Source organism: Urocampus carinirostris, chromosome 5, assembly GCF_059441175.1.
Source record: "Urocampus carinirostris isolate Australia breed hairy pipefish chromosome 5, RoL_Ucar_1.0, whole genome shotgun sequence".
In the NCBI taxonomy this organism is placed as follows: domain Eukaryota; kingdom Metazoa; phylum Chordata; class Actinopteri; order Syngnathiformes; family Syngnathidae; genus Urocampus; species Urocampus carinirostris.
This window is the reverse complement of record NC_142353.1, coordinates 4,933,777-5,005,865: the sequence shown is the minus strand read 5'-3', so window position 1 is coordinate 5,005,865 and position 72,089 is coordinate 4,933,777. Positions and strand designations below refer to the sequence as shown.

The 72,089-nt window shown below is 39.6% G+C and overlaps 2 protein-coding genes and 1 long non-coding RNA gene across 11 annotated transcripts in view; 2 read left to right on the top strand and 1 right to left on the bottom strand.

The window, feature by feature from the left end:
* The window catches only part of angptl2b (angiopoietin like 2b), a 12,819-nt gene extending 1,963 nt beyond the window's left edge, over nucleotides 1–10,856 (top strand). The window contains exons 3-6 of the mRNA XM_088335013.1: nucleotides 2,844–3,732; nucleotides 5,631–5,824; nucleotides 6,831–7,101; nucleotides 9,883–10,856. Of these exons, the coding sequence (XP_088191139.1) occupies nucleotides 2,868–3,732; nucleotides 5,631–5,824; nucleotides 6,831–7,101; nucleotides 9,883–10,082 (1,530 nt within the window). The 5' untranslated portion in view covers nucleotides 2,844–2,867 and the 3' untranslated portion in view covers nucleotides 10,083–10,856. The remainder of the gene's footprint in view (nucleotides 1–2,843; nucleotides 3,733–5,630; nucleotides 5,825–6,830; nucleotides 7,102–9,882) is intronic.
* A 12,127-nt stretch (nucleotides 10,857–22,983) lies between these two features.
* On the bottom strand, nucleotides 22,984–38,366 carry zbtb34 (zinc finger and BTB domain containing 34). 8 transcript variants are annotated; one of them, XR_015850467.1, is made up of 3 exons: nucleotides 29,107–30,815; nucleotides 27,762–27,865; nucleotides 22,984–23,378 (listed from the first exon to the last, which is right to left on the bottom strand). XR_015850467.1 is itself a non-coding variant. In XM_088335419.1 (3 exons), exon 3 carries the CDS (start codon nucleotides 30,780–30,782, stop codon nucleotides 29,253–29,255), a length of 1,530 nt encoding a protein of 509 aa, XP_088191545.1. In that variant the 5' UTR covers nucleotides 30,783–30,815; nucleotides 30,895–30,984; nucleotides 38,195–38,343; the 3' UTR covers nucleotides 28,441–29,252. The 8 variants fall into 8 exon arrangements, 5 of the variants coding, with proteins under 5 accessions (XP_088191545.1, XP_088191548.1, XP_088191546.1 ...); XM_088335419.1 differs by lacking the exons at nucleotides 22,984–23,378; nucleotides 27,762–27,865 and adding exons at nucleotides 30,895–30,984; nucleotides 38,195–38,343 and having other exon boundaries at nucleotides 28,441–30,815; XM_088335422.1 differs by lacking the exons at nucleotides 22,984–23,378; nucleotides 27,762–27,865 and adding exons at nucleotides 30,895–30,984; nucleotides 37,942–38,014 and having other exon boundaries at nucleotides 28,441–30,815.
* LOC148365040 (uncharacterized) lies at nucleotides 36,994–70,623 on the top strand. 2 transcript variants are annotated; one of them, XR_015850470.1, is made up of 3 exons: nucleotides 36,994–37,087; nucleotides 42,188–42,388; nucleotides 70,488–70,623. It is a non-coding gene; the product is annotated as an uncharacterized LOC148365040 (long non-coding RNA). The 2 variants fall into 2 exon arrangements; XR_015850469.1 differs by lacking the exon at nucleotides 70,488–70,623 and adding an exon at nucleotides 47,609–47,752.
* Nucleotides 70,624–72,089: the final 1,466 nt, after the last annotated feature.

Sequence of the window (72,089 nt, the reverse complement as noted above, 5' to 3'; positions counted from 1 at the left end):
CTCTAAACACGATCACTTTGGTATACAAGGTTGTTTTCATCAATAAAACTCTTGCCCGCTTTACAAAGGAAAATCGGGTTCACAAGCAGTCCTAGAGGGTACCACTAGAGACCCCTCGAGACCATTCACCGCTCTTGACATCTTAACACCAGCATCAGATCGTTCAGTTTGTGCATGCAAAATACTACAGGCAAAAAAAGTGGTGTGTACATTCCATTTAAAGTTACAGTAACTTTAAGTGTACCGTAGGTGCTAACGAGTCAGTCCTTCATTCTCATACTTACGGCAATTGCTCCCTTTATCAATGATTGCAATTTCTCCTTATCAAGCAATAATAAACCTTACTAACACAGAATTCGTTTTTAATTATTTAATATCGGGAAAATTCGCCTGTTATGTGAGCAATTTGGGCTACAAGCACGACCCTGGAATGAATAAACTTGTAAGAAGAGATACCACTGTATTAGTGTTTTGGGGGTTGTGCTTAATTAAACCATTTGGGAGTAACAACCCAATTTTACTCTTACTCTTCTAAAAATTAGGTGCACCTTTGATCATAGGCACCCAATCCGTTAGCTTCTAAAAACTTCTCATTTTGTTTTAAAAAATACATGCATTAAAAGTACCTTAAATGTAAGCTTTGGTGATATTCAATTTTGAGTTAATCAAATATTCCTAATCCCTGCGTTGGTCTTATAACTAAAATGTTAAAAAGTGACGCATTTAACATGTACACTCATAAATACTGATATTTTTCATGGGCACCAAACATATATCACATCAGAATCAAGGTAACACCGTTCAGTTTGGCATGCCTACAGAGCAGGGGAATCCAAACAACATTTTACGCAGAGAGGGCTCATGTTCAAAGGGAGCCGATATTCAAATATAGTCGGGGGTGCACAGTGGACAACTGCCTATCCTGACTTCTAATGTATTTAGTGAGATTTGAATTTGAAATACGAAAAGCATAATAACACCTACAAATGAAATTTTATGTTCATTTACTTGATTGAAAAACTTAATAATATGATAATAATGAAACAATTTCTTAATAACACAAACATAAATGTGCACTGGTTCTGCATTTCCAATTGTTGAGCAATAATTACATTGCACAAGATTATTGGGGATACCAATACCCAAACCAATATCACATACCAAACCACTAATACAGAAAAATTAGTACAGTACTTATAAAGAAATGACTCTAAATACCAACTTAAATTTAATGTCTTAATAATAAAGCATTTTTTTAATGTCAGTTTACCAAAATGTTAATTTTATGTTTCTGGTTGTCAAAACCCACTAGAAGGGATAACTTCGTGCTTCCTTATCAAAAAAAAAGTTGGTATCAGAACCAATAATGATTCCTAGTTTCAGTGCTTGCTTTTACTTGATATTATAATTTGCATTTTATCTCAAAGTCTTGGCAGCAGAGCAGTTGTAATCAAGTGAATTATTTTTGATGAACTTTCTTTAACATTAACTATCTAATGTCAGACCAAGTTAAAACATATATGGATTGGAACATTTATCACATGAATTGTATATGCGGTTAGAAAATGAAAAATGAATGAATGCCATGCTGAATGTATTTAAGAGATTCTCGCACAAAACGAGGATATAAATGGCTTCATTTGTTTAGGTTGACAATATCAGAGCAAACAAATACAGACATGATAAATATAAAATTCCAATCAGAAAAATAAAACTTAACACTACCATCAAATGATGATGCAGTATTGTTCAAGATTTGTTAGATCGCATGGCGAGAATTTTTTTATTTTTATTTGGCTTCCCCACATTTTTCATTAAGTTAACTTTGTTGCATTTTTAGGTTTGACTATATTTTTTGTAGCAAATTCTATACCAAAAACTGGATTTACCATACTCTACACCTTGAATGTGTAAGACATGTCAAACATACGCCACACTGGCCTGTTGTATCATTCAATATAACCTACCATAAACTTCTGAGTATGTGAAAAAAAGAAGCGAGTGTCTAGGTCAATTCCATCAAAGGTTATGATTTTTTTTAATAATTCAAAACCAATTGCTTCATGTGGCCGCTAGAGGACAGTAAAGGATTTACTCTCAGCTTTAGCAGGCCAAGCCTAGTTGTTTGATCTGCTGTATTTTAATCTTATGGCCCATGCATGCACTGCTAAGACCTTTATTATGTATTTCTTTTTATTTATTTCAAACTAAAATGACAATTAAGGCAAAAATACTTTTTTTCATAGCTCCCCCTTCGATTTTTATAGCATGGTGAGTTGGTGCTGGCGTAAAACTGCATTTACCCAACTGGTAAAATGATTCAGTAAACATGTTCAATGCTAAACTTGAAAATCATATTTTACCATTGTTTGTGGATAAATGTGTTGTGCTTAGAAAAGATCTCTTGATGATTATTTGTAGGGTATGCTACAAAAGTAGGCTGAATGACTAAGCATTATACTGAAAAACTATGAAAGTCTGGATCTGGCCCCAGAGCCAGACATAGTTTGACATCCTTGTCTTGTTAACACAGACAGAGCTAGCACTGATAAAGACATAGCAGAATAAATACACTTTGTTTCTATAGGTCCTGGTTAAAGCTTTAAAGCCATTTGAGTTCAAAGACTGAAAATAAAGAGAAATTCATTGGTTAAAGGACAAATGGAATTGGTAGGTCATAGTTAGCAGTGAAGAACCTTGACATCTAAATGGTAGGGTAATAGGAAACAACCAGCGAGAAAAATTAATGAGACGCAGAGGAATAACACAGCGAGAAATGGATCTTATGTGATCTCATTCTTGATTGAAATCACACACTTCCTTTTCTTCTTTGTTTCCCCCAGGCTTAGTGAATTGGACGCAGTCTCATGGATACCCCTTCAATGGTCCTTCTGGGACTCCTTTTTGCTTATGGGCTAGTCTGTCAAATTCAGGGAAGAATCTCGGACACCCATGGCTACACGGGAGCACAGGAATTTGAGAGTAGTGACGATGGACTGGAAAGGGAATTTCTATATGCAGGCGGGAGAAGCAAACGTGCGTCTGTTGACCAGACGCAGGACAAATGTTCTTACACCTTTATTGTGCCACAGCAAAAAGTCACGGGGGCAATTTGTGTAAACTCCAAGGAGCCAGAGGCAATGCTGGAGAACCGTGTACACAAACGGGAGTTAGAGTTACTAAATGTGGAGCTGCAAAAGCAGAAAAGGCAGATAGAGACTCTACAACAACTGGTGGAAGTCGATGGAGGAATTGTGAATGAGGTTAAGCTCCTGAGGAAGGAAAGCCGAAACATGAATTCCAGAGTTACGCAATTGTACATGCAGCTTCTCCACGAGATCATCCGAAAGAGGGACAATGCTCTTGAATTAGCTCAGGTAGAGAACAAAATACTCAACCAGACATCAGAAATGCAACAACTGACCAGTCGCTACAAAGACTTGGAGCACAAGTACCAGCACTTGGCCTCTTTGGCAGCCAACCAATCAACTCTTATTGCCTTGTTGGAGGAGCAGTGCCAGGGCCGACCTCCTCCCCGCCATGTTCCTGTGGCACAACCGCGGGCTCAGCCACCTCGACCGTCACCGCCTCTTAGTAGGCCTCACCATCCACAGGTTGTTCCTCGTATTAATAAGCCATTCAACAATGAGATACAGAATGACCAAAAGTCTTTGCCGCCTCCAACTATGCCTACGATCATACACAGCCCATCGGCCACTGACAAGCCTTCCGGTAAGTCAGACGTATCTAAACTATTCCAGTAAATATATATTTATACAGTTGCTAGAAACTGATACTAAATGGGGCTTATAACCATTTTTATATTGAAGGGGTTGATATTTTTTTATCCATTAAATTTACTTTGTTTCTTGAATTACCAATATGTTTACACAAATTTACACATACTTATTTGGATACAGATAACAAACATAATGTTTTCCATTATTATTAAGAATAATTTTCCCCGTGTATATATTGTATATCAGTAAGATATTTTATATGCCTCTTATATTGGTTGCAATAAATAATACACTACGTGTTCCAAATTGGATTTTGTGTAATTCAATGTTCTTGAGAAAACATTCAGAAGTTAATGACAATGGAAAGATTTGTCAAAAATGTTAAATGAATAACAAATGTAACAATAAGTATTTTAATTATCAAGCAATTTTTTTGGAGCTATTGTTTATTATTCATATATCCAAACCATTGGATGTTTGTTTTAATTATGTAGTGCTTCAAGAAAGTAGAGTGTTGGTCTTAATCTGATTTTACCATTGGAAGCAATTATAAAGTTGCTGCCGACTTTTTGATATGGTAAAATATTTAATTTAAAGGGATTTTTTTTTCTGAAATGAAAAAAATTGTATTTGCTAATATATAATGATTAATCTTTGTGGACATTTTTCAAGAAACGACATAAAAATAATGTGATTAAAACTACTTTTGTTAATACTAAGTCAAACTCAAAAGTTATTGAGCAAATTTTAATCTACATTGAAAGTTTTAGCTATTAGTTCATGATAGCAGAAGAATTTGGGGAAAAAAGTCGTGTCTCTGCATACATTGCAACTGTTTTACCAGCAAACTATTCAGCCAGAGAACACATTAAAAATGTTAATATGCTTTTGAAAATAATCTTTTTTACAACCTTGACAATGTATATCATAGGGATGTGAATTGTTACTAGCACCGAGTGAGACACGAAAGGTTTTGAGGAACAGAGAAAGCTGAAACAGAGCAATGGCGAAAACTTTAAAAAAGGAAGGCTTGAGATAGCAAGAGGCAATGATGTCATTTGTTCCACTTGCACAAGGCAAGATCCATCGAATGTGTTCCCCTGAAGAACGCAAGTTAACACGTTTGAAAAGATGCCTTGTGACAACTCCACAGACATTCTTGAAATTAAATTGACAACATACGAAATATGTATGGACAGAATTCGTTGGCAATGTTTGGCATATTAATCTTCCGCTGTACATCTGTGTTTGATTGTGATGATGTGCAGGATTCAAGAAGATTAACTAGGGTGATTTATTGCCTCGTATAAGACAAGTATCATTGTTTTCCAATATGTTAACACATCTAAACAATTTTGTATACACACCTTCCTATTCATTGGTGCCATCAATATTGTCTTTATCATTACGCTTTATTTACGGCGGCAGGCGGCTAACATCCCGGCAAAACTATCGAAACACTTTCACGCTCGATGATGGGAGCAATATTAATGTAAAAGCCAAAAAGGTTCACAAATGATGTGTAGTAAAGCTGAGACGCAACATTTGGTTCAAATAATCCTCAAATTTTGTGAAATTGTCGTGCTGCGAGCATATAGAGGCAGTAAAAACTTTGCTACCGTTTCATCATCCCACTGTCAAGGATGCTTTTGCCCTCTTGCCAGTGTTTCTTTTGGCTCCACAACGAGCGACTATTCCCCCTTTGAGAGGACAAGCCAAAGTCAATTTTACTGTTAAAACGAAAAGCTCATCGTTGAGGAATGGGATTTCTTTTTGTCAGAATCCAAAATCTCTTTGTGGTTTTGTCAAAGATGCCGCTCCACCAAATGTGATGACAAGGCTCCTGGATAAAATATTACCTGCTTGACATTTTGCCACATTTCCCTCCAGGTCCATTTAAAGACTGCCTGCAAGCTCTGGAAGAAGGCCACCCTAACAGCGGCATGTACTTGTTAAAACCAGAAAACACCAACCGTCTAATGCAGGTGTGGTGTGACCAGAGACATGACCCAGGCGGCTGGACCGTAATCCAAAGGAGAACGGACGGCTCTGTCAACTTTTTCAGAAACTGGGAAACATACAAGGTAACCAGCTGACACCAAATTAAGCACAAGGGCCACTGGGAGCTTGTGGTGGGTCTGGGACTCTGACCATATGTGAAGAAAAAATTAGTAAATTGATAACACTTTAAATGAGAATGTCGATGTACGAGGTTTTTTGTTAAAACAAAAATCTTACGCTACATACGAGGGTTAATCCAAACTATGACCTGTCTCAGAGGCTACCACTATAGACCGCTTGATAATGCTGTCAGCATCAGCTAATCTGGGTTGGCGCTTGCGTTTCCCACCATAAATGCCTGATCCCGCTAACTTGTTGATATTATGCAGCAAGTTTGATTTTATCGTATTGCATCCTCTTTTGTGAACCGAGCCAAGAGATCTGGGCAAAAAAATGGTGAGATGTTTTGCGAGAAAAAACCCCAGAATGATGTCTATTGAAACGAAGCAGTAAATACACAATCACGTGTTTGTGGGAGTGACCTTGCTAAGAAGTATAATATTTGTACGCTATTGGAACAGAGAGATTTCATTGAGGCTAAAATATTGACCAGAAATCCAAATGTTTTCCCTGAGCATAAATACAACTGTTTACCAGTAAATCACAAGGCTTGAATGAACAAAACGGTGAGAAACAGATTTATTTTAACCCCCTGAGATCAGAAATTGCATTCATGTGCTCATCAGAACATGTGTTGTGTGATTCAAAGCAGGTGTCGGGTGGGGGATAGCACAAACCAGTGAGCTTCATGACGGATGCTAAAACAATGCTCGGATTATGTGCTTTGCTTTGTTTTCGCTAACAAATGATTACGCTAACCCTCAACGGAAGTCTTAGATGACTCATACGCTCCATTTACAACAATGTTCACTTTATACAAACAACTTTATAAAGCAGCTAAATTTGTAATTGCCTTTAGAAAATAATCCTCTGTCCTAAAATATCACTTTGACAGATGTGATGTTTTAAGTTTCCAAACAGAGACATTCATAACCACAAGGTAATTTTTCCTACTTTTGCACTTCACAGCAAGGGTTTGGAAATATCGATGGCGAGTACTGGCTCGGCCTGGAAAATATCTACTGGCTGACGAACCAGGGCACTTACAAGCTTCTGGTGACTCTGGAGGATTGGTCTGGCAGGAAAGTGTTTGCAGAATACGCCAGCTTCCGAGTGGATGCCGAGGCCGACTTTTATAAGCTGCGAGTGGGGCGTTACCATGGCAACGCTGGCGACTCCCTTACCTGGCACAACGGAAAACAATTCACAACACTGGATAGAGACCATGATGCATACACAGGTACAAAGGCTTCAAAATAGTTCTGATTTAAAAAATGCATATCTGTCAACCTCACCTAATTGCTGTTTGCTCCACTTACTAATATTTGCAATTGTGTTTATTAATTGATTTCGGAGAGAATAACATTCATCAACTTCAAGTCAATGGAAGGAGACCATGAGGAAGGCCGCGATTGACGTGGATGGATGGTGTTATGAGGGCACTGCAGGAAAGAGGTCTAAATATAATGGAAGCTAGAGCTCTTGTTGGTGATAGAAAGGAGTGGAAAGGTGTTGTGAAAGGATAGTGGGATTGTGGACGCGTTCTTAAGGATGGGCTGGGCACCCGTATGATGCGGCAGGGGTAAACCAGTGAAAGCTGTCGGGCCCTGCTGTTGAACAAAAGAGTGGATTGTGTCACCCTGACCCGAGTGACATGGCTGCTTTCTGGTGTCCCATTTATCTGGAGGGACAAAAGCATGACCAGCTTAGGTGCCGAGGTGCCTAACTTGTTTGGGTGTTTGGGCAATTGGGTTGGCCATGGTCCCAAAAATTTTGTGTGTTTTTTTCTTTTTTTTTCCCCTTTTATTTTCTTTGTTATTGTATGTGTTTGTCTTGCTGTCGGTCACCCCTCTTGAGGGATATGACCAAGGTAGATAGATAGATAGATAGATAGATAGATAGATAGATAGATAGATAGATAGATAGATAGATAGATAGATAGATAGATAGATAGATAGATAGATAGATAGATAGATAGATAGATAGATAGATAGATAGATAGATAGATAGATAGATAGATAGATAGATAGATAGATAGATAGATAGATAGATAGATAGATAGATAGATAGATAGATAGATAGATAGATAGATAGATAGATAGATAGATAGATAGATAGATAGATAGATAGATAGATAGATAGATAGTGTTTATTAAACGTTGGATGTGTTGTTTTGAGGTGTCCTTAAAAAGTGGAAAGTACAATATTTTCTCTATTGTGTTAACAATGCCAAACTGAGTTCAAAGTGCCCCTACACATTTTTGGGCAGTTTTGCTAGTGTAGCATGACAATGGTAAAAGTAAGAAGAGGCCTGTTTCAAGTACAGTTGAAATGCCAACCCAGTCCCCCCCTCAAAAATGAAAAAAGACAAGTTCATTCTAATAAATGCATGTACTTGCACACGCAACTTAAGGAGCTTGACAGAGGCTACAAAAATGACACAAGCGAGAAGATGGCATCAGCGAGTAGACAAGTTCAGAATTTCGTACAGCAACTTTAAGCAAGATTAAACACCTTACAAACACAACACAGCACCTATTTACTCACAGCAACACAAACGATGTAGAATAAAAACAAAGATAATTTGTGGAAACATGTTTATCTTATTTACCAAATAACAACACAATTATTTAAGCATCTTTCTTATGTCTTTCCCCGCTTGAAAAAAATATATTGTAGCTCATTTAACGTATCCATACCTGCCTACACTACAGTTTTACACATTAGGCTACCGCTTTCCATCCCTCTAAAACGCCGGCCTCTTTTCAAAGAAATCTAACACGTTTTCAAATTTAAACAACAAAAGAATCTTGACTAGAAACCAATATTTCAGACAATGACTGTTTTTTTTTTAAATAAGACTAAGTGTTTTTGCGAATAAACCGCTGCAGCATTTGACTTCTGTTTAAATAAGTTTGCAACCTCTGGTTTTAAATAAGCACATGTTTGTTTTTTAAAACAGGGCATGTTCATATTTTTCCCAGCCAAATTCCAGCACTTTTTAAAGACTTTCATCACCGTTTTTTTTTTTCAATTTCCCTAGGACAATTAAGAGAAAAAAATCTGGTGTGAATCATGTATTTTTGCAGATCCACAACTATATCTGCAATTCATATGTCTGATTTTTAATCTTGCTGGTGCATTTATCAAGACCTATGATTTTTAGATCTTGAGTAAATCGGGAATATATTTGTGGATCTGAACAATACGTGCATAAATATTTTGAGACAAATCTTTCCCCATATAGGTGTGTGGTAAGAATGACAGTCATATGTAGCATACATCTTCATTTGCAGGAAGTTCTGCCCATTACTATTTACTACTGGGAAGTTACCTTACATATTTGCATTAACGATAATAAATGTCCATAATTGATACATAATCCTTGCACTACGCTTCCATTAGGGCGCTGTTTAGGTGTAGCATTGATCTGTCTTATGGGCACGACCCGTAGGGGCCGATGATGCTACATAAAACAATGCCATGTTATTCAACATGCGATGGCAAAGCAAAGCCGGAGAGTAGTGTCTGCATCATTTTTAAGCAGATTTGTTGAGGAATATGGCAACAATTTCAAGCATTTACAAGCACTTCACTCAGAATTCAAGCAATCCTTGAAAACACAACATTAAAATATAAGCATTTTCAATGATTTCAAGCACCGGTACAAACCCTGTTTAATATTCTGGAGATGGATTTTGTCTCGCTCTTAAAAATAGAGTGCGCAATCAAATCTATTGGTATTTCATGTAAAGAAATTGGCATATTTGTAAAGCAGTTATTTGCAGACATTGTATTCATTAGGAATTTACGATGACATTGTCTTCTGCCACCATTGACTGAGAGGATCTGGATTAGGGCTGAAATGGGCAAGACGAGATTGGTCTTTTGATATCCCGAACAAAAACGAATATACAGCATAGACAATTTGAAATGATCAAAAATCTTATAAATTACAAGGAAAACACATAAATTGACAGGTGATGAAATGTATTGTACTGAGTGCCTAATATCTGTTCAGGTAACTGCGCCCACTACCAGAAGGGAGGCTGGTGGTACAATTCCTGCGCCCATTCCAATTTGAACGGCGTTTGGTACAGAGGTGGCCACTACCGGAGCCGCTACCAAGATGGAGTCTACTGGGCAGAGTTTAGAGGTGGAGCCTATTCGCTCAAGAGAGTGACTATGATGATCCGTCCAAACGCAAACACTTTTCACTAGCTATTGAAATAAAGAAATAATTTCCCTGCAACAAAACACAAAGGTTCACGGTTTCTCAGCAGCTTTATTACCCCTGTGGCATCCCATATACATTGTTTTGGTACATTTGCTCAGGTACATTACTGCACAGCGCAGCAAAACTCTTTCTCTTGTGTCCTTGCTTATTTGCACCCATCTGGAAAGAGATACTTTAAAGTAGAAGTTCATTTATGGGGGTCACAAATTTAAAAGCAGTAAAAAGCAGGTTAAAAAGCTGTAAAGAGCCACCGGTATATAGTACTTGTATCACGACTGAAATGTTTGTCCACAAATACATATATTTAAAAGCTCATTAAAAAGGGAAATGTTTAATGTAAAGAGATTTGAGAAAAATATTTTCCCTACAAACATTTCTACTATCATGCTCTTTCAGACACAGGAAATGGATCCAATGATTATTTGCTTTATCCTAAATAGAAGCTTAAAATTCATCAGTGTAGTGACATTATTTTCTACAAGATAAGCCAAATACAACATATGGTGTAAAAATACTGCAGTTTTTATGTCCCTGATGTTTGACTTTGTGACATACAGAATGTTGTTTACTTATTTTAATACCTTTTACTGCTTGAAACTGTTATCCAACTGTTTTCTTCTGCAGATCAAGCATTGTGTTTACTGTATAAATTGAGAGATTTGTGATGGTTAACAAGAATGTGTTTGTACATAAGATATTTGTAATATAATCTAGTGAATCAATTTATGGTATAGGTATGAACAAAATGCAATTAAATTTTTAAGAATAAAGTTGACTCTTCTTTCATGAGAAAGCAGCTTAGAAGATTGATGGAAGCATACAACTAAGTGCTGATTAAGCCCTGAAAGATGATCTTTTTAAGACATCTTAATCTTCACTATCTATTCAGCAATAAAAAAGCAATTCTCAGGAAACAGAAGTTCCATCCATCCATCCATTTTCTGCGCTGCTTATTTTCGCTAGGTTCACAGGAGTACTAGAGCCAATTCCAGCTATCTCAGTGGGCAGGGGACACCATAAACTGGTTGTCAGACAATCTCAGGGCACACAGAGACAGACAACTCACTCGCTCATTCACGCCTAGGGGCAATTTGGACCGGCCAATTAACCTAACATGCATGTTTTTGGAATGCGGGAGGAAGCCGACGTGCCCGGAGGAAACACATGCAAGTACCGAGAAAACATCAACTCCACAAGGGGAGGCTATGGTAGCTGGACTTGAGGCCTGGACCTCCGCACAGCGGGGCTGCGGGATAACCACTCCTCTGCCGCACCGCTGGAGCAGAAGTTGATGAATGTTATTCTCTTCGAAATCAATTTAGGTAGACGTCTTTGAAATAGTATCACTCAAAGATTGTTTGATGACATATTAATGTCTGTTTGCTTTAGATGACCACTTCAAGTGTTACATACTGATTTATAGTAACAATAAATAGTCAAATAAATTGTGCTGTCAACAGCTAAATATATATATATATATATATATATATATATATATATATATATATATATATATATATATATATATATATATATATATATATATATATATATATATATGTTTATCGGGCAGCAAGGCGGCGCAGTGGTTAGCACGTGTGCGGCACTGTTCTGAGGTCATGAGATCGAACCTCCTGTGTGGAGTTTGCATGTTCTTCCCGTGCTTGCCTGGGTTTCCTGCGGGCACTCCAGTTTCCTCCCACATTCCAAAAACATGCATGTTAGGTTAATTGGCCGGTCCAAATTGTCCATACGTGCAACTGGTTGGCAACCAGTTCAGGGTGTCCCCTGCCCAATTCCTGAAGATAGCTGGGATGGGCTCCAGCACCCCTGCGACCCTACTGAGGATAAGCAGTGCAGATAATGGTTGGATGGATATATGTATATATAAAACTGCCACCATTTTTATGTCTTAATGCATTTACTTTTAAAAAATCCTAAAACTAATCCGGGCAAAAGAAAATCTAGTTCCATAGTATATGGATTTAGTTGGTTCGAAAAACGAGTGATGAAATTTGACAGGCTTGGCCAGTTCAAGCAATGCATCTTGCAGACATGTTCACTGTCAGCAAAACCTTCCCTCGCTTCACCAAAAGTGTCAAAGAGTTTTCCAAAGACAGCTGGAAAACAAACGCAAAATGACTTCACAGTTGTGAAGAAAAAACTCATCATGTCATACTTGGAGGCCAGAGGCAAGGGTTTCCAAGTGAAAACAATTGAGGATAAAATTCTGTGATTGACAATTTTACAGACAATTTAATTTTTATAAGGCACAGTACCAACATAGCTTATATTACATGGATTATTTGAAATAGTTTCTCCTTATGAAATGAAAAGTTAAAGGGGTGACTCAGAGGTGATGCTTTTTATAAGTTACAATTCCCCCAATTACATTTTACTGAGAGGCACTAAGCTGGTAGGCGGAAGTGACAAAGAGTCTGTCATCCAATGCTGCTTAATGCTTCTAATGTGAGGAGGAATCTGCTCAATAAAAATCAGCAGTGTAGCAAAAAAGCACCTTTGGCTCTGTTGCCATAGTGTCAATGGATGTACAGGTTTTTGCTCATAATCAGTTGTTTGCATTTTTGGGTACAACTTGTTGCTCTTTTTAGGGTGAACTTTTTCATTTGTATACATACATTTGCCACAGTAGCAGAAAACATTACCACACAAATAACACCCGGTATTGTCTTTTTCTGTTGTTGGAAAGAAATTCCACACGCGCCACGCTTCCCATTTGCCTCTGTTATATCTGGCTTCTGATGTGGGTGCGTACATAAATTTGGCCCTCTCTTCTGCCAGGCAGACAGGATACAGAAGCAGGCCAGGTAAGGAGAGGTGCTGAAAGTGTGCCTGTCAGACACTCAGGTCACTGGGTGAGAGAAAGAAAGGTTGAGCTCTACATCAAGGAGCGGCGCTTCGAGGAAATTGGTGGAGAAGCAAAGTGTCGATTCTAGGACTATAGTATCAATACGATCCAAGTATTTGCTCAGTATCCGTAATATCGAGATTTCGATTGATCCGCCAACCCCTATGTAATATGTTACAATCCCCTCTTGTTACATTTTACTGAGACACACTTAACCGGTTGCTACAAGTGACAAAGATTCAGGCATCCTTCTGATGAGCAATATAAAATCCCAAGCGATCTTGTCAGCAATATCACCATTGCCGTATCCAAGAAAGCTCCAAATGTTCTGAATCACCAACACTTACGTCTTAAGACCAGTTTTTCTGGTTTGTGGTTTATCAAAGACAATGTTTCATCCTCTCCGTAAACAGAAGTATGTTGCATGACTGACGACTCACCAGCATGGAAAAGCTTTAGCAAGGTTGGCCTGTGTGGACCCCGTACCTCAACCAACATGGAAAAGCAAGCGCTGACACAGTGCTGAGTCAGCACAAAGACCACCACATTTTCCCAAGATGTCAAAGCTGAATATTCAAACTTCACATCTGCAAAAGTCTCAAACTGTTACTGAGCCATTTTCCTTCGCCTTGTCAGATCTGTTCAGAGTCTCGTGTCTTGGTCAATCTCAGATATGCAAACCACAGAACAAATTGTTTTTGGTGATACCTTTAAACACTTTGGTTTCAAACGACCACTATGGACATAAAACGATTGATGATATACACTAGGCATGTGCGATTTTGGGAATTTTGGTATTGATACAATGCAAGTATATGCAGGGCAGTATCGATTATGGTCCTTTAGTAATTGAACCTAACCCCCACCTTAGTTATTTTATAAATACTGCACAAAAGTATAGTACCGGCTCGGTAGCCTAGATGGTGGGGCACCCACGCCAAGACTGGGAGGTCGCTGGTTCAAGCCTCGGCCGAGTCATACCTAAGACTTACAACATTGGTACTCATTGCCTCCCTGCTTGGTGCTCGGCATTAAGGGTTGGAATAGGGGGGTCTGGTCACCTAATGACTCCCAATACAGTAGTTGGGTCTAAAATGGCAGCGCCCTGTTTGTACGCGACTGCATCGGCTTGCTACAGTTTAACTCTATGGGTCAGGTGTATCAACATTTCGTTCTGTGTGCATGGTTACAAAGAATGACAATAAAAGTAAATTCTTATTCTTCTCTTCTTCTTCTTAAAAATCTTCGGCACCAAAAATGTTACGTTTTGACTAAATATCGCAGTCCCATGGTGCGAAAGTCCAGGGTTTTTAATTTGAGCAACTGCAGCCGATAATACAGTCTGGGTGTTCTCTCCAGCATCCGCATCATATTTATTCATAAATGACAAACCTTTACGAAAGCAGGCCAGATTTGGTAAGCTATAAATGAGTGAGGGCTGACTATTCAGCCTGGCATTCTTTGAAAAGTCTTCACCCTCCGTGAAAGGTTTGCAGTGCTTGGTGATCAACGTCACAACCTTGTAGCTTGCCTTTGTAGCATTTTCACAGGGACTGTAAAAAAGCTCTGCTGTGCAGTTAAAACAGTTTTCAGTTGCTTCACTATTTCACAGCGTTCATTTCCAGTTAGCATTTTGAAGTCAGCATGTTTTGTCTGGCAGGCCTCTTGATACGATATTCTTTAAAAGTAGCCACAGTCTCTCAGCAAATTGGGCAGACGTAGTTGTTTGGTATTTCAGTGAAAAAATACAAACATTTCTATTTGTCCTGGAAGCGGCCTCCCTCACAGTCAACTTTCCTTTTTATTTACAGTCGCCATGACCGAAATGGGGTGGGTTAAGATTCTCACAGAAAGCCAAGGGCAAGGAGGCCAAATGGCTACTGCCATCGTCTGGTGGTACGGTGACTTTTTTTTTTTTTTTTACAGACTTATTTTATACTGCGGTCAACATTACTGGCAGGCCACGTATTAATTTTATGACATTGGCTACGGACCAGTAAAAATTTGATCACGGGCTGTAACTGGCCCCCGGGCCGGATTGGGCATCCCTGCTTTACCTGTATCGTTGTCCTTGAGACTTAAAGATAGAGTCAAGTAAAACTGAAGTATTACACAACATGGCCAAATAGAATAAAAGGCAATCGTTTTTGGGTAAATAATTTTGTCACTTTTATTCAGCTTATTGAAATTATTGGATGGGGAAAGTAAGCCTTTCAGACTCCTTCAAGTGGTAAGTGCTTATACATGGAGCGCTCCAAAAGTGGTGTCCAAAAGACTTTTTCCTCTTTGTCACATTTTCCATATTTGGCAGACAGAAGCTCAACACTTAGTGAGAACCTTGAGTCTTTTAACCCTGAAAAGAGGGAAACACTGAGTTATCTGTTTCACAATTCAATTGAATGTGGTCAATGGGGGAAAATGCAGGCACAATTGCGTGTGAGAGGGAGAGGCCCCATGCAATAACCGGGGGAGGTTGAGCATAATTTACTCATTTGTGGTCAAGATACAGTAGTGGGTGTGAAGATTTAATGTGCACACAAAGTGGTTTCTTCCTATAATTGTATTTCTTTACTTACTTACTTCTTTTTATGTCATATCTGGGGCTCCATTTAAGCATTATTATAATATTGACATAACGTAATTTAATTTTATTTTTTGTAATTTTTTGTAATTTTAACTCTTTTATTATTTCAGTCATTTATACCTCCTTTACCTATTTAGTTATAAACAATCCAACTTAACTGTGATTGAGTGTAACTATTTACCTTGTGATACACATACACTGTACAAGACTCCTTGATATATCCATCCATCCATCCATCCTTTTTCTGCACCGCTTGTCCTCACTAGGGTCGCAGGGGTCCTGGAGCCCATCCCAACCGTCTTTGGCCAAGTGAGCAGGGGACACCCTAAACCGGTTGCCAGCCAACAAGTTTATATCAATGCATATAGTTGTTATTTAGTCTCTACAGCGTTTGATATGGTGGTTTTCGTTAGAAGTCCTTGAGTTTAATCAGTGCTAGCCCTTATGTGCGATACTGAGAATTTTGGTATAGAGCCGATCAAAGTAAATAGTTTAGATCAATACTAATCAGATACTGGTACTTTTTGCTAGGAAATATGATCATTGAATGATCAAACCCTCAATTAGTTCATAATTACAATAAACAAAGCTCGGCAATTTTAGGCTCTAAAAAGGTTTCATTTGTTATCGAACAAATACTGTTCATTGCAAACTTTATCAGAATGAAAAAAATAATTGAAATATTTCTATTACAATTGTTTCTGAACAAAATTCAAAAGAGTAAAACCAATAAACAGCAATGTAACGAAAATACAAATACTGTATAAAACTGTCAACTCTCAAACTAAAATGCCATCAGTTGCACACAATTCTTACAACAAAGTCAGTGATGCAAACAAAGTGTCAATTGCCTTGTATTGGCTTCATTGCCAGTGACATGGAATTTAAAGGATTTTGTTCAGGAACAGTAACATGTGTACATTTATGTTTGCTGCTCGTGGCTCTTTTTTCTCATGTAAATTTGTGGTGTTGCCACGTAAGCAGACCCCTTCACCACACAAACAACACCTGCCATTGTCCATTTCTGTAGTTAAAAATAAAGTTCAAACATGTTTGCTTTGACCATTTTTAGCTTCTGGTAGGGCAATGTACATTGATTTGGCCCTCTGTTCTGCCTGGCAGGCAGGATGCTGCAGCAGGCCAGGTACGGAGAGATGCTAAAAGTATACTGGTCAGTTATGATCCCTGTAAAATAGTCTTGATCCAAACTAAGAACTTGCATAATATCGATGATATCAATATACGGAGTGATCCACCCACCCCTACTTCAAACTAGTGTGAAGAAGGGATTTTTTGGGCATTTTCCAGTGACTTGATTTATGTTTTTGTCAGAGACCACACTTATGGTATATGAATGATTGTCAGCTATTTATTTCATCAGCACATTTGTGAAACTATACTGCCTATTTCTATATTTTGAGCCCAAAATATTCTGTTTTATTTTTTGCAATAAAAACTCCAGTAGGACTGCTCCTCCGGTGCTTCTTTTTACTCGTCTTGTCTCGAGATGCATATTTTGATTCAAACATTCTGAGAAAGAAAAGGCTAGTCCTACTCTAAGGTTCTAGTTCCAGAGAAGTCACAAGCGACACGTTGAATTCCCCTGCCATGGTGACTTGTCAAATCGGGGCTCAATTTATGTTGTCTCTTATCGAGAGCTGGTTATGTACAGTAGTTAAAACTACACTGACTTGGATAAACTCACTCAAATATGCTCTACTGGGACCAAAAACTGTTTTCAAGGTCAAGGTGGTGCACCACAGAAGTCTGGGTAAATTAAGCGCTTGTTGAACCTCCTTTGTGAAATGAAACCTTGGTGTGGCCATCATGCGTATCTTTTTTTATTCTTAATGGATTACAGAATTTGTTTGTAAGGAAAATTCTATGTGAATTGCTTAACACAAGTTAGAATATTTTATTTAAATATTCAAAACTAATAACATAATAAAATAAACACTGTATATAAAAAAAAGGAAACCTCATAATAAGTCCTTTTGCTGCTGTAAAATAATGGTGATGCATATGGGAGTTATTAAGGTTGCCTGCAATTGGAAAATCATAATAATGCGGTAAAGTGTCTCTTTGGGAGAATAGTCACTTCATTGTTGGTGGAATTTAAGAATCCCACACTTTTCCTTTTTTCCGAATGCTCAGCATTTGAAGCGTTTTCCAACTGTGGATATGAGCAAGATTGTCTATTGCCTAACACAACCTTTGACCACTTTTTCACGCTTTGTTTGATGTTGCTCCAGAGTACCGCGTAGTTCTACACCTAATCCTTCGGAGGAAACTTGAAAGACATTTTTCCAAGATGGTTAAAATATATTTTCCTGAACAAAGTTTTATTTTATAGAGTGGTGGTCCTAACTTTTTTTCCATGCAATGTACCGCAGGTGATTCTTATTTTCTATCTGAGTAAACATTATTACCTCAACACATGATTATTTGAGGGGAAGTTAGTTTTTTATACCGATACTCATATTCAATTCATTCTAGAGTCACTGCTTTAAAGCATATGAATGGATGTATGTACTATCACACAAAATATTTAAACCTACACTATGTGATGTTACTGGCCTTTTATTTATGCCAAAGCTGTCTTTGTCTATAATTGGAGTCAATGTGAGAGGTTGTGTTGGCAAACATATTTTACAGAGTATTCAATCTGTTTTTCAGGCTGTAATGTACCCTTAATTATTGCAGCTCACACAGAGGATCTATTTTTAAATGTTTGCATCAACCATCACATTAGGTCTGCTACTTTTCAAAGTGAAAGTAGCCCATGTAACAATAACAAACTTGAAAAAAGCAACTTGTGATGTTTTTAAATTTTGAAGAAATAAATAATCAAGAAAATGAAATAAAATTAATAAAGAATGAATCAGTAAAATTGGATTTGAAATAAATATAATTTGTGTGTGTATAAAAATCAAAGTGTTAAACCTTTTTTAAATTCAAACACATAGGCGCTTGTATATACATCCATCCTTTATCTGTACCGCTTATCCTCAGTAGGGTCGCGGGGGTGCTGGAGCCCATCCCAGATGTCTTCGGGCAGTGGGCAGGGGACAGCCTGAACTGGTTGCCAGCCAGCCTCAGGGCACACAGAGACCGACAACTCACTCGCTCATTCACACCTAGGGACAATTTGGCCGGAGGAAATCCACGCAAACATGGGGAGAACATGCAAACCCCACACAGGAAGGTTTGACCTCATGACTTCAGAACTGTGCTGTACACGCGCAAACCACTGCGCTGCCTTGCTGGGTGCTTATATATGTATTGTATTAAAATACTGTTTCACCACTTGTTGTTAGTTCTGTATAAATGAATGAAATTATTATATTTTTAAATTCTTCTTCTCCTTCAAATGCTTGCATTTCCCCTTCAGTTTTCTGCCTCCACATGTGGAGTGCACCTGGGCTACACTGTCCCAAGGAGAGGATGCGGAGTCACAGGCCAGAGTGCGTGTACATTCAAGTCTGTTTTTTCTTATTGAAATAACTCCGTTTGATGCATCACTGACTTTACAGTCCGCGGAGCCTCCCCACTTCAAACAAAATTACTTGAGTAGTACTGAGCCTAACTATGAGAGGTGCAATTTTGCAACACGACTGCCAGATAATACAGTGTAAAAACAAGTCAATTTTTTTTATTTTTATTATTTTAAATATATCAAAATGAAAGGGAAACAATACTATTTAAAATAAGCATAGTCGAGTCAAGTCACATTTGTTTCTATAGCCCTAAATCACAAAAATGTCTCAAAGGACTGCAAAAGATTACAATTACTCCATCGCCTGATCTTAAACAAACATGGGGGCAAGAAAAAATTCAAAACCTTAGCGTGAAGAAAAAGGAAACCTCGAGAAGGGCCCTCACAAGTGGTAATTCCCCTTACAGGATGACCAGGACTAGCTATCTGAATGATTAATCAGATATTAAAATATAACACGTATAAAAAAGTAAAATAGACAAAAATATTACCCGAAACAAGAGGAAATAATCCAATTTGGCAGATAATTTTGCACATTTAGGTATTATTCTTTTATTTACTATATTTTAAACTCTTGTTTTGTAGTATTATAGCAATGTTAATATTCTAGGGATAAGATAAATAATTTACGTTTACATTTTTCACCCAATTTTAATCGGAAAAACCAATCAAAAATATTGTAAAGAAAGACGAATATTAATTTCAATGACAAAAAAATATCTGACAGAAAACATAAACAATCTTCTCAATTGTAAATAAATAGCATAGTTACAAAAACAAACAAACAAACAAACAAACCAGGAATCTAAGTAGGCTAATTCTTGGATCACCTCAATCAGGGATGTCAAACTCAAGTTTGGCTCTGGAGCCAGATCCAGACTTTTTGTTCTCAAGCAGGCTTTATCAGTATTAAATTCCAACTCCATTTTTTTGGCTTCATCTTTCAATATTAATCTTTTCCATTCTGCATGCATTTATCAAAAAAAAAAATCATAGGTTTTATTTTTAGAAATGATCCAGAGACTTGCTTCTTTTTTTGACCAAACCAGAAATGTACGGCGGGCCGGATTAATTCATCCAATGGGGTGGAACCAGCCAGCGGGCCATGGGTTTGACATTCCTGATCTAAATTGTTGTAAAACTAACTCATTTTTTGATCCATGAGGATTAAGTTTCTTTCGCGTTGGCAGTCAAAATTGCAGTGTATATTGTAATGCTAATCACAAGCGTAACATTTTGCAATCAGACCAGGTTTAACATTTCAATTATTTTGACTTTACTGACTTGTAAACGAATGTTTGGCCTCAAACCAATATGTGGATCTTAATGATTTTAGACATTTTTCAACATTTTTTCAAATTTGTCATATCAATAAATTCTGGGTTGGAAGATCTACATTATTTGTAGACATTCATATTATTGGCAAATTACACTTTGCTGTGAGTGTGCCTGCCTCTAACAGATTTAAAAAATAGAAATATGTCCTCATTCAGCCCTACAAAAAGAAAGTGCTTAACTCCCAGGATTGGCCAAGAAAGAAGCAAGAATTACTGTATATGAGCGTTGGCTGGCTAGCAGTGCATTTAATAGCGGGATGCAACCTCACATTCCCTAATAAGACGCTAGCTTGTGCTGTAGAAACGTTGCTATGTGAATAATCCCCCGAGGCTTCTCAATGTAGTAAAAAAATAGATAAAGTTAGTAGACCGATGATTATTAATGCTGCAAGGTCCACAAGGTAGTGCACAATTGGTGTGGCAAAACATAATAACTTTTCACGGGACCTGAATGCCATCATTCAGAATGTAAGATTGCCCCGACTATCCAGTTTTTTGAATATTTATATAGTTTTTATATCAAATGTTTGGTTCGATTTCACAGAGGGGAGATTCATTTACACCTATTTGGAAGTGGTTTGGAAGATTTGAAGTTATTCACTAAACCGAAAAAACGTCAGCAGAGAACACAAGAGCTTCATTTAACATTTGGCTTTTTATGGACTTATTTATGTAAAAGGCTCGCGGAGTCTAAATTTTTGAGGTGGCCCTACACAACTGTAACACTCAATAAATCTCTTTGATGTGCTTTTCCTTGTTTTGTATGGTTGTGCTAATAAGTGTGAAACATGGCTCATGATTAGTCAGAAAATTAGAAGTAATTAATTTAATTATCAATCACCTGAGACCAATACTTCCTGTTATTTCATTCCCTACTACTTATTCTTGCTTGTGAATGACTTACTTTCCCAAAATACAGAAATTAAGGCCCAGAACAAGATGATTCTCATCATTAAAAAACAAGTATTTCTTTCTCGTTTTTCTAAGTAAGTTTCACCCAATATGTAGGAGCCATTTTTCAAAACATTATTAACACTATCAATAGGTTATTAATATTAACCGTATAACATTACTAATAATAAAAATATGAAACAACTAAACCTGTTTTTTTCCGTTAAGTCATTGGCAAAGTGAACACTCTTACGAGAAGTTGTTCAAGTTATGTCTGCTACAAAATTGGATGTGGTGAGTCAGCGAGTTACGTTATGCGTGGACATTGCATGATCTATAGAAGTTACTTTGCAAGGTTCACCGATCCCTTGACAGCTAGGGTCGTAGGGGCATCACTTCCTGTACTAACGCCACAATATTAATTTTACCGAAGCTTGACGTAAAATCCAATTCCTTGAGCAATGACTACTGGTCCTAAGATTTAACAAAATGGTTTTTGCCAGGACTTAATTTCGGAACCAGTGATGTTTTTCCCCCCGGAATTTTTAACCCATTACCTTGGATGCCAGAGACAAGCAACTGGGTGTATCATTGGGGTTAATTTAACTGAGACTGCAACAATAGACTAAAGACTGTTTCGTTTTTAAATGTCTTACTTAATTGTCCATACCAGAGGTGGGCCAACTTTGGAGTTTCAGGCGTCATTTTCTTTCTTTTTTTTCTATCTGCCGTTAGTCTCAGATCCGATACCTCGTCAACACAGTTTTCATATGTATTTGTGGAAAATATACATGCAGATATCAACATTGTTTATTTTTTAAATGTTTTTATATTTATTTCAATCGATTATGTTCAATTAGTTTTGAAACACTCAGAATGAAAAAATATATATAAATTATTTGCCTTTTTTAGCACAAACTCCAAGAAGAGCGCTCTACCTCCTGAGCCACTGCCGCCCCAATATGTAATAATATACATTAAAAACGGAATATACAATAAAAACATATCAAATACAGAAGAATGTAGCCCGCTATTTAAATAACTTTACTTCATGTGCTACGGTGATCACAAAAACTGTACTGTAAATTTGGTCAATAAAGTTTAAAAGAAATGGAGCCGGGAATCAAATTTTAAGCATTTACAAATGAAATGATCTGCATTTATATAGCACTTTTCAAGTCAATGACTTCCCAAAGCGCTTTACATTGTGCTTCACATTTCCCAATAGCGGCCGTGATCTGTGCAGCCATGTAAGGCGCTAACCTGCTTATTGGGGGTAATCGGGGGTTCAATGTCTTACCCAAGGACACTTCAACATGTAACACGGACAAGCCGGGATTCGAACTGGGATCCCTTAATCCTAAAACGATCGCTCTACCTCCTAAGAACTGTGTGTGTACCTAGTGATATTTTTAAGCGGGAAACACAATTTACAAAAAAATAGAAGTGTACCTTTACTCGAGGAGGTTTTTTTTGGAGGGGTGGGTAGGGGTAATTACCTTACCACTGCATTACACACAAACGCTTCTAAATGTGAAACCTTACAATTGGTGATATATGGCTCCCTCTAGAGGATGGAGGAAATATAAATGCTTAGCGTTCACTGCCAAAGACCACAGTAATGAAATGGTTATATTACCTCCAAAAATATGCATTGAAAAAACAGCCTACTCGTTAACACACGCACACATACACACAAAGACAAGCGTTGCCAAATCAGCGTCTTTATTTTACAAACGCATTTTTTCTTAACAATTTTTCCTGGAAAAAAAAAAGAAAAAAGAAAAAGCAATTTACAAGCTTATCAACCAAAATGAAGCTGCACAGAATGATTATGAGTAAAATATATCATTTGAATAAATATACTTTATTTCATGCTATAAAATAAAACTTAAAATAAATGGCAATAGATACGTCAGCTAGCTTCATTTACTTCATAGTTGTACAAAACAGTAGAGTTCTGAGGTTCACAGTTGGGTTGTGAGGTTGTGTGGAGAGTGAACAAAACAGGAGTTTGGGCACATGTGCTGTCATGACTTTTCTTGTGGCCCTTGACTAGACCTCAAGCTTCAGCTCCGTGAAACATAGTGGACTCGTTGGGACCTTGAGGCAGAATATACGGAAACCACTGACTTGAGGACTTTTTCCCCCACCTGAATAGAAGTGCACAATTGTGGACAGTATGCTGCCCAATGAGACCATTTTGAAAGCACTATACACCCTGAGTTGAAAGTTTTAAGCAGTTATTCTTTTGCCGAATACATGGGCAAGAGACATTACACTGTGTTGAGGGAGTTAATGATGATCTCACTAAAGGTAATTCCAAATTATTAAACATGCAAATTGAAGGGAAATAGTGTATGTTTTTTGCATACAGTACGTAAAGTTTTACCGGTAAATTCCAATTATTTTCTGAGATGATGCATTTTGAAAACAGCATGTCTTGTCTTTGTCATCCTCAGCTGTGACATCATCTGAGGAACACCAGCACTCTAACGAGCCAGTTGCCATATTGTTTTACGTGTTAATTAGCCAAAGAGGTTACGAGAGTTTTAGGTAAAATCTTGCTAGTTTTAGTGGAGAATGCCTAGGGGTTGTGTGGCAAAATGGATGCCGTATGGTACAAAAAAGGGCGAGGAGCAAAAAAAAAAAAAAAAAAAAAAAAAAAAAAAAAAAAAAAAAAAAAGGGAGATTAATAAAAGAAAAAAAAAACGCACACACAAGGATGACCGCCAACAGTGGTTAACCGGGACCGATTAACAAAAGCTGGCTGCAGCCTTGGCGGAAAAAAACACGAGGCTGGCAGACCAAAAAACACGCAGTGAGGAGCCAGGCGAACCGGAAGCCAAAAACAAAAAGCGGCAACAGCTATGGTGATAAATGCGAAGCCTGCCGGGAATAAAAGCGACACAGCAAAACTGGCACTAATGCCAGACAAGCTGGCTCAACAACACACGGTGGGCGTCCAACTAGCACCAAGTGGGAACAAACAATACTGGAAAGCCATCGGCAGCACGATACGAATGGGAAGCTAGCCGGACAAAATTATATCAACGGGGACACACGCAGCAAAAAACAAATGAAAAGCAACAATCGCCTACCTCCACGCAGAAATGAGCGGGATGCAATGGGTATTCACTAAAGCCGTTTCTGAGGTCATCTCACATGTTATGTTAATGGGATTCTTTATTTTAAAAGTGTTGTGTTCCTTTAAAGATGTCACAGCTTTACAGGAAACAAACTAAAAGGGTCAACTTTGAGACAAAATGTCTCGAGTCCCCCAGCACGAGGAATATTTTGCAAAATATTGTGCGGAGGGTCACTACATGTTCTGTGCCTAACTGAAAAAGAAAATATGTTAGGGAATACATTTAACTCGCCTCATCAGCAACTGCAAAAAAGTCTATGCAACCCAGGGGCCAAAAGTGTCTAAATAAGAACATGACAACACAAAGCCCATTCCCAAAACGTGGCTATACGGCCCTAAAATCCCTTTCATTATTGTGATACAGCTGGAGGTGCAACCCTGCTCGATGCAGAGTAGATGACTGAGCCACATGCTCAGGTCTACTGTTGGAGTTCACTGTTACTGGATTCAATAATTATCCATTTTTCTCTTGACAAAGCAAATATTTACCGTATTTTTCGGACTACAAAGCACACCAAATAAAAACCAATTGGCAAAATATTTGAAAATGTGTGTTTTAACCCAGCACACTAATCATCAATGGCCATAATCAAGATACATTGTATGCAACAGGATTTGAACTTGGGTTGAAGCGGTTGGAGTGCCTGTATTTTACAAATAACAATAACAAAGAACTTCAAAAAGTATTAGAGCTTATCTCAGTATCACACTATTTTTAAGGTGCCAGGAACACTAATTTGCATAGTACATTCTGGTAGGTAAAACCGCCTTTCCACTTCTTTACCTATGTGTCAATAATGTTGCTTTATAAAATGTATACCTAAGTAAAAGACGTTGCATGGTATTTTGTTGAAATAATTCCGTCTTTCACAATGTTATTGATGCACAGGTGAAAAAGTAGCTAATACAACTAGTGTGATAATGCAATATGGTCTAATGGCCTATGCATATGAAATCTGTGCCAGTGGTCTAGTTGTCAAAGTGTTTTTTCCCCAACAGCCTCAATCAGGGTTTGATTAATCATTGCACTATTATATGCCATAACTATGGCTTTTCTCAATTCCATGTGCCTTATCATCCAGTGGGCCTTATGTATGAAAAATATGATCGACTATTTTTAGTGGTGCGTGCTTTATAGTGCAAAAAATACGGTACTTGAAATTATTTTTTCCAAATTAAAAAAAAAAAAAAAATCAACCTGTCCAAGATTTCAGTAAATAATTCTAGAAAGAAAATCATTAAAAATTAATCTGGTTCTATTTTGATTGAACAGCTCCCTGACTTTCGGGTTACTTGATACGACGGGCCAAAATTTCATTAGGCTAGATCCAAATACACTACTTTTATAAAAAAGTTATTGCTTTCTTTTAATAATACACAGTGGACAGAAACTTAAAAAAAGTTATGGAAGACTCAAATATTTGTTTTTTCTCCAAACCGATATCAGTGTTTGTAAACTACCTGAAGTGAGTTTAAGAAGGATGAGCTGCAATTTCAAAAAGTAGTCGGACAGCCTTCTCTGTAAACACTTCCTTTTTGATTGTGGCCCATAATGCATCTCCTGCATTAAGTGTGGAACGGACAAAGCGTCAAGGTCAGTTGGTTGTGTGTATACTATGACTTAAGTAAATATAGCTACATGAAAAGCATTTAAATAATACCCTCACCTATTTACTTATACATGGATTCATCCTATATTTGTGTGATAAAAAAACATAACCTTACTATCCCCAAAAAGCATCTACCGATTGGGAAAGGACCTTGCTAAAGCAAATGAGGCAATTATAGCTGGAACGATACAATTTCCAGATGGATTGTTATGTAATATTAAACGAGAACTGTTAAGTGCACAATCGATGACAAAAATCCAAAGAAAACTCAAGTTTAAAAGTATCCATTGGCAATTGTATACAATTTTGCGGTTGTGAAACGTGCAATTCAACTACAGTATAGGGTATTTTTTTTTCTTTTTTATTTAAAATGCACACATACTTTACTAAAATTTTCAAGCAGCTGCTCTCCAACTTGGAGAGGGAAGTAGATTTGCGCGTTTCATGCATCTCCTTCCTTCATTCATTCACTGACAGACGGAAAAAGTTGGGCACGCTCATGAGATTGTCCTCACGGTTTCGAGCGGAGGGATAAACACATCTGTCTCTGAGTACAAGACGATTGCCCCGTTTGATTGTTAAGACTTGCTACCTCAGATAGTTGTTTGTCCCATGACGATGATCAAACGCAAAAACAAAACACGTCTTTCAATCAATAAAAGTGGAAGGTTGTAGGACGTGAGCTGAGAAAGTACAAAATGTATGACACGTTGGAGCTTTCTTCTTTGTACTACTTTACAATACATGCGGCTATGCTTTATCAAAATCTCTCGATTTATTCAATTGAAAAAGAAACGAGGCACGTTATTTTAAGTGCCAAACAAAATAATGTAAAGCTTGTGGGAAGGCACTAGGTTGTAATGCCACTTGTTGTGAAGTACTGTTTATATTGTTTTTTTACAAATACATTACCTATTGCACATGATTTACTATCACCTATTTTATGGCTTCAATGAATGCTGCTGATTATGATTTAGCCATCATCGCAAATTGTTCAGATTTGTCACAAATGATTGTTTTAAGTTGGGCGTGTACAATCCTTTAGATAAAAATTACTATATCATGGCCTACTTTTAATAACAGATTCTGCTTGGCAATCATTCAATTATGAAACATAGTTAAAATTACATCTTAAAAAAAATAATGTGCTCATCTTTGGTGTGAACTCATGGCACAAAATTGAAGCTGTGTGCACAATTCTCTCGCACATCATTTCAGGGCAATCGGTGGAAGAATCAAATTAGAAGCCATAACTGGCAAAAACTATGGAAAAAAATGTGATAAACATGGATTGTTGAGGGGAAATTAATTACTAACCCAAATTATGTCATAAAGATTGACTAAAAACTGGATGACACAGAAATTTTGGGTCAGATCTCCCCAAAATCTGATTAACCTTCTTAACTACCTAGTTGAGATTAAAAACTGCACGAGAAAATCATATCAAGTGGCCATCCTCCTTATCCAACTTGGCAATCGAACATTTAATATTGCTCTATAGCAAAATTGCACCACAGAAAGGCAATGATTTGTTTGGATGGATAATAAGACAGCAAAGTTGTTTGAAGAGATCACACATTCTGCGTGACAAAATAGCTGTGAAACGATAATCAAAATCAGGCCTTACAAGTGCCTTGTAGGAATCAACAATGAATACAAGAGTCTTTAAGTACTGCTTTCTACCCAATCCCCCAGTTCCCATTTTTTAATAAAATAGTAAAAACACACCTTAGTCATTTGCGTGATTGGTAGCCATCAGTAATAATGTTGATGTAGAGTCTCATCATGTTGTAGTAACGGCTTTGAGGGTTTTGATTCTGACGCTGCAGCATCTGATTTAAAATGAGATTAGCAAACTAGCGCTGGGACGTCAATCCCTCCCACTAACTATGCAAAGTGCATCAATATTTTGTATCACATACCTTTGCCACCTTTAACATTTACATCTCTATTGTTTTAGCCACACATGTCAAACAAAAGGTGGTATAGACTGCGTAAAACAACCTCTGTTGTTACTGTACATTGAAAAGCTGACCTGCACCAATGCAGAGGGGTAGGTAGGATAGAATGACCATGTTTGAAAAAAAGGGGGAAGGGAAGACGTCACTATCGTCCACGTAAATGAGAAAAAAAATCTATCAAAATGGCTGAGATTCCTTTGCTGCTTGTTGCATATTATTGGTATGAGTACTTCTGCTGTACTGCATGCTAACAGATCTGGAGATTTTGCAACTATACTGTATGAATAATGAGTTGTAGCTTGCCTTGTTTTGCCTAACCTGGGTCAAAACAAGTTACATATTGTGATGGAAATACATCCCAGTGTGGGTTAATATGTGGGACTTTTAGAGAGCCCCTTTTCACAGCATGTAAAACCGTGATTATATAACAGCATGACACCAGTATGAACGATGAGGTAAAATCCTGTTTTTGTTGGAAAACACTTTAGACAGCAAACTGATGCATTTAAAGTAAACTGGGCTATCGATCATCTTTCTATATTTTCCAAACACAAACATTGGCAATGTTGTCCTTTAACCCATACAATCAACAAGGAATCTTTCCCCTGTGTATGAAGGCTTTACATAGCAAGAATATCCTTTGAATGGTTTGGCAAAAATATTGTACATACACCCTGAAATGGATTTCTAAGAGTGAACTGATCTGTTCCCGGTAGGTTACTAGCTATGAGGTAGAACTGAGTAAGTTCCATTGAAGTGTGAATACTGTGAAGAGCATGTAGTTGGTTGTATCATGAGGTATTATACGGATGTCACAAGAGCTTTGCAATAAAAAAAGAAAACATCATTCCTAGTGAGTGAGTGACCTTCTGTGGCCGTATGTGCAAAAACAGGTCAGGTAAAAAGGTGATATGACAAGCATCTTACCAGAGCTTTCACATTTTCAATTATTGCAACATGCCTATATAACTCTGTAAATAATTTTCTACAAACAGGGTAGGGTAGAAATAGAAATAATCTTGGAGGGAGGGACTTGGGATGGGGGTGTGTGATGGGCTAGCTAAATTGGGACCTCAGAAAAATAGTAAGATGTATCTCCCGTAGCAACTTACTTTTACTCTGCTTTTGACACCTAGCAGTCACAAAATTGGTAGCACCCCTTAAAATGTAAGAAATGTCCATAGCAGAAGGAGCTGGACAATCCTTAGGTTGATTTGGAATAAACATTTCTTAAAGCTTCTTTAACCTGAAGCGCAAGCTAAAAATCACATCTGGATGCCTGAGCCTCTTCTGGACTGCATTTGGAACTCTCCTCCAGGTCATTGGCTGGTGCCTCTTCTGCATATTGGGCCTCAAAGACAATTCCCTCAGCACTCTCATCCTGCTCCTTCTGACACGAGTTTCCCTCCGTCCTCTCGGGAGAGTCCATGTGAATGCTGCTCTCTGACGCCCCCATGTGCTTCTTCCTCAGGTGCTGGTTGAGGGTGCCCTGAAACGGGAAGCACTTTCCACAGATCTGGCAGTGGAACGGCTTGTTGTCCGTATGGCCGCGGATGTGGTACTCCAGTTGGTCTTTCCTCGTATACTTTTTGCCACAGAATTTGCAAACAAAAGGGGTGATGCCCATGTGGAGACGCATGTGACGATCCAGGCTCCCTTTTTGATTGAAGGTTTTCCCGCAGTAGACGCAAATGAGTCGCTCATTGTACGGGTACCACTGACTCCTCAGGCTACGCTCTCGGACATCGTTTTCTAATACGGTGGGTCCTGCTGCAGAATCGCCGTCATCCGTGCTTTGCTTGATGTGACTCAAGACCGCCGCTGGGATGGCCAGGGGTCGCTTAGCCCTAGCTCGGCCACCCCTGAAACCGCTGAGGATAGAACGGGACGGACTGGAGCTGTTGAGGTTTACGAAGCATGGGGAAGACAGCCCTGAGTAAGAATAGGCAGCAGACTGGATCACGGGACCGTAAGAACCCACGCTGACGGCCAAGACTTGCTCTCCATCCACAAGTTCTGTATGGTAGCCGTCATCACCAGCTGAAGAACTGTCAGAGTAGGTGGGCCTCTCAGTTTTCTCCACCTTTACATGCACGTCTGTTACTTGCCCGTCTTTGCCAATAAGTTCCACTTGCTCCATTTCTCCTTCCATGGGCGTGTCGTGCTCCGAAACGCTGTCGGTGCTGCCGCGATCCGATTGACCTTCCTCCTGCTGCAGTCGTCCGCGACTGAGGCTCTTCCCGGCGAGGTCCAAGCGTGTGTCGTGCCCGGTGAGACTCTGACGAGAGTAGTAAGGAGGGGATATCTGCGTGGGGTTGATAAAAAGATTGCTGTCGTTGACCCCGTTGCGACTGCTTTGAGAGTCCTCCTTCTCTGGACTGCAGGTATTAACTGGGATACTTATCTTGGAGTGGATGCTCTCAAGGATGTGAGTACACTTATCAATAATGACCTGCATCTGCAGGAAGCTGGCCGCGGTGAGGAAGCTGATAATGTCCTTGAGCTGCAGGGACATATGGCCGGTGTAGCAAAACGCGAGGAGCTGCTCAAACACCTCAGGGCTTTTGATGACTGAGATGGAAAGGCCACTCATGGTGCTGAGAGCTGAGTGGTCCCGGAAATAGGGCGAGCTGGCCGCCAGAACGGCCTTGTGGGCGCGGAAAGGCTGACCCTGAATGTGAACGATGATGTCACATAACTTGCCCTGCAGTCGCAACTCATTAAGCTGAGTCAGTACAGTGTTGCTGAACTCCGGCACATCAAACTCGATGTAGCTGCCGTCGTCCATTTCTTGAATATGCTTCTCCAGTTTGTCAACCACCTGAAGAGAAATTAAATAAAACCTTTCAAAAAATACAAATTGGCATTTTATGTTTATAAAATATAGAAATAAGACATACATTTGACCAACAGTTTGAAATCCAAAGGTTCTTCTAAATTCCCGTTTTATGATCGCACTTGAACCCAAATCTTTAGGTGATCAGGTATCTCTAAAGTCACAAACAAAATGAAAAAAAAAAATCAAAAAGTCATGTAATTCTAATTCCTAGCATTCTATGCATTAATATTCTTGGCCAAAAAGGCTGACTCAAAATGAGTATTATTCCATACCTTTTGATTATTTTAGTGAGACGTAAAATTGATGTCTACAGTATGATCTCATACTAACTAAGGCCCAAAACAATTGATAGAACTCTTATGAAATTGTTCGCTTATTGTTCCTTCTTTGATTAGGGTTGGATGACATGGCCCAAGAAAAAAACATCAATTTCATGAATGAGACGTACGATTATGACATATCATGATTTCTGTGTTGTAACAAAGCTATTTACGTGTAATTAGAGATTTAAATTTGCTGTAATGTCCAGCCAGTTTGCTCGACATATGGATGGCCTCAATAATGAAGAACGGGTCAGGCAACAGGTTGGCAAGGGAAAAACGGATCTATTGACACTAGCAAAGATGTTATACAACGAAATTGTGAATACGCTTGATTGCTATTAAGATTTTCGAGAAGGGTTGTTCAAACCTCACATTGTGTTTGCTGTTAAACGTCATAATGAAATATAATATTGTGAATGTGCTTGATTGCTGTTAAGATTGTCAAGATTGTTTTCTGTTATTAGTGTCAATAAATTTGTTCAAACCATCAGAAAAATGTACTCCAGATGCAGGCAAAGGCTGAGGAAGAAAGTTGGAAACATGGTCGTGTCTTTCAGTGCACACTGCATATGGGGTTAGGTAGTATTGAACAAGTTTAAACTTAAAGGGTTGTGTCAGGTGAAGCATCTGGCATAGACATTTTGAAAAATCACACAATTAGAGATAACTGCTGCCGACTACGGAACGTCATTAGGGCTGTGGATAAATTAATTTGCCCTCCAAAATACAATAATCTAAATAAGAAGACACCTCTTTTAAAAATTTAAAAATATAATCAGTACACCAGTGATCACATAATTTTTCCAATCTCCAGAAATCGACCTGTACACTCCCAGTGGGATGTCACATTACATACACAAAGTACGCCTTACAAAGCATAATGAGTCATATACCGTGTTTAACTATGTATTACACAAATCTTTTTTAAATACTTTTAAAAATACAATAACCAAAGCAAAAAAAGAGATAAATAAAGGAAAAAGAATAAAATGTATTTTTTTATATACAAATACATTAAATTAACACTGGAAAACACAAAAAAAGAAATTTAAATATTTTAAAATCTTTAAAATAAAATATAAAATACACAACAATTATAACCTATTTTTATGCTCAACTGAGCTGGCTCTTCAAAGTGAACGAAGGAATCCAGCTCCCCACCAGTCAACAGCCGGTTTCTTCTGAGACACCCTATTTTCTCATTTTGGGTGGGATTTTGTGTTGAGAATAAATGTTGATGTAGATGTATCATCACTGTAGCGTCTTATACAGCTGCAAATATGCATTGAGGGGCAAAGCTTAGGGAGCATGAATGAAGACATTGATATGACAATAGAACACTAAGAAATTCTCAATCTTTTTCTTTAGGTTGTTTCTATGTGTTTCCGTAGAGCAGTGGTTAGCACATCCGCCTAAAATGCAAAAGATTCCTGGTTTGAAACCAGGTGGAAACATTTGTTGGTCTGGAAAGGGATGGGCGCCACCAGGATATGCTTGCCCAGGACACACCACAAGTAATAGTGACTCTATGACCATAGTGGTTAAGGGATAAAAATTGCCTTTTTTATCCTCGGGTTCTTAAAAAAGAAAAAAACATGAAAAATATGTTTTAAGCCATTAACACTGTCTGAAAATGAACATACGATGAATTTCTGCATCCCTGTGTATTCATTTCAACAGAAACACTTATCATTACTTTTTAGTTAAATATATAATGGCCATTTGGTCTAAACAGAAAAACACTTTTTTTAAAAAGAAGAGAAAGAAAAATGATGATCTTTGGGAATGCTTCGTCAAGCCTAGAATTTCCAGTACTGTCAACAGAGTTGAACGTTATGCAGTGAGGTTGATCAGCCATGACTGCACAAACAAGTTTTTGTCTGGAACTTGATGTTATTTAAGGCTAAGGCTCCCTGAAGTCATCAAATGGGTGCGTTTTGGAATTCTTAGAGACAAAAATGGTTACACTAGCGTATAAGGGCTATACAAATAAAAATGACTTGACTATACAATGAAAGCCTGATTATCCGGTGTCTTGTATTCTATGTGAACACATAAGGGGAAAACTGACTAGCTGGAAAGGGAAGAAATGACCATGAACCTGATTAACTGTCAGGCATATTTTTTTCTTTGTGAAACATTTAATTGGTCGAAGAAGATAAATTAGCATCGTAACAGTAAACAGCTGCATTAGTAATGTCCAGGGTTGGGTAGGGTTACTTTAACTTGATTACTTTCAATTACTTTTGGATTATTCCAATACCAAATATGCTAATAAAAGACAAAAGAAGCTAAATATGAATAAAATTATGACTCACAACACGTGGTAAGCTTTCTCTCCTGGCTTTGATTTCTTTGATCTCCGGCAAACTAACATAAAATGCGACAGAAACAAAATGAAAATAAATCCAAACAGCTTGCCAACATCCTTTTTGCCGTTCCATGTATTCCGTTACTCCCTAAGCCTGAACAAAATTTTGTAATTTTATTCATATTTAGTTTCTTTTGTCTTTTATTACCATATTTGGAATTGGAGTAATCCAAAAGTAATTGAAAGTAATCAAGGTAAAGTAACCCTACCAAACCCTGTCAATGTCTTTTGCAGGACTAAAAGTTAAAGCCCTGTGATGGGCAGGGATCACTGTCAAAATTGCCATCACTTTTCGTGACAAAGCTGATTTGTAATACCAAATGATGAAAAAAATGGTTAAAGTAATATGTTATTGTAGTTTTGAATGAGAGTGCTTGAAATTAAACAATTACAGCCAAAATTTGGTGCCGAGATGCCTAACTTGTTTGGGTGTTTGGGTATTTGGGTTGGCCATGGTCCAAAAATGTTTGTGTGTATTTTTGCTAATTTTTCCCTTTTTTATTTTCTTTGTTATTGTATGTGTTTGTCTTGCTGTCGGTCACCCCTCTTGAGGGATATGACCAAGGTAGATAGATAGACCTCGTTCATGTGTGTACTGTGCACGTTCTTAAAAATCAATGGCATTTAAAGAACTAACTAAGTGAACACTAAAAAGGTACATTGGGGAACATTATGAGTCATCAACAGAATTTCTTTTTCAATACTACCAATGTGTTTTTATCAAGGTGATAAAAATTGTGATTTTTATAATTTTGAAAGGACTTATTCCGTGATGTCATACGTCATCACCTTGCATTTGAATGTATTTGCGTTGGCAAAGAAACTGTCAGCCACTCGATTATACTTAAATGGTTGTGATGGCCTCTTATATTACTTTTCCTGTGTCGACTTCCGTGCGCTATAGGAATGAAGTGCATGACTCAAACATATTTTTAGACCGCAGCGAGAATCGGAAAGGGGTCAACATGGTAACACACTTACAGACGACATCAAAGACTGCTTATCCCACCATTCTACGACAAACCGGTGCCTGACAGCTATCACCCTCAAACATGACATTGGCATTTTTAAAGAAAAAAAATATATTAACGGAGTAAAGTAAATCTTTTTGCAGATTTTAAATACAACACAATGTCCTTTTAACTCCTTTAATCAAGCATTTTCACAAAGTTTGATCGCAGCATGTTGTCATGTAATTTGGTTGAATTGTTACACCCTAATTTAAATGGTTTGTTAAAGGTACATTAACTAAAGTGTCCTTCAAATTATTATCTTCTTCCTTTTCCGATAAAGCAAAAAACATATTTTTTTCTGCATATTTTATTTTATATTCTTGAATCGTGTCTTGTGCTCAACATTGAGTTGTTTCTAATCAGGCCTTTCATTTTGAATGACATTCGTTTGTAGTTCAACCAAGTACCCCATGTTGACAATACAAGGGGATGGTGTCATAATAGTCTGTAGTTTGAAATAGTCTTTCATCTGTGCAACCCTTTGAGACTCTTTATGATTAAGGGCTATACAAATAAACATGACTTGACTTGAAATTTATGGAATCTCACACTTTAAGGGAAAACTTACGATCCTAATTATAAGGAATGGGCAAATACCAGGTGCATCGGTGCTGATAAATTTTTTTTTAAAGGTATCAAAATCCAAACAAGTGTCAGTTGCCTTCTAGTGGTCATTTTACCATTAAGTGGTTACCATACCATGCCTCTCTGCTGATGTAAGGTTGCATGGCACAGCAACTCACCCCTTGTTATGCTGGGTTCGGTGTCAGGCTGGGGAGAGCAAAGTGGAATGAATGTTTGGTGAATCGGAGTGTTTTTTTTTTATTCTAGTAACTTCCCATTAGAGATATAGGATAGCTAGATTATATATAAGGATCGACCGATATAGGTATTTTAGCGCAATGCACATTGTACAGATTACAATTGCAACACTCGTTCTATCAAAAGCATTGGAAAATCTATCAAAAGCATTGGAAAATCTGAGTTCTTGTTCATGTGAAGGGGGGAGTGAGACCCTGGTTTTGTCTGTTTCCGTGTGTGCGTCACTGCACATTGACGACATTTCAATCAAGGGTAGTGACAAAGAGGGTTGAGGAGGAAAAAAAAAAAAACAGTAAATGCGAATGTCAAAAATATGCGTAAATATAAAAAACATTAGCAAAAGCCCTAACTCCAGCTCCAGTCAGCAGTTCGGCTCAGCTGTTGCTCGGTATTGTGTTCAATAATCGGCTTAATCAGCCAAATAATATGCAGAAAACGATATCCGTCAAATTCCAAAATATAGGTGCCGAAAATCGGCCGACTTGTATATATTTTTATTCTTTTTTTTTTTTTTTGTTGGGTTGGGTTTTGTCGACAGAGGAAAATAGGAAGTGCAGTGCGGTGTAGACTTTTTGTTCAACAGAAGACAATGCCAGGAGTCATTTGTATGGTCAAGTGGTCTGCTACTGTGGCAACACCGCAAACGTGCTTGCATAATCACATTAAAAATGAGAGCAACTAGCTGCAAGCAACAACGTTAAGATGATACTTGGAATGGACTGTTTTTTGTTATATATTACATTGCTATACAGTGTTTGTGTTTTTGTTACCTTGCTGATTTTTTGTCTGACTCTTTTAACTGGTTTGATGGTGTCATAATAGTTTGCAATAATCTGTGGTCTGTGCAGCCCTTGAGACCCTTTGTGATTAAGGGTTATACAAATAAACATGACTTGACTGATTTGATTTTCCTTCAAAAATGAAATGATCTGCATTTATATAGCGCTTTTCAAGTCAATGACTTCCCAAAGCGCTTTACATTGTGCTTCACATTTACCAATAGCGGCCGTGATCTGTGCAGCCATGTAAGGCGCTAACCTGCTTATCGGGGGTATTGGAGGTTCAGTGTCTTACCCAAGGACACTTCAGCATGTAACACGGACAATCCGGGATTCGAACTGGGATCCCTTAATCCTAAAACGATCGCTCTACCTCCTGAGCTACTGCCGCTCAAGAAAACAAATAATTGGGTAGGCACTTTTGCTACAGCCTCCCCCCTTGTGGGCACATGATTATGTATTATACTGTACCATTGAATTTTGCAGATGTTTTGTGGAAAATAATTTGTTATTTATTTGTTGATTTGTCTGTGCTGTGCCGAAAACAAAAGTCACAGCAAAACAGAAAAAAGTATATGAATGGCTAATTGCTAATTAAATACATGCAAGATTAGAAAAAATATTTTGTTGACATTTGAAAATATAAAATTTGCAGTCACTTTTTTGGCAGATGGATGTGTAACGGATATGGTTAAAGTGCTGATGACTTAGATATTGGTCTTGAAAAAATGTTGTAAAGGACATACCTTCCTGTTATATAGTTTAAAAAACGGTCAGTCTTTACACAATAATGTTGGCTAAAGTTAGAAAATCTGACTTTAATTGGGACACCCCCTCATGGATGTGGTTAAAAGTTAGTCAAGTGTCCTGGGTGAACTCAGCTGGACCGAATAACCTGACTTGGCTGTACTTTGGTCTTTCCTGCCATAACAGGTAGCCTGCTATGGTAAGAAACATACATATATAGCAGTTTACTCATTTCAACAACGAGACGTGGTTTAACAGTAAGCAAGAGACTGCAATGTAATACGTCAGACTGATATCCCAATAGGTCTGCAGCTTTAAGCACTATCAGTTGGTTTTAACGTTACACTTATGTGTGTGTGTGTGTGTTTAATCGTTTCTTTCAACACGTGCAACATTTCGACTTAATAGTGGAATGTCAACTTTAAAAGCACAATAGAGCAAATAAGTGCCGTGTCAAACTTCGAATGTAATTTACGAGCTACTGTGTTGGTATCAAATAAATGGGGCGTCTATAAACGGAACTGACAAAAACACAGCTCAACTGAGTCATGTCAGCGTCAAAGCCACCCTTTTGTTAATACAAAACCAAACCAAATTCATGTGGATCGCTTTACAGGGACGTTAGTGTGAGACGAAACAGCATTCGAAAAATAGCTAACTCCGCTAGCTAGCTACACATTTAGCCAGTATATAGGCACACATCCCGGACCTTTCCACATACACTCTACACAGTACACACTGTACGAACAAGTTTGGCAGTTGGTTCGTGTTGAATGCGCTTCAGACGAGATGGAAAATTAAATAACATAAGTTGACAAACGTAGTCGCACGTTTGCATCATGTCGGCTGTCATATAAGATAGCTATACGTTTAGCGAGGTAGCTAGCTCAGGAGCCAAATTAGCACTCAGCCCATGTTATCCAACGCTTGGCTAGCATGAGCTAGCATGCAATAGCTGGCACCACATTCCAATACCAAAGTAAGCCAGAGCACACGTTGTCAAGACAAACCTTGGATCACGATCCACACCACAATTTAAACAAGCAGACTCACCGTGCTGCAGATCGACATTAAACGTTGCCCATTCCCCTTCAAGTTCACTAACAGCCAAGCCAGGCCTCCCCCCCTTCTCCAGTCCAGATGTGTCAGACAGTTGCTGCTGCAATTTTTGCATCAACAGGAAGTGTTCTTTTGGCTCTTTGCATTCATTCTATCGGCGAGTTTTGCAGCAGCCCCTCCCTTGCTCATGCCAGTGCAATGTATAGAGGCATGCTATTCCCCGGCACTCTTTGCAAGTCATACGCACCATAATAAACGGAGACGAGGCGGGATCCAGTTTGTTCTCAAACCACAAAGTGGCCATGAGAATGTTCGTGTCTCTTTTGCTGCACCCGTGGCGTGCAGTGTATACGACGTATGCGCTCCACTTTCATGTCTTGTGAGAAATTCTGCAACGATGTGCACTACACATGCGCAAACAGCACGACACATGCGCTAGTTTAATTGATTGACAAAGCTCTAGCGAATAATGCATTGGTAACTGCAAGCGTATGAAGCGTGCACACGTTGTAATGCGCAGATTTACTGTATAGTATGTCCCCATATATTTAGAGTCGACTGTATATGTGGTTTCATTCTATACCAATTATGGTGTTTGATTCGGCATTTAATAAAGATGAGCTTTTCTTCATAACAAAAACACATGCACATCCAACACTTCACAAACCCCAAAAGGCTCGAAAATTAATCTTCTTTTTGTTTGCTGCTTTTTAGTATGCATTACTTTGCATCGTTTGTATTTATTTTGGTTTCTTTTAGAAATTATCTTCAAGCGTACGTAACATGAGCATGGCATTAAAAAGCCACAAGGGGGCGCCAGAGACTAGGTTGTGACAAACGGAGACACCGTGCCTCCAGTCAACTCCATTGTTAGGTTACTGTTTCTCATCGCCTATTGGAATATATTTATCAACAGATATTATGTCATGTACCTACAAGGAACAACTGCCTTATTAAAGTGAAATGCAACCCACTAAGATGCTACAATCTTAATTTAGTTTTTTTCTTGGCTGACGTGACAATGTAAAAAACGCTACAATTTTTCTGCCCTTTTCAACAATAATAGCCGAGCAACGTAGATTTAACGACCGTAAACATGTTACAACAAGATACATTGGAACATTTCATTCATATTAGTTGAATTTACTTTATTCCCCTAATTTCACCGCACAATGCAGTAAACAAGCAAGTATGTGCATTTATTGCAACTCTTTTTAAACTGTTTTTTTATGTCATCCTGTGAGAATTTCATTATGAGTCATATTGTGGTGAATATAAATACATTTACCTGGTAAGTCGCAATGTTTTTTTGCATGAGGCGCATACAAGTGATTTCTCTTTTGTAGATTAAATATTTTTAACGGCACTTTGACTTGCATTTTGGTATCTGAAATGTGCTTTACAAATACATTTCGATTAATTTCATTGTTTGAAGAAAGTGAGAGCAAATCCAGATTTGTGCCTGTCATCTTGGAGAAAATAATGCCTGTATGTTTTATTTAAAGGTGGGGTGATTTGTTTGAGGTGTCCTTTAAAAGTAGAATGTTAGATATTTTCTTTATTAAGTATGTGTAGACAATGTCCAACTGAGTTCAAAAGACACCTTTGCCTTGTTTTCTACTGCGCCTATCTGCTTTTGTCTTACTTTTAGCAGAGCTGTTCAGGGCGGAACACATCAGTTTCGAGGAATGGAGACTGGGGGGAGAATTAAACAGTTGATGTCATGTTTGTCCTCACAGTTTTGTTTTACATGTATTTTTGTCAGCGTAGCATAAAAATGGTGAAAGTGAAAAAAGTAGAGTCCAACCCAAATTCCCCAAAAGATGAGAGAAAATAGAATATACGAGCACGTCTAAGAAATGCACCTACTTGCACGCGCATCATAAATGAGCTGACTGAGCCTGCAAAGATAACTTAAGCAAAACATTTGAAGAAGACAGTAACAAGGTTACCAATTTTCTGGAGCATAAAGGGTAGTGAACACAATTTATTTCTTAAAACAATTATTTAGGCAGCAATGTAGCAGATATGTAGGTTAGTTCATTCGAGTCAGTCAGTATGGAGATAGCATGTTTCCATGTATCTGTAATGATTTTTGCCATGTGTTTGGAGCTTGCTATTTTAGATAGTGACTCACTTTGTGCCTGGTTGTGATGTAAGTGTGGGGGGCCTGTTTGTCCCATAAGACTGTCTGGCTGCCAATCTTGGGTGCACACCGCCTTTTGCCCAAGGCCAACTCAGACAGGCTCCAGTGCATTGACCAAGAATAAGAGTTGAAGTGATCAAATGGATTACTCTTTAATTTGAGAACAGCACAACAAAATGTACGGTACTCAGTTATTTGGGCACATTATGCCGTCTAATACACAGGAACCCATCCATCCGTCCGTCCATCCATCCAGCCGTCCGTCTGTCCGTCCGTCCGTCCATCCATCCATCCATCCATCCATCCATCCATCCATCCATCCATCCATCCATCCATCCATCCATCCATCCATCCATCCATCCATCCATCCATCCATCCATCCATCCATCTACCCATCTACCCATCCACATAATACATACAGAATGTGACTTGGTTTTGTCTGCCTGAAATCTGAACAGGGTTTCCTGGAGAAAAAGATCTCCCTGTAGTACATTAGCAGTGTTAGATACTCCAAAACAAAATATAGCATTGAGCAATAATAATGGCTTACATACGTGCAAATTACCTATTCATGGACTTCTCACATTCTAATACCATCACAGCAGCAGACTTTAACTCTTGAGGCAAAATCCAGATATGTGAATTGCATTTCAGTTTTTCTTTTTTCTTTTTCTTTTTAAACTCTCTTATTTTTGTATTTATCAATAAACTACGGAATATGACTGTTATATGACAAATGTGTCTGACACGTGCCACTATCCTTTGCATGTACTATGGCGAAAACTTAAATGTCCCATCTCAAAATATAAGAATATCATGAAAAAGTATACTGGTAGGCTATTGGCCTTTATCAGCAATATTAAAAAATTAAAAGGCTTACAATATTTCAGTTGATTTGTAATAAATCCAGGATGAATCTTTTGTTTTATGTATTACATAAAATGAATAATTTTATTACAATATTCTAATTTTCAGAGACAATACTGTATGTGGTTTTATAATAGAGTGCTGTGTATTTGATTGAACGACACGTACAAGCAGTGTTGTTTATTGGCTTTTTTGCCTGATTTTTTTGGGACGATCAAATCTGGTAATTCTTCACAAATGCTCGTTTTATTTCTACAACAACACATAACTTTTTCCATTTTCTGTGTGACGTTTTTTTAACTATGGGATTTTATAGCAAATATTTTCTACATACTTTTTCATAAAAATTGCACTCCTCAAAGAGAAAAGAGAAAATGTCTGGTCTGCTGCACATGACCTCATGAGAAGGATTAATGTGTGCTCTGTGTGTGCATGTGCATTTGTTTGAATGTGAATGACAAGTTGGCTGCACACATGAATTTCTGACCTAATCATGTGCAGGTGTATGATCAACCCAAAGAAAGAATGGCTTTGTCACCGCACATACTTCCTGGAAACAAGTCCGTCCTTTCTTCTCATCTCTGATTTTTCCTTCCTTTTGAAGCGCAGCTGAAGCCTGGGCCAAAGTTTCGTCATTAGGCATAGTTTTGCCTGATCGGGAGTAACGATGATGGCGTTGATAAAATCTCAAACACATATCTTATCAATGGGTTTCTTGTTGCATTGGTAAGCTTTTCTCAAATGGAGGCCTTGTTAGCGGTAGGTTGTTTTGAGCAGGATTTACGTTATTAATAGGGCTCCCTCTGGGTGGTGCACCTCCAGGTATGGAAGCAGGCTGCAGGTGTGGTGAGATGGTCTTTTTAATCCCAGATGGCATTGCGAAATCCCTCAACTCACTGCCCTTATATATGAAGGTACTGGAGCTGGGATGAAAAAGGCATGTATCAAGTATCAATCTCCAGGAATAATGAGCCCCACTGTTAAAAGCTTAGCCTTAAACCTTAGCAGCTATGTTTCATGAATAATAAACTCTTTATGGTTATGTCATTTCCGTAACATTAATTTGATTCAATTAAAAACTGTCAAGGTGAATCATCTTTAGGTCACATTTTTCAATAACACACATGTCGATGAAATACATTAGAGCAGTTATTCTTTTGGTTTTTGAATTGTATCGTCATCACACTAAACATACAATTAAATAAATATTCTCTTCTGTTTTTCCAGGAGTTTCTTAGCTACCCTTGTCTTGCAGTGGAGAACAATGGTCCCCCAGTGCTCCCGGCCAGAAATAGTCCAACACTCACTGATGGAGAACATATTTCCCAGTAGCAGGTGTCCGAGTCCGTCAGTGCCTGATCCTCAACGTGACTGTAAATGAAAGAGCCGCCTCGTCCAGGTGCAGCGGCGGCTCCTTGTCCCTCTCAGGTATCTTCTTGGATGAAAAACTTTAAAAACATGCATACCTTAAGCATACTTATCATATCATTTAAAAAAAGTAAATACATTTTTTGTAATCAGTTACAAACCAGTACTATTAGTTTAATGTGGGCGAGCAAACCCCTACCCCAATGTTTTGGATTTTTTGGGGAAAATAAAACAATCAATCAGTAATAAATTAATCCATAATTTGATGGGCTGCAATTAAATTAAAGGGAGAATGTCAAGTCAAGTTGGTCAAGTTACATTCATTTGTACAGCCCTTAAATCACAAAATGCCTCAGAGTATTTATATTTTGACCACTGGTTATCATTGTATTGTGTTGTACACTCAAAAACGAGTGCTACAACACACAAGGTAAAATACAAACTATAGAGACTCAAAGAAACCAAAACACAGTGTTTGCTTCAAACTATTTTGCAGACAGAAACTAGAAAATAAAAAGTCAAAAGGAGAGGTAAAAAAAAGCAAGAAGAGAGAAAGAAAATTTACAGGAAGAAAGGAAAAAATAACAAAAAAATCAAAAGGGAAAACGGAAAAGGGAAATAAGAAAAAGGAAAAGTGAAAAAGCAAAAAAAAGCAAAAAGAAGAAAGGAAAATAAAAACGAACCATTATCTTGCGGGCCGTAATTGATAGATAGATTGATAGATTGATAGATAGATAGAGAGATAGATACTTTATTCATCCCAGTAGGGAAATTCATTCTTCCAGCAGTATCCATGTGTTGAAAATAAAACAATAATAAAGTAAAAGGAATAAAATACATGAATACCCATTGTAACGTGTTGATATAGAGTATTTAAATTTATGCGCCGCAAGTTTGAGATCAATGTTTGAGAGCTTTTGGCCACTTTTTAATGCAAATTAATCTAAAATCATATATGACATAATATTTTGTTCGATGGGCAGCACGGCGGCGCAGTGGTTAGCGCGTGGGCGGCACAGTTCAGAGGTCATGAGATCGAACCTCATGTGTGGAGTTTGCATGTTCTCCCTGTGCTTGCGTGGGTTTCCTTCGGGCACTCTGGTTTCCTCCCACATTCCAAAAACATGCTTGTCAGGTTAATTGGGCAGTACGAACTATCCCTAAGTGTGAATGAGCAAGTGAGTTGTCTGTCCCTGTGTGCCCTGCGACTGTCTGGCAACCAGTTCAGGGTGTCCCCTGCCCACTGCCGGAGGATGACTGGGATGGGCTCCAGCACCCCCGCGACCCTACAGAGGATAAGCGGTGCAGATAATGAATGAATGAATTTTGTTCGATTCAACAGGCTGTAAAAATTCCAGAACAATTCTAGGTTGCAAAACGGCTGGGTACATGCACATAAGGAAACTCTCACTGTCAGTTTGTTTTTCTCAGCTATGCCCGTTCATGATGGTGGTGACATTCAAGTTTCCTTCATTTCGGGTGAAGCTCATTTCTACTTAACTGTGTTGGGACTATCATGTCACAAAGGAATGTGTTCCTGGAATGCAATTACCTTTCTCTGTAACGAGTAATGTAACTTGTTGTAAATAACACTTTACACAGGAACAACAAACTAGCAGGTCATTAATGTGGCAAACGTGAGCACAGAATTTACAGTGGAAGTGTGCTAAACATTTTTTTAATTTGCAAAATTATTTCTGTAAAACACCACGCTTGGGGAAAAACAGGAAACGTCTTGAGCAGTACCCAAAAATGGAAAAAGAGACCTTTACGTGGTTTGAAGCTCAGAGACAAAACTGATATGGAGTGTCTCAGCTAAGAGTTTATTTGCAACGTCTCAAGATTTTACAAGCCATAAAATATGAAGGTTTGCCAGCTGCCACAGGTTGGTCTACATATTTTCTTTTATCTATTCGATTATGTGGTAATTGTAAAGCAATTTAAAACGTGTGACTTCTATGAGAGTGTGAGAGTGTTTACGGTAATTTGTACCTAGAGTTACTCAGAGTAACATGCTACTTTTTGGTGTCAGTAATCTGAGTTTTAAAGGAAGTACAGTAACTTGTAACTGTACTTAAGACATCAAACACGTGGAACATAACTAAAGAAAAGCAAACATTCATACATCATGGCTTTTTTTTGAATATGTGAAAGCTCCAACTGTGTGTCAGGTTTTTTAATTCACCATGAGTCCATCGCGACTGTTTGCTATCCCTGAAAAAAGTGAGTAATATTGTGTAAGCACATAACATAATTATATTAAGGACTTGAGTGTGAGAGGGTTTAAAATTACAAGATGTATGTCCTTTACCTAAATGTTTCCTCTGAATCCATTTAATGTCAGGCTTTTGTCATTGAAAGCTTAGAAAAGAAACTCCCTGCCCACAAGATTATTTTCACCTAAACCGTTTATTAAAATAGACTAATGTATTATGTTTCTACAAATACAGTAATCCCAATCTACAACTAAAGATAACTAAAACATTTGCTATGTTTTAGAAAAAATGAAAAAAGACAACATTGGTTAAACTGTCATGAGATATTTTTTTTATTCCAGTACTAGTTAGAACAATACGGGCGTACACTTTACTATATTAAATCCTGGAATAGTAAATATTCATCAAACAAATCATCCCATGAGTTTGCATACATACTCAAGTTGACCATAAATGACAGTGTTAGTTTTATGTCCATGTTTTGACAAAGAATAATTAAAAACGATTAAAACGATCGCAACGCAATTCTATCACATATTGAGCTCCAACTGTTGCAGTCGAAACTGAATCCTGAAGCTAAAGCGAGCTTCAACAGTTTGAAGCGTTCACGTTATAAATATAATGAGCTCTCCGATGTGTCATATATTTGCAGGAGAAATCAAGCCAATTTGTGGAAATGGTGGCCTGGGGTTGCAAGAATACAGAGTGGCTTGTAAAGATGAGTGATATCTGGCACAGCGTGAAGAGAATGAGAGGTGTGCTGCCTGGTGCCTAGCTCAAATGAAAGCTCTGATTAGTGGAGCAAAGATCAAAATGACAGAGCGGTGGAGGTTTCAGCTGGGCCTTTGTTATTGATAAGTCTGTCATCTCTGCTGATATTGGAGCAGTAATGGCAGCTGATGATTAGGCCACTCCTGAGCTATTAACTACATTTCTTATCCTTTTACTGGGGCCCAAGAGGGCCGCTTTGGCAGACAAAGGCCTCCATTATGAAGCTACCTTCTTAAACGGCATCCTCCTGATGTAAAAGGAACAACTGTTAGGATTTTCGTCCGTGGCCAAAGAAGCGAGTCAGAGGTCGCTGTGCACGCCTGTCTCGAATGAAGGGGCTCTGAGTGAGTAAGTTGTTGAAAGAGTCCTGCTGGAAAATTACAGAAAATTGTCTGTTTTGTCAACATTTCATCAGGAGATTTACAGAAAGCTGAACCCAGGCCTATATCTCCCACTCTTACACAAGGCTAAGGAGATTGAGTGGCAGAATCGACCGGCAAACAAATCTCTTCTTTATTTCTTTCTCGCTTTCTCTTTCCTGCTCTTGACATGACATTCAATATGATCCTTTCATTGATCCTGTTGGATAGGGCTTGAATTACAATATATCTCATCAACACATATATAATTGATGTTTTATTTTTCCCCTTTGGTTCAGAAGTGAACAGAATTCAGTGACATGCGGTGAGACACAGTCACATTTACTAATAAACGAATCTACATTTTATCCATCATTTAATTGGCAGAGTAAGAAAGCAATTCATAAACTTGTATAGAAAACACATATTTTATTGTCTTACCTTTTTTTAAGTAAATTATTTTCATACCTAACGACAAATACTTGATTTTATGATTCTTTGTTTCTGTGCCGTGATGTGAAAAGGTGTAATTATAATCGTTTATTCTGTTTTCACTATCGCATACCGGCAAAGAAGTTGGCTGAGGTTGCCAAGGTTGTTTGTTATATTGTCTATAACTATTGCACACAGTTTTTGTTATTTTTGCTCACTGTTGGTTTTTTTACTATTAATACGCACTGTGAAATGATCTGCATTTGAAATGATCTGCATTTATATAGCGCTTTTCAAGTCAAGACTTCCCAAAGCACTTTACAGTGTGCTTCACATTTCCCAATAGCTTTATGGGGGTATTTGGGGTTCAGTGTATTACCCAAGGACACTTCGACATGTAACACGGAGGAGCCGGGATTCGAACTGTGATCCCTTGATACCAAGACAAATTCTAATGCGTCTTTTAAATCAGTGTCACTATTAGACAATCATATTGCAGTTCTTCCACAACCTTTTGGGCTGATGTGCTTATTTTTCAACCTTGAAGATTTAATCAAAGGAAAAGTGTCAGCAGGTTGGGATTTCCTATCTGAAGGTTGTTCTCACTGTTTTTCCTGGAAGTTCAAAATCCATTAATGTCTTCTCTCCTGATTTTGAGTGTCTATTACAGTTTAAACCTAACACCTTAAAGCCCCAGTGTGTAATATTTGATCAAAATAGGGCACCGTTGGGATTCCACTATTTAAAATAAACACAAATTAATCAACCTAAGATTTTTTTGGTCATAATGGTTTATTTACTTTTGCCTAGTATTCAATCATAACACATTTTATACAGAATGAAAGTTTTTTCGTACCACTACAAGGCACTAAATATTACACACTGTCCCTTTAACTTTGAATAAAAACATCAAGAGATAGGTATCCTCCATTATGGGAAAAAAGTCTATTCAACGCGAAAAATCCAGTGTTACTGAATGGCTTGGCTTGCTAATACTATTACTATTTTTATTGTTTGGGGCTGAGGTGTGCCCCAAATCAGGATCCTTGGTTTCACTAACGCCCTCTGCCAGGAGGCAAGGGGAATAGCGTACCTTACTCCTCATCTGCACTTAGCACAATAATTCGCTACATACTAATTGTATTAACATAATTCCTAGTATAATATGAAAATCCTGTGATTCTGAAAAAAAGTGTTTAACAACTGAATAAACATAACCATTTTATCATTATTTTAATTAAATGTTTAAATTATGACTGGTACCTCTCCAGACGGCACCTCACTGACAAAATTGTAATCTTAATTAAAATAGTGAAGAAGAAAACATGGCCACCTTTAGTGAAATTATGTCTTCTATTATTTTTATTTTTATATTTCATTTTTGTAGGATGGGCTTCTATATGGTTTATATTGTTTGGTTCCGGAAACATGCAATGTTCTGATCATTTTCATCAAAATATTTTTCTAGGTTTAACCCAGGTTTTTTTATATTAACTTTTTAGGACAAATCCCCTCCAACTTCATCGCGATATCTCTGGCCTGAGCTCAGTCTTTTGCTTTAACAAACAAAGGCCAACAGAATTCCAAGACTTGTTGACTTAGCCCCCCGTGGCTGCAGGCAAAGCATCTTTCATTAACATCTAAAACCTCAAGAACAAGATGCTGTCCATTCCAATAAGATCTGGTAATGCAGTAACATGAAATTATGGAGGAAGAAAATTGCCATTTTGTTTTTAAACACCTGTGATCTCCCCTGAAACCCCCACGTCCCTCAGGTTTGGTGAATCTCCAGAGAGGTGAGAGCCTTGGAACCTAATCTGGCCTGCAGAGATTTTAATGCTGAAGGCTTGATGCAGGGACAAACTGTGGATAGTGGGCTTGAAAAAACGCACAGTAACCTTCTGTACCTGAGAAAGAGAGACTCTTCTACCCACAAGAGAAATATCCTCAATTTGTGGTAAAAATATGCTTTCAGGTCACCACAAATCTTTTATAAAACACTTGAAAAAAAAATGCATGACTTGTATCCATATGGAAAGGTTCACCGCATCATTTCTGTTCGATGTTTGTTTAATAGCTACACATGTCAGAAAAAATCGAATTATGTGAGGTATTGAATAATTTGTACACTGCTTTACTGAATCTCAATTCATGAATACTTCACAGAGCATAAAGAATACAGGTGTTCAGCTTGCAAAACGGCCTAAGGAATAACAAAAAAATCTTTGTATGCATGCCCTTTTTGCTCATAGTGCCGTGAAATTGTTATTGTTACTACTCTGAGTAGTTTTATTATGTAATTATGGCCCCGAAATTGCAATAATTCCACCAATAATTCACAATTGGAGTGGTGAGAAAAGATTTTCATGATTTCAAGTTACTTATAGTTCAAATAAGCAACAATGGGGATTTTTGAACAGCTTACGCTGTGTATTTCCACACTCATCTATAAAAATATTTGAGCAGAGGGGCCTATTCTGTTATGTTTGTTGTAGAAATTTGGGTCAAAAGATACACATTTCAGCGTTTATTTCCACATCTTCACTGTTTATCAGGATAATTCCCTTAAAAAAAGAGCCCTTGGCAAAGAGCTTCCCAACACAATAGACCACAAGCGTCAAAATCAAGGCTTGAAGGCCAGGTCTGACTCACTGCTTCGTCTAATCATTCCTTTTTAATATAGTAATTCAAAATATATGTACAAATATTACATTTTGAACAATTAAGCTGGTACATTTTTAAGCATTTTCCCTCTACAATACATTACCGTAACAGAAAGCTAAAGCAGACGTCAACCTAAAATGTTCTCCAACAACATTGTGTTGTATAAGCCCCTACTGGTCAAGTAGTCACATATGACTTATATGTTCCTTCCCTAAGAACATGAGTATTTTTGTCTCAGGGATATGCATTGACATCCTTTAAAATTGGCAGGACCAGCTTTTAAAGAATAAAACTTTTCTGTCATTTCATATATCACAATCCCATAACATTTTAAACACTTTGTCCAATCTAATTTCTTCCTAAAATATTTCTATACGATCTTATCCAAAAATTCATAAAATATTCCTTTATCATACAATTTTCTGCTTACTGTTCAGATTTTCCTGTTCAGTCTTGCGGAAAAAGTGACATGAATAGCACTTCATGTCTTATTATCAGTGTTGGAAACGTTACTTTTAAAAAGTAATTAGTTATAGTCACTCACTGCAGTACTTCTTCCAAAAAGTAAATGAGTTAGTTACTGAGCTACTCCATATTAAAAGTATCTAGTTACCAGGGAATGTAACTATTTATGTTACTTTAAAAATGAGTTGTATGTGAGCGAATTTTTAATTTTCTAAGCAGTATTTGAGTCAGTTGAATAAAAAAGAACATACAGGTAGTTGTGTTATAGAACCTTGTAACTGTAAGTCATATTTATTGCACCTCACTGGCAACATATTTATCTGACATTTGAAGTGCTACAAAAAGAAAGAGTAAACACTATAATGAAATAACAATCAGCAGTAAACACTGTAGAGTGAGTTTATTTAAATTACATCTAACTCGAATGGTCCGTTGTAGGGATGGGAATTACAATTCTTTTGGGAGAACCGTTTTTTTTTCCGGCTTGGCACACTAAAAAGAGTCAGTTCTTTCCATTCCCAAATTGCTCTTCATGTTGTTTTTGTGGTTTAATCCGTCTATTAGCATGTATTATGTATTATTATAAATGACTTTAAAGGAGAAAAAATATAGAAGAAAATAAAATATAAGCGTTAACACTGAAAAACACAGGATCCATGGAATACATTTTTTCATAAAACTACAAAAAAACCAATTAACTACAAGACCATTTCACCCTTTTTTATACTTAACAAATTCAAAGTCAACAGCACAGAATCAATGAAAAAAAAAGCATTTTGGCCAATTACAAGAAAAATATCGCGCTTCCAAGGGTACTGGCTCTCAATTGGTGGGTAACTGACTCCTACTCCCAAGAGCCGGCTCGTTTGCGAACAACACGAGTCGTTTGCCGCATTCACTGATCTGCCGTTTCCTTCGTCGTATCAGTAGTTACTGTACTGTATTCGTAATCAAAATCTAACTATGTGGTATTTTCTATTTTCAATAGTGACATGATCCGAAAGACGCGACTTAACGAACCTGCCGCGGTTTATTAGAACCATTGTAGTGGGCAGAGACGGAAATTGTAGGCGGAGTGTTAAACAAAGGTGCCAACGAAAGCTGCTTTAATGACATTTAAACTTGCAATCGAAACTTACAAAAACAAACACGAGAGTGGCGCGAGCCGGCAGAATAAAGAGTCCCCCTAAGAACTCGCTAACTGAACAATGGTTCCATGGGTGAATTATGTAAAACCCACTACACAAGCCCCCCCAGAATTCACCCATAGTCAAAGTCTCTGTGCCTGGTTGGGATGCTGACCCGGCCACTGCGGGTACAAGGAGCTGGAACAGAGGGGGGTGAGAGCTTGTGGACTCAGTTGGAGAGCCCACAGGTGCTGGGGGCAGAGGGTCGGAGTGGGTACCCACGGGGCCGGAGGGTCGTGCCGCAGGAGGACGGCCGCGCCGTGGGGCTTGGGCCAGTTCCAATGGCTTGGACATATCCATGTGGGCAGGCTTAACCCTGTCCACGGAGACAGTTTCTGGCCTACCACCAATGTCCACGACCATGGTCTTGTCACCATGCTGCAGGACCTTAAACGGTCCATCATAGGGAGGGCGCAATGGTCCGCGGTGGGCATCGTGGCGAATGAAGACAAGACCAGCCGAGCGCAGGTTGGAGGGAACCCGTGAAACTGGCCTGCCGTGTCGCGATGTGGGGATAGGCACAAACGCTCCCGCAGTGCCCTGCAAGATGGACTTCTCCCTGGATGCGGCCCAGGGTGTCGTTGGGTCTGGGATGAAATCACCTGGCACCCGCAGCACTTGACCATAAACCAACTCAGCTGAAGAGCAATGAAGGTCCTCTTTGGGAGCGGTCGCCAGTCCCAGCATGAGCCAGGGTAGCTTATCAACCCAGTCCCCATCGGTCATCCCGGGCGCAGGGCCGCTTTCATCGAGCGGTGGAACCGCTCGCACAACCCGTTAGCCTGGGGGTGGTAGGCAGTGGTGCGGTAAAGTTTGACTCCCAGGCCCTCGGCAACCGTGTTCCACACCTCGGAGGTGAACTGTGCGCCCCTGTCAGATGAGAGGTCTGCAGGGGGTCCAATGTGCCGATGAACGCCCGGGCCACATCGACAGCTGAGGTGGAAGTCAGCGGAACTGCTTCAGGCCAACGGGTCGTCCTGTCCACCATCGTCAGGAGGTAAGTGAAACCGTGTGAAGGGGGGAGTGGGCCCACCAGGTCAATGTTAACGTGGTCAAACTTCCGTTCGGGCATGGTGAATGGTTCCAACGGTGCCTTGATGTGACGGTGCATGCCATGCATGAGTCGACCCAGTCCCGGACGTCCTTTTTTATCCCTTTCCACACAAACTTCTGGGCCACTAGCTTAATGGATGCTTTCCTGCCAGGATGAGACAGGCCATGTATTGCCTTAAAAACAGCCCGACGCCAGCCAGCAGGGACAGGCGGCCTAGGCCAATCCATGGAGAGGTCACAACACAGCTTGGCCCCTGAGTCTCCGACCGCAACCTCCTCCAGCCGCAAACCAGTGTCTGAGCTCTTGAGCGTTTGGACGCGTTATCAGAAGCCTGGTCCACACTCATACTGGAATAATCAAGCCCCAATTGCACAGCGCTGATGGTTGCTCTGGACAGGCAATCCGCAACCACGTTGGACTTCCCAGCAATGTGTCTGATGTCAGTCGTGTATTCCGATATGAATGACAGCTGGCGCTGCTGGCGGGCGGACCACGGTTCGGACGTCTTGGACATGGAGAAGGTAAGAGGCTTATGATCAACAAAGACAATGAACTCACGGCCCTCCAAGATGATACGGAAGTGGCGAATCGCATACCAGATGGCAAGTAGTTCTCTGTCAAATGCACTGTATTTACGTTCTCTGGGGACCAGCTGGCGACTAAAAAAGGCGAGTGGCTGCCAAGCATTGTCAACCCACTGCTCGAACACGGCTCCCACTGCAAGGTCTGATGTGTCTGTAGTGAGTGCGACTGGGGCTCCGGGGCTGGGTGAGCCAGCATGGCTGCCTGGCACAGCGCGGTTTTTGTGTCCTCGAATGCCTTGGTCCTCTCAGCGGTCCATTCAACAGCTTGATTGGGTGACCTACCCTCGAGGGCCTATGGTAGAATGTCACCATGCCAAGAAACTCCCTGAGGCCCTGTGCTGTTGGCGGCTGAGGAAAGGTGGAGACGGCCTCTACCTTAGACGGTAGGGGGGAAGCCCCATCCTTGGTGATGAGATGCCCAAGGAAGTGGATGGAGGGTACGCCAAAAACACATTTCGTGGGATTTATAATCAGGCCATGCTGACTGAGCTTGGTGAAGAGGTCCCTGAGGTCCTCCAATTGTTCCTCTTCTGAGGAGCTGGCAACAAGGAAGCTGTCCAGGTAGACAAACACAAAAGGCATGTCCCTGAGCACTGAATCCATCAGTCCGAACGGCATCCTGAGAAATTCGAACAACCCAAATGGAGTTATCACGGACGTCTTCGGTATATCTGAGGGATACACTAGCAGTTGGTGGTATCCCCGCACTAGGTCCACCTTGGAAAAGAGAAGTTTACCCGCCAGGTGTGCAGAGAAGTCTTGAATGTGCGGGACTGGGTAACGGTCGGGCGTGTTTCGGGACCATGTGTAGTGGTGAGGCCCAGGGGCTGTCTGATCGGCGGATGATGCCGAGACGTTCAATGTTGGCAAATTCGGATTTAGCAGCTGCCAGCCTGTCTGGATTGAGTCGTCGGGCCCTGGCATGAACCGGGGGCCTCTTGGTTTCAATGTGGTGCTCAACCCTATGTCTGGTCGTGGAGGCTGAGAAGGTGGGCTTCGCCAGACTGGGAAACTTGGCGAGGAGCCGGTGGTAAATATTACCGTCCAAGAGAGAGCTGGACAGACCCTCAAAAATCATTTTGTCGCGGACACACGCGAGAGGGGAGAAATTCAATGCGTCAACGAGGCGGCCATTTTTCACATTAACGAATAGTCCATTGGCACACAGAAAATCTGCACCAAGAAGAGGAAAAGCAATATCCGCAGTGATAAAGTCCCATGTAAACTGCTAACCCCCAAAACACAAGTCATCTGTCCATGTCCCGTATGTGCGGATGGGGGTGTCATTGGCAGAAGTTAATGGAGGTCCATGTGTGCAAAGAAAATTTGGCTTTTCAGTGCCAAGCAAGTTTAACATCATTTCCATGTGATCCGATGGCTTACTGTCTCCTAAGACCTGAATAGCAAGGAGGCGTCGAGCACGCTCAGAACGCGACAGTTCAAAGATTCTGAGGAGATATGCCTCCAGTCCCTTATATATATCCAGTTCAGGAGGGGATGTGATGAAACTCGCTGCTCTGGCTGGTCCCCAGAGCAGACACCACGTGGTAATAGCGAGAGTCATCAACAGTGATTCCGCGCAGGGTGAATTGAGCCGCTGCTTGTGCGAACCATGTTGCCGTAGATGACTCCCAGAACTCGGGGAGCTTGAGAACGGGCGCGTATGCCATGTCAGTATGCTCAGTATTATGCATAGCCTCGGAAACTTCCACGAGACTAATGTCGGGGTCACCAATGTAGCGGGCAGAGACGGGAGTCGTAGGCGGAGTGTTAAACAAAGGTGCCACCTAAAGCTGCTTTAATGACATTTAAACTTGCAATCGAAACTTACAAAAACAAACATGAGAGTGGCGCGAGCCAGCAGAATAAAGAGTGCCCCTAGGAACTCGCTAACTGAACAATGGTTCCATGGGTGAATTATGTAAAACCCACCACACCATAATATTTAATTACGTAATGTATTTATCCCGTTTTATAGAAAACCACACATACACATACATTCACTGAAAACTAAAAGTCAACATAGAATTAGTATTGCAAACAGATTATCTTTTGTAGACATTAAAACAAATAAATAAATAAAGAAACAAATCAATCAATAAATAAACGCATACATGAATGGATGAATGGATGAATGGATGAATGGATGAATGGATGAATGGATGAATGGATGAATGGATGAATGGATGAATGGATGAATAAATAAATAAATAAATAATTGGTGGCTCAAAATAAGATTGTTTTTTTTTAACTTGATGTCCATCCATCCATCTATTGTCTTCTGCTTATCCGGGGTCGGGTCGCGGGGGCAGCAGCCTTAAAATGGAGGCCCAGACGTTCCTATTCCCAGCAACCTCCTCCAGCTCATCCGACGGGATTCAAAGGCGTTCCCAGGCCAGCCCAGAGACATAGTCCCTCCAGCATGTCCTGGGTCGCCCCCGGGGCCTCATGCCGGTCGGACGTTCCCGGAACACCTCCAGAGGGAGGCGTCTAGGAGACATGCTTATCAGATGCCCAGCCACCTCAACTGGCTCCTCTCAATGCGGAGGAGCAGTGGCTCTACACACAGTCCTTCCCGGATGAATGAGCTTCTCACATTATTTCTAAGGGAGAACCCAGACACCCTGCGGAGGAAACTCATTTCAGCCACTTGTATCCGGGAACGTGTTCTTTCGGTTATAACCCACAGTTCATGACCATAGGTGAGGGTAGGAATGTAAATCGACCGGTAGATCAAGAGCTTTGCCTTTCGGCTCAGCTCCCTCTTCACTACGACGGACCGATTCAACTTCCGAATGACGGCAGATGCTGCACCGACCCGTCTGTCGATCTCCCGTTCCATCCTACCCTCACTCGTGAACAAGACCCCAAGATACTTGAACTCCTCCACTTGGGGCAAGATCTCATCCCCAACCTGGAGGGAGCATGCCACCCTTTTCCGGCTGAGTACCATTAACTTGATGTTTGGGCACTAAAGAGTACCTTAAAGTAAAGACAAAAAATACATTGCATTGACACCACACAGACTGAAGGACCTGGTTTAAACTTGATGGCCTGACCAAAAAAAAAGACTGTTCCAAAAGAGATTCAACTGTACTGGCAATGTAGAAAAGACCTGCTTCTTGCAGATGGACTGCTGATGAAAGGATCTCGACTCGTCATCACTGTTCCCTAGCAAACGGAAATGTTAAACAAAGTTCATGAAGGTCACCAGGACATAACCAGAAAACAACAGTCCATATGGTGGCCAGGTCTGAAAAAGCAGATGAAGCTGAAAGTGGGACAGTGTGCGTTATATACCAAGGAGGCGCATAACATCCCAGGACTGCTGAGGACACCACAGTTGATAGTCAGACCAAGGTGGGAGCAGATCTACAAGATTCCAGAAAGAAAAAATAACAATGGAGACGCAAGCATCCTGTTTTAACACAGGACTCCATGCAAAGCAGAAACAGGATCTCCGATCAGGACAGAGAGTCTGGTTAAAGAACACAGGTTCAGCCCAGACACCAAGGTCCTACAACATTAAATTGCCCTCAACTCAACATCAGAGTCATTCAAGAGACTCAGGATCAGAAAACCAGTGAAAAATAACTTGAATTGTAACTGTAATAACTTTCACAAAATGCAGGCATTTATATTATTGTTGATGTTGTTAAAACAATTGGGTAACTCACACAAAGGGGAAGGCGTGGGAATATGGGTAGGAACAAATGAGCGGAACTTATATGCCTGTGTTTTGAGTGGACCGGAAGACATTAAGGGTAATGCTCATTCCCATAGACAGTCTGTTGTGAGATGCTGAGAAGCTTGGATGTATGATTAAAGCAGCATGGAAAGTTACTCCCCTTTTTTGAGTATAAGGCTTGGTTCACACTGCAGGAATGTCAATCTGAATGGCTCATATCCACTTGTTTCACACCAGACACAGGCCACTTTAATATGTGGTCCTAAATCCGAAACATATCAGATCTTTTGGGATGTGACTCCTGTGTGATGGGTCAGGGCACATTCATGCGACCGTATGTCATCCATAGGTCGCAGATGTCAGTATTCTGTCTTCAACCAGGCGGGAAGAAGTGGAGAATTGAACAAACATGGCAGTCAAAAACACAGTGTCATTAAATCACATATTTGTGGAAGATGAACGCTTGTTTATTTTGTAACTCACCGAAAAGCCAACATGCATCGCGGATCCATAACATGTGGCTAGAGTTCATTCTTAAAGTGATAGTATCCTGTAGTGGCAGTTAACAATATTTACATTCAAATTCCACCACACAGATAGCTATCAATAGGGGAAAGGGAGGTTTTGGATTTAATTAATATTCAGGGGGACAACGCTCCACTGGTAACATCTATGAGTACTTCTGCAAACATGAGTGCATTGCCTGTGACGTCACTTGTCCTCTACTGGATGGATGACAAATGTGGCGCGTTCACACAATAAAATCAAGTGGCATACAGGTCGCATTTCGATGGAATTGTGAACACTCCCCAAAAAACATCAGATTTCGCAAAAAAATCTGAATTGAGCTCTGCAGTGTGAACCTAGTCTTAGTCATACATACAATGTATAGGACATTGTTACAGTTTGAGCTCTCAATATTTTGTATGGATCGGTCCCAAATGAAAAGCAAGATTGTACTCTGGTTATCAGTTACATATGTAACGGGTGTAATAATAACTTTTATTTTATTGAAATTCCTGCTAAAATATGTGTATAGTTTTTGGTAAATGTCCTGCAATGCTGAGTCCAACAGTGCCATCTGCTGGTATGGGGTGGGGTTTGGTTTTGGCTTCTAACATGTGACCAGGAGGCGGGGTTTGTTGTCAGTTTTACCAGAGTACTACAAAGGTAAGACATATCTTTTGGTGCTCCACAAAATAAGTTAATTTTAAACATTATAACCCCAGCTGACAAATCTCTCACCATGCATAGTAATGTGATTGATATTGTCAAGCTGTTTTGATTTATTTTCGTTTTGTTTCTGTTTTACTAAATATTAATTCCCCTTGTAGAGATCAAAGAGATCAAACCCAGCAGAAAAAGCTAATGTTGTGACTCATCCATTTGCAGGTAAATTGTACCCATTTTTATACTCATTATTGTTTTTATTCCTATTTTTTCATATACATTAAAAAGGATGATGTTGGTTAAAATTCAGAGTAAAGAAAAACATGTTGAATTCATTGTGAACGTTAAAAATCCACTATACGATCTCTTGTTAAAAGTATCTTGTTAAAATGCAAAGATTTATAAATGTATTGTGATATTCTAAAATGTATTTTCTGTAAAGTGAAAAGACAGCTCTTTGATATGCTTTGTTGTCAGTTTTACCAGAGTACTACAAAGAGATCAAAGAGATCAAACCCAGCAGAAAAAGCTAATGTTGTGACTCATCCATTTGCAGAACTGTAATAATAAAAACCTCATCATCCAGTCCAGCGTGAATGTGGATCTTTGGTGGGACACGTACAACGCGGTTACATTGGTGCCGTGACCCGTGACTTCTATCAAACTCGCCGAACCGAGGACTGTCCTACCTGCCACATGAGCTCACAGTATTTGAAATTTTAGTTACATGAGCGATATTGTTTAGCTCATTACAGTGCAGTGTCACAGTGATACGAAGGCTGCTGATTTATTTTGTGATTTTGACTTATTTACATTTTTTTCTGTTAATCTTTGAAACATGTTTAATCAGAGCAATGTGTTAGCTCCACAATTTGACACACCTATTCACTTTGGCAGGGGCAGGGGCATGTTTACCCCCATCCCCTCTGATAATAGTTCTACCCCAGGTGGTGCTACACATAGAGTAGAGGCAAGTTCCATTGTGAGCACCCATAATGCAGCTGACCAACATGCTAGCCTACCTTCACCTCAGGTCAGACCCACATCTACGCCAAATTCCGCGAGTGAAATTTCTGAGGGTTTAGCTGATCACATGACAAATATTATTCAGGAGATAGGACATAAATTGGCTGATAGCATATTCTCAAATATACAGTCACATAATATAGTAGCTCCTAACGCTGCTGCCACACAAGATGAAGCAAACAGATTGAGTCAGGTGGTAACGCAGAGAAAGGTTAAGGAACCGCCGTCATTTATTGGGGATGGCTCAGACTCAATAACAATACATGAGTGGGAAGATCTAATGAGGACATTTATAAAAAGGAGTGATGTGAAACTTGAAGAGCAAGCAGAGGAAATCCTTATACATTTGAGAGGAAAAGCTAAAGATGTAGTTAGGTTTAGCATTAGAAACAGTAATATAGACGTCTATACCCGCCCTGACATGATTTATAGTCTTCTCAGGAAATACTTTAGCTGTACCAAGTACTCTGCTGTCCCTTTAGCTGACTTTTATTCAACTTTGCCCAAAGACCAGGAAGACCCCTATGACTACTGGCTGAGACTAAACAGAGCAGCTGACCTTGCCTCTGAGTGCTTGAGAGAGCAGGGCAAAACATTTGACAACCCTGAAATAGAGGTTACTCGCATGTTTATTAGGAACTGCCCATGCAAGGAACTGGCACTCACTTACAGATCAAAAACCATCGAAAAGTGGTCAGCATGTGAGGTACTAGAGGTGCTGAATGAATACCACGCTGAGAAGAGCTACAAAGCAGATTCCCTACAACAACCTGCGAATAGAGCGGAAATTGCCGTACACAAAGCTGAGGTGAACCATGGTCCAACCCTCGTGCACGAGCCACCTCAGACTTCGAGCCCACAGTATGTCTCTCTAACGGACGTTATTAGTATGTTGGAGAAAGTTCTGATACGTGTTACCTCGAACCAGTTTCAAGAGAGAGGGGGAGCTCCAACCAGGCGACCTGGAGCCAGAATAAATGGTTTCACTGCCAAGCCATGTATCATTTGCAAAGAAGTCGGACACAGTGCTCTCTCTCATTGCCGAGACAAAAACCTTTGCTTTCACTGCCATGCCCCAGGGCATTCTCGACGTGATTGTCCAGTGACGAAAGTTGTCCCGCTACCTCAGGGAAACTAACTGATCTGCGCTTAGGGGAGAACAGTGCAGATCAACTGAGTATACCTCCCACCACTAATGTGAAGCCTGACATGCAAGACAATAAATCAATTTATGAGTTGTATAGCAACAAGATACCTCCATCGAAGAAGCTGATCTTTCAGGGGTTTCAGAGAATAGCGGAGACTGACGAACTGTTTTACACACCTGTACTTGTGCAAGAAGGCCCCACTTTCAGAGCGCTGTTGGACAGCGGGTCGATGGCTTGTACAGTAAGTGAGGACACAGCTAAGTACCTCCTGCAGCAATTCCCTGATATGATGAGTTACACGGCCGATGATTATGTCATTGTAGGCTGCGGTGGACACCAAGTTTCTCCCAGAGATATGTACGACATTCACGTCACAGTTTACGGGTGCCAAATGATAATACCAGTAATGGTGGTGCCAGGCCAGACAGAACAGATGATCCTTGGCAGCAATGCCATCAAATATATTTTGACTCAATTGAAAAGTACTGATGGCTATTGGAGATTAGTTTCCACTCCTGACAACGGTCTGTCCGATAACCACAGTCAATTCCTGTCAATGCTTTCCAACACAGAGAGATGGAGAGGTGATTGCATTCCAGACAAGGTAGGGACAGTAAAGATCAAGAGTTGCGTGACGCTGAATCCACGGACCGAGTACGTTATTTGGGGCAAGTTACCTGAGTTGGCCGGGGCATCAGCGGGCAGCACAGTGGTCGTTGAGCCAACCCAATCTAAGGCTGCGCCCAGACAAGTCCTTGTCGGACGAGTTGTTACTCCACTCTGGGGAGATGGATGGGTGCCTGTTAAAGTCTTTAATCCCACGGACAGAGTTGTGGTGCTGAGAAGAAACAGGAAAATTGCAGATGTGTCTCCTTGTATCGCAGCGGAAGACCTGCCCAATGCAGAGGAGGTCAAGTGCAACGTGCAGAGTGTACAGAGCAAAGAGGTCCGACCCAGGTCAGAAGAGGACATGATGCGTGCATTGGAAGCTCTGGGACTGCAAGACATTGACCTGAAGTCATGTGAGGTTTCGCTGCAGTGTAAAGACAAGCTCCTTCATATCATCGAACAATTCGAGTCAATCTTTTCTCGCCATAAGATGGACTGTGGAGAGGCCAAAGAGTTTGTACATCGTATCCACCTTGTTGATGATAAGCCGTTCCGTCTACCCTACAGACGTATACCACCAAGTCAGTATGAAAAACTGAGGACGACTCTGAACGAGATGGAAGAGAAAGGAATTATTCAGAAGTCGACTAGCGACTATGCATCTGCGCTTGTTCTCATATGGAAGCGGAATGGAGAACTAAGGGTATGTACTGATTTCAGAAGGCTTAATGCAAGAACCATAAAGGATGCCTACCCACTACCGCATCAAGCTGATGCTTTGGCCGCACTTGGGGGAAATGCCTTTTTCTCCACAATGGATCTGACGTCAGGCTACTACAATGTCCCCTTGCACCCTGACGACAAAAAGTACACGGCATTCTCCTCACCATTCGGCCTTCACGAGTACAACCGGCTCCCTCAGGGACTTTGCAACAGCCCAGCAACATTTATGAGGATGATGATGTCAATATTTGGTGATCAGAATTTCATGAGCCTATTATGTTACCTCGACGATCTGATGGTGTTTGCCCCCACAGAGGAAGTTGCACTCCAACGCCTGCAGATGGTGTTTACTCGCCTTAAGGAACACAACCTCAAGCTCGCACCCAAAAAGTGTTTTTTCCTCAGACGGACTGTGAAATTTCTTGGGCATGTCATCAGTGAGGATGGAATTCGGACTGACCCCGAGAAAGTGAGAGCGATAAATGACGTACAAGTCACTGATCTAATGGAGTCGGATGGCAAGACGCCATGCCCTAGTAAAATCAGATCTTTTCTAGGCATGGTGATGTATTTCCAAAGCTTTATTGAAGCATGTTCTGCGAAGGCAAAACCTCTGTTCAGGCTCACATCTGAATCTGGTGACAAGCATAAGCGCAAGAGAGCCCGCAAGAAAGGTCAAGTGAAGCTGACGCCTGCAGATTGGTCCGATGCATGCCAGAACGCCTTTGAAACACTGAAGCACGACCTCGTGACAGGTGTCACTCTGGCCCACCCAGATTTTGATGCGCCGTTTATTCTGGCTGTCGACGCATCCTTTGATGGGATTGGAGCAGTCCTGTCACAGCTGCCACCTGGTGGAAAAGTAGCCAGACCAGTCGCCTTTGCAAGTAAGACGCTCTCTCGCTCCCAGCTCAACTACCCTGCACACAGGCTCGAATTTCTTGCCTTGAAATGGGCGGTATGTGATAAATTCAGCCATTGGTTGAAAGGAAGACACTTTACCACGTGGACCGACAATAACCCACTTACATACATTTTGACCAAACCAAGACTTGATGCGTGTGAACAGCGGTGGGTAGCGAAGCTAGCTGCATACAATTTTGACCTGAAGTACATTCCCGGCCCAAAGAACATCGTAGCCGACGCTCTGAGCCGTGAGCCATTTGTACGGTCATGTGTGGGTCATCGCCTTGTTACCGAGCCCTATACTTCGCTCTTGGACCAAGTCAACAGGGTGAACAACAGTACTGTGCAAGAGGTGTTCAGAGTATCCAACAATTGTCACGCTGTTGTAGACGAGAGTGCTGGGACATCAGACGAGTCAGTAAAAAGGGCAATTCCATCAGGCTCCAATGGTTCTGTGACATCAGAAGAGGTTGCTGCTGTCTTCAGTGCTCAGTCCACTGGTGGCGTGGGTCAAGTGATGGGAACAGATGCCAACTTCAATCTTCTGCAGAAGGGAGATCAGTCAACGGCACTCCCACAGAGTCAGCTTGTTGGTTTACAAGAACAGGACAACACAATAAGCAGAACCATGTACTTTGTGCATAGACACAAGAGACCTACCAGGCGTGAGAGAGCTGTCGAGTCGCCTAGTGTGATGAAACTACTGAAGCATTGGAGCAGACTCACCATACAGAATGGCATGCTCTACAAAATAAGGAAAGATCCTCACATGGCCAAGAAAATCTTCCAGTTTGTGGTGCCTGATTCATTGAAACAGAAAGTCCTTCAAGGTTTACATGACTCAGCAGGTCACCAAGGCCAGAACCGTACTTTGTCTCTGGTGAGGCAACGATTCTTCTGGAATGGCATGGAACGTGATGTTGTGAATTATGTCAAATCCTGTCAGCGCTGTGTAGTAGGGAAAACACCGGAACCACACAACCGTGCACCACTCAAGAACATAGTCACCTCTGAGCCTATGGAGTTGGTCTGTATAGACTTTTGGACTGCTGAGCAAGAGAACAAGTCTGTAGATGTCCTGGTCGTAACTGATCATTTCTCCAAGATGGCGCACGCCTTCCCTTGCAGAAATCAAACCGCCAAACAAGTTGCTCGCCGTCTGTGGCAGGATTTCTTCCTTGTCTATGGTTTCCCACGGCGTATCCACTCTGATCAGGGAGCTAATTTTGAGAGCAAACTGATCAAAGAGCTTCTAGAGATGGCAGGGGTGCAGAAATCCCATACCACTCCGTACCACCCCATGGGAAATGGTATCGCAGAACGATTCAACCGAACATTGGGGGATATGATCAGAACCCTTCCCCCTCAGCCCAAAGCAAAGTGGCCACAAATGCTGCAGCAGCTCACATTCTGCTATAACTGCACAGAGCATGAGACAACAGGGTTTGCACCGTTTTACCTAGTGTTTGGTAGGATCCCTCGTCTCCCTGTCGATGTCATGTTTCAACATGCTAATACCAATGATGCTGTTGTCAGCTACTCTGACTTTGTACGCCATCTGAAGAAAGATCTACATGAAGCTGCTCAAATTGTACAGAGGAATACTCTCACAGAACAGACTCGTCATGCCAAGCTGTACAACCGTAGGGCCAAAGGATCACCTCTCGTCGTGGGAGACCGGGTGTTGATCGCCAACAGAGGTGTCCCGGGGAAACGCAAAGTTGCAGATAAGTGGGAGTCAACCCCGTATGAAGTCATATCAGTCAAGCCTGATCTCAATGTCTACAGAGTCAAGGATTGTCTGACGGGCAAAGAGAAGGTAGTTCACAGGAATTTGCTGCTCTCTGTTAGCTTCTTGCCCTGTGAGGATGATCTGGCCAGCAAATCTGAACACTCAGAGTCTGACGCTGCTATGCATGGAAGTGATGTATGCCCTGATTTACCTGACGCGGTTGAAGACAGTGATGTCCGTACAGTAAACTGGGTGATACAGGCAGGTGAAGAGCAAGTTCATCCAGAGGTAGAGGATAACTCACTAGACAGCAGATCTGATGCCCAGTCCGACTCTCGCAGTGTTGATACATCCAGTCGAGGAAGTCAGCACATCCCCGAACAAGATGTTGACCATACTTCAAGTGACAATACGGAAAGCCCATCACAGTGCTCTGGAAACATGATCCCTTTGGGTATGGGTCTCCCAGACGAGACCCCATTGAACACTGACCATCTGGACGCAGACTCCCCTGATACTGACTGTTTAGACTTGACTGCCCCAGACCTTCAAGCTCAGGTTATTTGTGCTCAACCTAACCGTTATGGTCTTAGGGTCCGCCAGTCCATCAGGCCTCCTAGTCGTCTTATTTGTCAGATGAATGACCATGTGGTAGGTGACAATCCTCTGTCCGCAATATCTGCAAGTTCCTAGTTTAAGTTCAGTAGAGATGCACCTTCAGTTTGAGTAACAAAGCTTGAGTAAGAAACAAGAATTGTGCCTATGTGAGCACTTACAACTATAGGAACAATGTTTGATATTTCAGAGATGTAACAGGCATCTTTGAGTCTGTGCTTAGATAGGAGTTTGATCGCCTCCTTTCTTTTCACACTCCTTTTTTGGGAGAGTTTTAGAACTGACATGCACTTCAGTTTGTTCCTTGTAATACTGTACTAGTTTTCGTGTCTTTTTCATCAGTATTTGCCGTTTTGGCTGTGATTTTTTTTCTGTATAGTGTAGCACTCCCATATTTAGCAGAATTTCAGGGGGGTGTATGTAACGGGTGTAATAATAACTTTTATTTTATTGAAATTCCTGCTAAAATATGTGTATAGTTTTTGGTAAATGTCCTGCAATGCTGAGTCCAACAGTGCCATCTGCTGGTATGGGGTGGGGTTTGGTTTTGGCTTCTAACATGTGACCAGGAGGCGGGGTTTGTTGTCAGTTTTACCAGAGTACTACAAAGGTAAGACATATCTTTTGGTGCTCCACAAAATAAGTTAATTTTAAACATTATAACCCCAGCTGACAAATCTCTCACCATGCATAGTAATGTGATTGATATTGTCAAGCTGTTTTGATTTATTTTCGTTTTGTTTCTGTTTTACTAAATATTAATTCCCCTTGTAGAGATCAAAGAGATCAAACCCAGCAGAAAAAGCTAATGTTGTGACTCATCCATTTGCAGGTAAATTGTACCCATTTTTATACTCATTATTGTTTTTATTCCTATTTTTTCATATACATTAAAAAAGGATGATGTTGGTTAAAATTCAGAGTAAAGAAAAACATGTTGAATTCATTGTAAACGTTAAAAATCCACTATACGATCTCTTGTTAAAAGTATCTTGTTAAAATGCAAAGATTTATAAATGTATTGTGATATTCTAAAATGTATTTTCTGTAAAGTGAAAAGACAGCTCTTTGATATGCTTTGTTGTCAGTTTTACCAGAGTACTACAAAGAGATCAAAGAGATCAAACCCAGCAGAAAAAGCTAATGTTGTGACTCATCCATTTGCAGAACTGTAATAATAAAAACCTCATCATCCAGTCCAGCGTGAATGTGGATCTTTGGTGGGACACGTACAACGCGGTTACACATATATTCCATGTTCCTGTTTATCTGATTAGGATACACAAACACCTAAATAATAATCTCAAATTATATTTATCTTGTGATGCAAATGCCCCAAATTTTTCAGTTACAACATCTAAACTTTGGGAAATGAAGGCAAATACTTTAGATTCTATGCTTTTTGTGTGAATTGCATTGTTTTGTGAATCTCTGAGAAAGCTCGTCATTCACAGAAAACACTTTTGGGAAGCAAGTAAAAAAAACTTGTTGTGACAGAACCGATGGGCTTTTGGCTCCTCTGGCTAGTTTTTTCAGCAGCTCTTTAATTTTTTAAAGATGGGGCATGCAGGCTGTGGCAGGCTCTCTTGAGGATGACAATGATAATGGTCGATGGAACTGTGAATCTCAGACTGTCCATTTTCTGATGTAGACATTGGACATTTGCATATTTTATGGTGTTTTAGTGTTGGTGCAAAATTTATTTTACAAGAAACACCTCTCTGCCCCAAAAAATCGACACACAAACATACCAGGCAAAATATAATTTGTTCTGTGAGCCAGCTTATTGTCTGAATAATCCGTTAAGTGAGAGGGATTAAAAAAAAAAGAAAAGGCAATCTACCCATCTATTCATCTATCTATCTATCCATCTATCGTCTATCTATCTATCTATCTATCTATCTATCTATCTATCTATCTATCTATCTATCTATCTATCTATCTATCTATCTATCTATCTATCTATCTATCTATCTATCTATCTATCTATCTATCTATCTATCTGTCTGTCTGTCTGTCTGTCTGTCTGTCTGTCTGTCTGTCTGTCTGTCTGTCTGTCTGTCTGTCTGTCTGTCTCTCTCTTATAACAGGTCTAAGGTTAAACACATGCATTATAATGAAATGATAGAAAACAGAATGTACCTGGAATAAAGTCAACCAAGCCTACAAAGAACGAATAATGAAAGACTCATTGACATAATCTGACTGTGCGCATCAAGGAAGGGGAGAAGAAAGAATTAAAAGAGAATGAAACCAGGAAAAAAAAGGATGGACTAACTGTAATGCATTCATCCATCCATTTTCTGAGCCGCTTATCCTGAGTAGGGTTGCAGGGATACTGGAGCCTATCCAAGAATCTTCGGGCAGTGGACAGGGGACACCCTGAACTGGTTGCCAGGCAGTTGCAGAACTCAAATGCGAGAGTTACAATTTGATGCTGCAGGAAAACCATGCTCGCCAGTTTACAAATGTTCTTATTCAATGATGTGAAATTTGGCTTATAAATTAAAAACAAAATTGAAATGTTTGCTATCCACAGTGAGGCACAGCGAAACCATGTACAGAAAATCACAGAATGGAGGTTCAGTCCACAGCACGGAAAGCAGTGCTCATAATAAAAGCTGTGAATATCTGATTTCAATTTGATTAGTTTTAGAGTCATTTAAAACAGCATGCACACTTTTATTGTTTTTCATAAAGTGTGTATCACATTTGCAAAATTGCTTTTGATTTTTAGGAAGAAAGTCATTGTCACTAAACAGCAGACCAAATTGAAAAGCTGTGTTCTGTTTTGCAGGGGTCGGGTGGAATTCACACCCTTTTGAATTTCAGTTCTTTGCTCAGGGACCAGCGTATTTTTCATATTGCATAGTCAACTTTTCAAATAGTAAAGCAATTTGCAAGATTTAAGATTGGTAAATAATTTGTAAAGAAACAAAAAAATAAACAAAACATACTGTCAGATCATGTCCCAAAAATAAATTAATCAACACACTCACAAACAGTGTCTGAGTTTAACACAATATTTGGACGCTGGAAAACAGTAATTAAATTAGACAGGAATCCTCACTGTTTCTTTAGGTCAAAGTTATCCATGATGATTAGGAGGGACCGGAGATATCTAAGCTACTGGTTTCCTGTTGGGCCTCTTCTGTCTGTGTGCAGAAAAGCCAGGGTTTGCTTTTAATACAAAAAGCTGTGTCCATTAGAACTCCCTGGAATATATTTGTAACAAAAAATAATGACAACCTACAATCTTTTGATATTTAGGAATTTACATGTACAGTATTTGAAGGTGCATTGCAAAGTTTAAAAACTTCTTGTTAAAGTGATATTTTTTTAAAGATCATGCACACTCTACCCATACCCAGAGTAGCATTAAGAGTCCTGACTTTTTACCTGAGGCTGGGCCTATTATGTTGTGTCTTCCCATATGTCAGAACATTTTTGGGCAAATAGTGTGCAGTGGTTAGCACATCTGCCTAGCACACGAAAAGTCCCCGGTTTGAGACCGTGTGGAACCACTCGTTGGTCTGGAGAGGGATGGGTGCCAACAGGCTTTACTTGCCCAAGGCACACCACAGAAAATGCCACACCACAGAAAATGCCCCTACGATTCCTTGTGTTTAAGGGATCCAATCCAACCCATGCTTTATGACTACTTAGAAATTAGCCATTTAATTTACAATTGAGCATTGGCAGGCGCGAAACAATTTTAAGGTAGTATGCATTATTATAAACAATTTAATTATAGGTCTAATCTATTTTGTGACATTTCTTGCTAACTACCAGTGAAATGCAAACAGGTGAGGCAGGTGAGGCACTTCCTTGCCTGTCATCATGGGAATATCTAATTAAAAGAATGAAAAATATGTATAAAACATATATATATATATATATATATATATATATATAATATAAATATTTATTCAGTGTTAATGTTGTTTCTCGTTTAACTTCACATTCTTTAGATTTTCCTTTTCAAAATTGTTTAATTTTCAAATTGTATTGTGAATATTATTAATAGGATTAGTATTTAACGTATTACTGTGCTGAGTGACTGCAGATTCAGGGTGAGGCATGTTTTTTCTTGCCATCATGGCAGAGAGATATAGTGAGACCAAGGATTCTGATTTGGTACGCACCTCAGCTCCAAATAGTAGAATTAGAATTACCGTAGTATTGGATAGTTATAGCAAGCTAACAGCAATGAATGCAATCCAGTACCAGTATTTTTTTTCTTGTTGCGTAGACTTTTTTTCCAGAATGAAGCATTACCTATCTTTTAAAGCGTTTATTCAAAATGAGCAGCAAATAGATTTCCTTTAGAAGTTTAAGTAAGACAGTAACACATTTTTTTCTGAGCTACAGTAGTAGGAGAAGCCTCCTGATCTGATTCACATTGAGCACTTTTATCATCTGGTCGCCGTGATTCTTCGGGATAAAGCGTCATCACGCTCTTCAGAGATAAGACGTATCTTGGTATTGATGGGCAGCAGTGTGTGACAAAACTGATGCTGGATCATAAATCACTGGAGAAAAAAACTATTTAGTTTTTATATTTCGAGTATCATATAGCACAGGGCTTCCCAAAGTGAACGGTAGCGCCCCCCCTGGGGCGGTGGAAAGATATGGGGAGGCGGTGAGAACGAAGGGGGCTGTAGGGGGGTGTTAAGGGTGCGGTTGGGAGGTGGCAGTCCGAAGTTGAAGTCAGGCGTTTGAACGTTTGTTTGACGATTTGTACACAACACGTTAGGGCTGCACCATTAACCGAAATCGAAACGACATCGCGATGAGACGTAGTGCGGTTGTGAAACTGCAAAGCATTACGGTTTTTCAAGGTTATGTAGTGAGTGATGGAGTTTTGGCCAACCAGAATTGTTACTGTTTGAGTTTTAAAAGCGCCGCCCAATCAGAGGAAAGTTTTCATAATAGCACTAGCCAATAAACGCGATTCAAAGTTTGCAAGCACAGCACTATGCCACACTCACTGTGTGAACTCATTAAGTGTCATGGCGGACTCCGTAAACTTAGAGTCAACAAACGAGAAGGAAACGAAGCTTGCATCATAGAAGGGCGAAAAATCACTTGTTTGGACCTATTTTGGTTTTGATGAAGCGGAGGTGGAACAGGAGAAAACGCCCGTTGCAGAATTTGCTTTCGCGTAGTCGCTAGGTCCAGGGGAAACACAAGTCCAGCACCTTAAAAATGCACATATTGAAATACACGGCATGTCAAAAAGGATTACAAGTAAAACATGAAGAAGGTGCATCTAAAATTGGACTGAGAGGTAAACAAACCTCCATCAAAGCAGCATTTGCGCCCTTGACGCAGTGCGAAAAAACTATGCAAAGCACAAAGAAATAACCAATGCTGTGACTCTAGCTAAAATGTTTAATAGTGTCCAAACCCAAAACTGCATTAACACTTTTTTAATGTAAGGTAATAAGTGTTATAATAAGAGTGTAAGAGTGTAATCATAGTTGTAGCAGTTGTGTTAATAAGATAGCAGGAATGGTGGGTTTGAATTCATACTTTAATAAATTTCTTGCACTGATGAACATGCGGCAGTAGCACATGGTAAATCTATACTACACTAATTGCAGACATGTCGTGTTTACAGCCTTAAAAGTATGTGGATTATTTTTAGTGTGCAATGTTTACTTTTTTGTAGTGTGCACAATTTATTTTTGTTGTTTTTTGTTTGGTGTGGGTTATTTTAAGTGAGTATATTTTTATACAGTGCATTATTTCATTTTTTCAAATGTTATTTAGTTAGACTTTGTTTGGTTATGAAGACATGTCAAAAAAATATTGGAATGTTAATTTGTGATGTTTTATGTTTTATTTTGTAAATTCTCCAGACCACTATTTTATTGAGCTTGAAGTGCTATCTAGTGCATTTCATAGGTGGGTAGGTACTTCTATCGATTGAAGAATTGAAAAGTAAAAAATGGTGGTTGCGCTCACCGGGGAGCCAAGGGGGCGCCAGCCTGTAAAAGTTTGGGAACCATCGATATAGCATATACTAAGGTAAATACAATATGCCGTATTTGTGCATTTTTTGGCGGGGTTGTGGAGGGGTACATTAACAATAACGATTAAAAACAAACATGTGCATTTTAAAACGTTTTGAATTTGCATTTTTTGTCATGAGAAGTCTCATCTCATCTCATTAGCCGTACCGCTTATCCTCATTAGGGTCGCGGGGGGATGGAGCCCATCCCAGCCATCTCCGGGCAGGGGGCAGGGGACACCCTGAACTGGTTGCCAGCCAATCACAGGGCACACAAGGACATACAACTCATTCATGACAATGAATACAATCCTACATTAAACTTAGATATTAAGGCGGGGGCCTGACAATATCATCCCGCGTACCACAACTGGCCCTCGGGCCGCATCTTTGAGACACCTCTTATACACAACACACTGGTCCTTTTAGGTAAGAAATGTATTGCACAGTGTCTCTGATTTGAAGTCGAGAAGTGTGCAACTAAATACGAAAGCAATACAAACAATACAATAAATAGATACAATAAATAGTGTTTTACAAACACTATATACAGCACTGGTGCAGTATAAATTCCAGAGCTCTATGGGCGTATTTGTGTTCCCCAGTCTTAGGTCTGTGCAGGAATGTGCTTTACAATGTCTTTTTTCTCCCGCCGCGTCGAGCTGCGGTGGTCCGTCGGCATCAGTCATGTGTCCACAGACACGCTGAATGAGTCAGTCCAGGCTCAGGTATCATCGCTAACCTCCCCTTTGTCCTGCTACAAAATGGCCTCCTTTGTCTCCTGTTTTCTGCAGGTCATTGTAAGGAGCGCCTCTTAGTGTCAGCTTTAATTCACAGTGTAACCTTAGCCGCGATGCCTCCCGATGATCCACGCCGCCTGCCTGACTCTAAAGTCGGTCCTTGGAGAGCTGAAGCTGCATTACAACCCGGCATGACTGCACCCGGGGGATGCTTTTACAAGTTTGTTGCTTAAATATTTAAATAGGACTTTAATTGACATCCATCAGAGCTTACCCAAAGCACCATTTAAGCTCTGTTTTGTTAACGTAAGTAAAATTCTGTTGTGAGTTAATTTTTAATGACCTAAAATATGTATGTCAGGGGTGAACTGGGAGTAAATAAAAATCTCCCTTATATTTTTAGGGGGAGGAGCTTAAATCGGCCACTGTAATTAACTAAACGCAATCTACTAGAAGTGTTCCCCAAAGGAATGCGTTTTACAATGACTACATTTCCAAACCCTACCCTGATTATTGCGGTGTGTTTTTTTTCCATGCACAGCATGTTTTGTGGCATGTACTTCACATGCAATCGCTTTTCCGTTTCCTCGAATGCTGCATCATTGGCCTTGTTTGATCAAACTCAATCTGTTCATGAAAATTAGATGTTGCACTAGACCTTTACTCAGAAATATTGTAAACTTTTATTCTGTCTTCCATAAGACACATGTGTCTAACTCATGGCCCGCCACATCATTTTATGTGACCCACAAGAGCTTAAAATGTCTGAGCATCTAGAAAACACATGTGCTCAAAAGAGTTTTACATTTTCCTAAATTCGTGTTGACAACAATACCTGCAAAGTGACCGCTACATCAATGGCATGACTGAAATTAAGAAATAATTCTAAAAATGTCTTATAAGATTTTGTGATTTTTGTTTATGGTTATTGTATAGTATATCACCGTATTTCCCGCTTTATAAGGATCACAGAATTATAAGGCAAATGTGAAAAAACTACTGTAAGCATAACAAATAAAAACATTTACATTGAAATAATTTATTTCATAGAACATAAATTAACATTACGACATTTGGTTTCACTTCTAAAAATAAATCTAACAACAAACAATTAATATGTTAGCCACAAGTGGACACTCGAAAACCAATCTATCTTTTCTAAAGGCAGAACAGTTAACATATGCAGTGTCATCTAACATCAATTCATACAAAAGTAAGTACTTTTGTACAAAACGTTGTCATAAACAAAAATCGTCGTTCTAGTTATTGCAATACGTCTCATACTTTTGGAAAATTATTGCCCAAAGCAACAACAAAAGAGCATTTGCAATAAACATTCAAAAGTTGGGGTCTAAGCTTCTATTTTGTTTTATTTTATCAACACACAAGGTAACCACAAGAGGACACTCAAAGAGTATTCTATATGTTTCTCAAAGGCAGAACAGTTACTTTTCCAATTTCCTCCATTGTAATATCCGCTATATAAGGCGCACCAAACTCAAGGCATAAATTCAAATTAGTGGCCAATTGCGATTTTTTTTTAGGTGTGACTTACAGTGCGGAAAATATGGGATATACCTGTATGTGGGGCTGCATTTGTTCAAAGTAACTGGAACATTCTTGACTGGAAGTAATGTTATTTTCCATTAAGGAGAA

What these genes read in the sequence shown, in the direction of transcription:
- zbtb34 (XM_088335417.1), bottom strand. Translation starts at nt 38,251, where the DNA reads ATGGCCACTTTGTGGTTTGAGAACAAACTGGATCCCGCCTCGTCTCCG. An exon ending in CCTCGTCTCCGTTTATTATG is followed by an intron (nt 30,816 to 38,194) that starts GTGCGTATGACT and finishes ATTTCTCTTCAG; the next exon opens with GTGGTTGACAAACTGGAGAA.